A 72089-nucleotide genomic window follows, 5' to 3' on the forward strand; every position below is an offset into this window, starting at 1 on the left:
TAACAGCACACTGGGTAAATGCAGTGATGGCTGGGCCTGAGGCGGATAGCAGTTTGGCGCATGTCCTTTCACCACCAAGGATTGCAGGGCGCTTCAGTTTGCCTCCTGTTGCTTCCTCCGCCTACTCTGCTTCCTAATACTCTACCAGCTTCTCATCCGGTCAACACCTTCACCACCAACTTCAGCACAGCCAGGGGTAAACGACAGCAGGCAGTTTTAAAACTTATCTTTTTGGGGGACAAACCCCACACCGCGTAGGAGCTGTGGACGGGCCTTGAACAACAGACCGATGAGTGGTTTGTGCCAGTCAGCCTCAAGCCCCGCCTGGTGGTGTGTGATAATGGGCTAAATTTCGTAGCAGCTCTGGGACTAGTCGGTTTGACGCACATCCCTTGCCTGGCACATGTGCTGAATTTTTGTGGTGCAGAGATTCCTTAAAAATTACCCCGATATGTCAGAGCTGCTGCATAAAGTGTGGGCTGTCTGTGTGCGCTTTCGGCTTTCTCACCCTGCTGCTGCTCGCCTGTCAGCGCTGCAGCGTAACTTCGGCCTTCCCGCTCACCGCCTCATATGCGACGTGCCCACAAGGTGGAACTTCACCTTGCACATGCTGGCCAGACTGGCGTTTCAGCTGCAGCACGCATGGGTGAGTCGCTCTGCGGAACAGCACCACTTCACCACCAATGACTGGGCCTCCATGCAAGACCTGTGTTCCTTGTTGCGCTGTTTCGAGTACTCCACCAACATGGCCAGTGCCGATAACGCCATTCTCAGCGTAACTATCCCCCTTCTATGTCTCTTTGAAAAAACACTGCTAGTGATGATGGAAGAGGATGTGCCACAGGAGGAGGAGGAAGAGGGATCATTTTGTAGGGTTTACGGCCAGTCATTCACAAGTGGCTCCGAGGGTGGGTTCCTGCACCCACAAACGCCAGGTACACAATTGTCCAGCCAGGGCACAGTTCTGGAGGATAATGAGTTGGAGGATGAGGAGATGGAGGAGGAGGAACCATGTTCACAGCAGGTGCGTGGCTGGGGTGATACAGAGGACACAGACAATACACCTCCCACAGAGGACAGCTTTTCATTGCCTCTGTGCAGCCTGGCACAAATGAGTGATTACATGCTGCAGTGTCTCCGCAATGACCGCCGAGTTGCCCACATTCTAACTTGTGCTGATTACTGGGTGGCTACGCTGCTGGATCCCCGTTACAAGGACAACGTACCGTCCTTAATTCCGTCAATGGAACGTGATCGTAAGATGCGCAAGTACAAGCGCGCGCTGGTAGATGCGCTGCTAGTGGCATTCCCACCTGACAGCGGGGGCACAGTGAAAGCACAAGGCGAAGGCCGAGGAAGAGAAAGAGATCGCCAACACAGCTGGGACACTGCCAGCACCTCAGAAGGCAGTGTTAGCATGGCCGAAATGTGGAAAAGCTTTGTCAGCACGCCACAACAACCAGCACCACCAGCTGATATGGAACGTCTTAGCAGGAGGCAGCATTTCACCAACATGGTGGAGCAGTATGTGTGCACACGCCTACACGTACTGAATGACGGGTCTGCCTCCTTCAACTTCTGGGTCTCTAAATTGGGCACATGGCCTGAGCTTGCCCTTTACACCTTGGAGGTGCTGGCCTGCCCCGCAGCCAGTGTATTATCTGAACGTGTGTTTAGCACGGCAGGGGGCGTCATCACAGACAAGCACAGCCGCCTGTTCACAGCCAATGTGGACAAGCTCACGTTCATTAAAATGAACCAGCATGGATCCCACAGCACTTGTCCGTACCTTGTGCAGAATAGACATGTATACCTGCCTTAACCAGCCATTGTTATACTGCAGCGCAATTGCTTATTCTTGTATTTTGGATATTTCACACTCTTTTGGAGAGTACCCTAATTTTAAAAAATTAAATTAAAAGCAAAAAACCTGTGTTGGCTACCTCGTCCTCCTCCACCACTGCTTCCACCTACACCGCTACGTCAACCGCCTCCTCAAACTCCTACTCCATATGGAACTCCACCTCATAAATCCATTTTTTTTTTATTTGTACGTATTTTATTTTTTTTATGTCATTTCACTACTTTGTCAGTTACATTTTCGGGTGAAATTCAGCAATGTTTGGGTGTGATGTACCACTGCTATACCTATTAGACCGTTAAAAAAAAAAAATTGTCAGTTACATTTTCGGGTGAAATTCACAAATTTTTGGGTGTGATGTACCACTGCTATACCTAGTAGACTTGTAATAAAAAAAATTGTATTTGTCAGTTACATTTTCTGGTGAAATTCAGCAATTTTTGGGTGTGATGTACCACTGCTATACCTATTAGACCGTTAAAAAAAAAAAATTGTCAGTTACATTTTCAGGTGAAATTTACGAATTTTTGAGTGTGATGTACCACTGCTATACCTAGTAGACTGGTAATAAAAAAATTGTATTTGTCAGTTACATTTTCAGATGAAATTCACCAATTTTTGGGTGTGATGTACCACTGCTATACCTAGTAGACCGGAAAAAAATATATTAATTTGTTAGTTACATTTTCGGGTGCAATTCACCAATTTTTGGGTGTGATGTACCACTGCTATACCTATTAGATTGGTAAAAAAATAAATAAAAGAATGTGTCAGTTACATTTTCTGGTGAAATTCACCAGATTGAGATTTGAAGATTGAGCCATATAGTGTCATCTTCAAACGGATCCGTCCCCATTGACTTACATTGTAAGTCTGGACGGATCCGCTTGCCTCCGCACGGCCAGGCGGACACCCGAACGCTGCAAGCAGCGCTCAGGTGTCCGCCTGCTGAGCGGAGCGGAGGCTGAACGCCGCCAGACTGATGCATTCTGAGCGGATCCGCGTCCACTCAGAATGCATTAGGGCTGGACGGATGCGTTCGGGGCCGCTTGTGAGCCCCTTCATACGGAGCTCACAAGCGGAGCCCCGAACGCTAGTGTGAAAGTAGCCTTACTCATTTGGCCAACATTTGCGCTTCAATACTTTGTCCCACATTTCCGCTTTACTCTTTTGGCCAACATTTGCGCTTCAAAACTTTGTCCCACAATTTCGCTTTACTCCTTTGGCCAACATTCGCGCTTCAATACTTTGTCCCACATTTCCACTTTACTCTTTTGGCCCACATTTGGGCTTCTGCAATTTGTCCCACATTTGCGCCTCAATAACTTTTCCCATATTTCCGCTTTACTCTTTTGGCCTACATTTGGGCTTCTGTAATTTGTCTAACATTTGCGCTTCAAAAACTTTTCCCATATTTCCGCTCGATCCCAATTTTTTAAAATAAATTTATCTCCCTTAAATTTGGTCTCTTTTTCTCACGCTCCCTCTCCGGCGTGGAACCCTGATTCACCGATAACCGTGATCAACATGGTAGGCTCAGAAAAGAACATCGAAAGTTGATAGAGAAGATATCCAAATGGATGGTTGATGTCACTGGGGCACCTCTACATAGGTGACAGGAACATAAATTTAAAAAAATCGTCAATTACATTGTCAGGTGAAATTTTTCAAATTTTGCCGGATAGAAACCCCTGCTCTGCATAGTTGACAGGGAATAAAATTTTATAAATTCTTTATTAATTAATGCACGCCACATCCTTTTATTTAATGCTTAACCCCTTAAGGACTTAGGACGTACCGGTACGCCATGTTTGCTGAGTCCTTAACCTCTTCAGGACACAGGGCGTACCAGTGTCCTGAAGAGTTTCTGTAAACTACAGAATCAGGGCCATAAATATTGAGTTTGGTTTGGCTGTTAACCGGCCGGCGGTGATCGGAACCCGGTGCCTGCTCAAATCGATGAGCAGGCACCTTGGCTAAATGCAAGGGGGTCCCGTGACCCCCTGTGTCAGCGATCGCCGCAAAACACAGGTCAATTCAGACCTGCGGTTTGTGGCTTTACCTGCGGTTTGCGGCGGCGATCGGCGGTGCCATCAGGTTCCCATGCGGCTGTAGGGGGGACCCGATGGCATGGAAGGCAGCGCGATGCTTAAGGAAGGAATCACGCTGCCTTCCGGTGAAGAGCCTGTGAGATCCAGCCCCCTGGATCTCACAGGCCGGAAGCTGTATGAGTAATACACACAGTATGACTCATACAGCCAATGCATTCCAATACAGAAGTATTGGAATGCATTGTAAAAGATTTGACCCCCAAAAGTTCAAGTCCCATAGTGGGACAAAAAATACATTGAAAAAAAAAGTTGAAAAAGAAAGTTTTTTCCCCCAAAAATTAAAAGTTTATAGTAAAAATAAACAAAAACGTCATTATCCCCAAATAAAGTTAAAAAAAAATTGGTAAAAAATAGAGGGGAAAAATAAGTATACATATTAGGTAACGCCGTGTCTGTATCGACCGGCTCTATAAACATATCACATAACCTAACCCCTCAGATGAACACCGTAAAAAAAAAAAAAAACTGTGCTAAATAAACCATTTTTTGTCACCTTACATCACAAAAAGTGTAATAGCAAGCGATCAAAAAGTCATATGCACCCCAAAATAGTGCCAATCAAACCGTCATCTCATCCAGCAAAAAATGAGACCCTACCTAAGATAATCGCCTAAAAACTGAAAAACTATGGCTCTCAGAATATGGAGACACTAAAACATGATTTTTATTTTTTTTCAAAAATTGACATTATTGTGTAAAACTTACATAAATAAACAAAAGTATACATATTAAGTATCGCCGCGTCCGTATCGCCCATCTCTATAATATATCACATGACCTAACCCCTTAGATGAACACCGTAAAAAAAATCAAATAAAAACTGTGCTAAATAAACAATTTTTTGTCACCTTACATCACAAAAAGTGTACTAGCAAGCGATCAAAAAGTCACACGCCCCCAAAAATATTGCCAATAAAACCGTCATCTCATCCCGCAAAAATCATACCCTACCAAAGGTAATTGCCCAAAAACTGAAAAAATTATGGCTCTCAGACTATGGAAACACTAAAACATGATTTTTTTTGCTTCAAAAATGAAATCATTGTGCAAAACTTACATAAATAGAAAAAAAGTATACATATTAGGTATCGCCGCATCCGTGAAAACCTGGTCTATAAAAATATCACATGATCTAACCTGTCAGATGAATTTTGTAAATAACAAAAAATAAAAACGGTGGCAAAACAGCTATTTCTTGTTACCTTGCCTCACAAAAAGTGTAATATAGAGCAACCAAAAAATCATATGTACCCTAAACTAGTACCAACAAAACTGCCACCCTATCCTGTAGTTTCTAAAATGGGGTCACTTTTTTGGAGTTTGTACTCTAGGGGTGCATCAGGGGGGCTTCAAATGGGACATGGTGTAAAAAAAAACAGTCCAGCAAAATCTGCCTTCCAAAAACCGTATGGCATTCCTTTCTTTCTGCCCGTACAGCAGTTTACGACCACATATGGGGTGTTTCTGTAAACTACAGAATCAGGGCCATAAATATTGAGTTTTGTTTGGCTGTTAACCCTTGCTTTGTTACTGGAAAAAATGCATTATAATGGAAAATTTGCCAAAAAATTGAAATTCTGAAATTTCATCTCCATTTGCCAATAACTCTTGTGGAACACCTAAAGGGTTAACGATGTTTGTAAAATCTGTTTTGAATACCTTGAGGGGTGTAGTTTCTTAGATGGGGTCACTTTTATGGAGTTTCTACTCTAGGGGTGCATCAGGGGGGCTTCAAATGGGACATGGTGTAAAAAAAAAAACAGTCCAGCAAAACCTGCCTTCCAAAAACCGTATGGCATTCCTTTAATTCTGCGCCCTGCCGTGTGCCCGTACAGCGGTTTACGACCACATATGGGGTGTTTCTGTAAACGACAGAATCAGGGCCATAAATATTGAGTTTGGTTTGGCTGTTAACCCTTGCTTTGTAACTGGAAAAAAATTATTAAAATGGAAAATCTGCCAAAAAAGTGAAATTTTGAAATTGTATCTCTATTTTCCATTAATTCTTGTGGAACACCTAAAGGGTTAACAAAGTTTGTAAAATCAGTTTTGAATACCTTGAGGGGTGTAGTTTATAGAATGGGGTCATTTTTGGGTGGTTTCTATTATGTAAGCCTCGCAAAGTGACTTCAGACCTGAACTGGTCCCTAAAAATTGGGTTTTTTAAAATTTCTTTAAAAAATTTCAAGATTTGCTTCTAAACTTCTAAGCCTTGTAACACCCCAAAAAAATAAAATTTAATTCCCCAAATGATCCAAACATGAAGTAGACATATGGGGAATGTAAAGTAATAACTATTTTTGGAGGTATTACTATGTATTATAGAAGTAGATAAATTAAAACTTGGAAATTTGCAATAAAAAAAAAATAATTGTAAATTTGGTATTTTTTTTATAAATAATAATGAACTTTTTTTACTTCATTTTACCAGTGTCATGAAGTACAATATGTGACGAAAAAACAATCTCAGAATGGCCTGGATAAGTCAAAGTGTTTTAAAGTTATCAGCACTTAAAGTGACATTGGTCAGATTTGCAAAAAATGGCCAAGTCCTTAAGGTGAAATAGGGCTGAATCCTTAAGGAGTTAAACTTTAAAAAGTTGTCCCACATTTACGCTTTAATAATTTGTCCCATAATTCCGCTCTATAATTTTAAATTTGTAAAATGTATCCTTCCTTGGATGTGGTCTCTATTTCTCACGCTTCCTTTCCGGCGTGGAACCCTTATTCTCCGCCAACCGTGATCACCATGGTAGGCGCATAAAGTAACATCAAAGGTTGATAGAGCAGATATCAAATTGGATCGTGAACATCACGGGGATGTGCGACATGGTGGGGCATTAAGTGTGCACACGCCTACACAAATTGACTGACAGGGGTCAGCCCCTGCAACTTCTGGGTCTCCAAATTGTGCCGAGCTTGCCCTTTACGCCTTGGAGGTGCTGGCCTACCCTGCAGCCAGTGTATTGTCTGAACGTGTGTTTAGCACGACTGGAGGGGGTTATCACAGGTTATATTTCCCAATGTTTTGGGGTGTACCCTAATTTAAAACAATAAAAATACATTTAAAACCAAAAAGCAGTGTAGGCTACCTCCTCCTCCACCGCCGCTTCCACCTACACTGCTACATCTACCGCCTCCTCAACCTCCTACTCCATATGGACCTCGTCCTCCTAGATCAAGATTATATATTTTTTTTTTTTACGTATTTTATGTTATTTAAAGTAATTTCCCTATTCACATTTGTTTGCAGAGCACTTGCCATGCTCTTAACCACATTTTGATGTCATTTGCAGCCCTCTAGACCTTTCCATGACATTTTTACTGCCATTTTAGTGCATAAAAGTTTGGGTCCCCATTGACTTCAATGGAGTTTGGGTTCGGGGTCAAGTTCGGGTCAAGTTCGGGTCCCGAACTCGAACTTTTTCATGAAGTTCGGCCGAACCCGTCGAACCCGAACATCCAGGTGTCCGCTCAACTCTAGTTTCAAGTTAAAAACTTTCCTTTAATCAAGCCATTTACAATTTAAAAAACAAAACAAAAACATATTAGGTATCATCACATCCATATTGTCTGGCTCGATAAAAATATCCCATGCTCTGCCCCAATTAATGCTCTAAAGAAAAATAAAAAATACAAATGGATTCAACTGATCCGGAGCAGCCATTTTTGGTCACATCCCCTTACAAAAAGCATAATATCGAGCGATCAAAAGTCGAATTTACCCCAAAATGGTACCAATGAAAACATTGTCCTCATCCTGCAAAAACAAGCCCTCACATAAGACCATTGCCAGAAAAATTAAAAATAAAATATGTCTGTGGCGAAACCGACCTCGCCACTGGGTTTTGGAGAGGACTGGCTGCTGGCCTCTTGCCCCAGGATTATAGGCCATATACTAACTTTTAAACCCCTGAACCGATTCAAGTGAATTTTGGATAGGTTTGTCCCCAAGTTATACTGTTTAAATTAATGTAAGTTATGTGTATGGCCAATGTAAACTCACAAAGTTGTAACAATTTATAATAAGTGTAACTTGTCAGCTTGGGAGGAAAATGCTGGGTGTGTTTCTATTGTGCCATTGTCCCATTGTGTGTTTAAATGGTGATGTCTGTGCTATTGTCTGCACATGTGTATTTGTGACTTCTCTTTCTCTTGAGAGATAATTGGATTACGCCTCGGGTGTCTCGAGGGCAGAGAGGAGGAAACCATGATGCATTGTGGAGATGTGTTGTGTCTGTGTGTCCTAAGTGCTGTTTATCTGTCTTATGTCACAGTCTTCATTCTGGTCCCCTAGGGGCGTGTACACCAGATGGGCTGTACTTACATTGTATGTGTTGTAAATTACTGATTGGTTGTATTTCAAACCCCTGTGGGCAGTACTATGTTTGTAGTTTAAGAATAAAAGAGGCTGTACGTGAAGTACAGTCAGACCACTGTTTGACCCTCAACACGGAGCCTTGTCTCGTTATTGGGGGGATCCGCTGTATGCTGTTAGAAGACCGATTGCCAGGATTGTATGCTTTTCCTGTTCGTCTGCTAGCAGCTATTCGTGAGGTTCCAGTTTGGAGTGCTATTTTGTATCCAGTTCGGGAGGTTGGTGTCCTGCAGTAGCTGTGCCTGTCTCTCAGAAAGGGGCTTATCGCCTAAACAGATTTTAACCCCTTGTCTGCTGAAACGGTCCGTTACAATGTCTCTCACTAAAACATGACTTTTTTCTTTTCAAAAATATGTTTATTGTGTAAAATTGGGCTAAAATAAAAAAAAAGTTGACATACTGTAATTGGAATTGGTATAACTGCATTCAAAATGACCTGCTCTTTTTAAATACCACATGTTCTATCCCATCAGGTGAACGTTATAAAAAAAAAATATTATGTGTGAGCGATCATTTTTTGTCACCTCACCACCCAAAAATCATAACATCAAATGATCAAAAAGATATTTGTAACCCAAAATGGTACCAATAAAAATGTCACCTCATCCCTCAAGTCAAGCCCTTACACAATCTGCAAAAGAAAAAAAGAAAAATATGGCTTTCAGGAAATGGAAATACAAAAACATGACTATATTTTTCAAAAATGCTTTGTGTCAAAGTTGTAATATGTAAATAAAAAAAATATATAAATTGGTTTCTCTGTAATTATGCACGCCACAATAACAAAACCGAAAAAGCAAAATAAAAAGTCACCCAAAATAGAACTAATAGCAATGGAAACTCATCCTGCAAAAAATAAGCCCTCACACATCTTCATTGGGAGAAAAATAATAGAGAAAGTATAGTTCTCAGAAAATGGTTGTATTAGTAGCTCTTCAAAAGCATCATGATGCCCCTAAACCAATACATCAGAATCTGTGCTGGAGATGCCAAAAGGTGGTCTTTCTCTTCTGAACCCTGCAGTAAGTCCCCATTTATGGCATTTCAGTACCCACAGAATCCACCTAACAATTTCAAGGGTGTGGTTTGTCTTAGATGGCACAAGCTGGGCACAACATATTGAGCAGTGAAATGCCATATCTGTGGAACGTGCAATTTTCATTTTGGCCAGTCTCCTGCTCATTATTTTCTGTAAAACACCTATGGTGTCAAAATGTTTACCCCTTGATAAATAACTTGAGGAGTAAAATTTCTGATATAGGGTCACTTAAAGGGGGATTCCAGTTTATGGGTACCTTAAGGTGAGCATTGCATGTTCTCTGCAAATATGATACAGGGTCTGGAAGCCATTGCAGCAAAATCCATGCTTCATAAGCCAAATAACGCTCCTTCACTTCTGAGCTCTACCATGTGCCAATATAGCAGCCTACATCCACAATTATAGCATTTATATACCCAGTAAAACCCACCTATCAATTCATGTAGTGTAGTGTGAGTCTCAGAATTTACTAGCTGGACACAACATATTGGGCACTGAAATGCCATATCTGTGGAAAACTTGCCATTTTCACTTCACGGTCTGCTGCGCATTAATTTCAGTAAAATATCAGTGGTGTAAAAATGCTCACTCCACCTGTTAATAAATACTTTGCGTGTAGATTATGAAATGAGATAGCTTTTTGTGGATTTCCACTGTAGGGGTACCTCAGGGTCTCTTCAAATGTGTAGTCCTTTTCTCTAGTTACCTCTTGTACTTTTCACAGCCAAGTGTTTCTAAATTCTCTGAAATGCCTGTGGGGTCAAAGGATATATATTGCTATCTGGTTTTAACTGGCAGATAAAAATGTTGGTGACACATTCCCATTAACTTCTTCTGCTCCCAGCATGAAGACACGTCATTTTTTTTGCAGGCACCATTAGGTGGAGCAAGTGCAAAGAGATCTTTACAACTTCTATTGCAGTCATTGTTAATTGTATAAATTTCTATGCACTAAGCTCCCCCTAGTGATGGCTTCAGGCAGACAATTTTATAATACACTATATGAAGGATACAGCAGACACAGAGCTATATAGGGAGAATTATCAATGTATTTATGCCAATTGTGTGGTGAGAAATATATTGTGTTCAAAATGATATGGTAACTATATTTATTAAGCACCTGTTACATGTTTTTCTGAAATAGAAGTTGGATAAAGTGGGTGAGGCAGAGAGCAATTTTTTTTTATTACTATTTTTTTATGCCATTTTTTTCCAGTTATTAATTGATCAGAAACTGGTGAGTCACACTTGATTGTTTAATGCTGGGAAATTTTGTGGGGCTGGGAGCTGCCCATACTAGGTTTTCCTATGGAGTCCTATTAGATCTGTGTAGAGAAATGTAATGACCTGTAGATAACTGTGTATCACAAAGAGACAGTTGCCGTGACCTGCCAAACAGAGTGTGCCCATTATGCCACAAGGATATTTGACATAGCTTTTCAAACAGCAAAATGTATTTATTCAAGAACTCCCGCAAAATTTTTTATCCTCTGACCTTCTAGAAAGGTACATGATGTAATCTGTAGTGAATGTAATCTTCTTACCAGTGTATTTGTGAGTTATCCCCTCCCTTCTGCTTCTCAGCTCTGTCATGTGATAGCAATCAGACTTTCCAAATAACACAGCATCTTATGTGTGGACAGGAAGTCAGATTCTCTATTCCTATGGGAGCCTTAATGCCAGTCTCTTAGGAATGAATAGAGAAGTAGCTGACTTCATATACTGTGTCGGTTGGAGAGCAGAGATTTGCTCACATGACACAGCTAAAAATTAGAAGGGAGAGGAGATAATTGACAAATACAGTCACTAATGAGAAGATTACATTAACTATAGATTTTATCATGTACCTTTCTAACAGATCAGCAAATACAATTTTTGCAGGAGTTCTGAAGTAAAATGATCTGTATACACCAAGAAGTGGCACAAATTATTAGACATAGTGGCCAGTGCAAAAACTGCAGGATTTTTTGTTTTAGTTTAAATCTAAAAAGTGACATGGAAAATTAAAAAGAACATCATCAAAAATGATGTAAAAATATGCTAAACATAAAAAACAGAATTTAACCCCTTCCCGACTGCAATCCGTTTATATACGTGATATTTGCACATTAGCTATCACGTGTATAAACGTCAAGCCAGTTCTTTAATCCAAGCGCTGGATTAAAGCTTCTGCCCCTGCCCTGCTGCTGTCACGGACAGCATACAGTGCAGTAATGCCGGCAAGGGACAAATCAGAGTGGCCCCTTGCCGGCAATCGATCCGATTGGTTAGTCTATGCAGACTAACCAATCGGATTGCGGCAGTGAAAAAATGCCGGTTTCAGGCTCTGATCTGCGCTCTGCAGATCAGAGCCTGAAATCAGGTAGTGTTCCTCGTGCCCCCCGATCTGTGCCCCCCGATTTGTGCCCCTCCAAGCCCCCCCTTGTGTCCGCCTTCCCCTGAAGCTCATCTCCATATTCAATTCATGCAGCGCCTGCCCTGATGCAGCGCCTGCCCCCTCCTCGCCCCATACATTCCTCCTGCCCCCAATTGTGCTGCCTCAGCCTCCCTCAATGTTGGCCGTACCCCCCCCTTTCCAGCACTGCCCCCTGCCCCCGATCGGTCCCCCTGCTGTGTGTGATGGTGGCGGTTCCATTCCTGAGCCGCCGCCATCAGCAGAGAGTATTAGGTCTATGCTGACACTCTGCTGTATCCCCATAGATGCCGCGGCTGCGGCATCCATGGGGTTAATAGAGGGAGGGGGCTGCCTCCACCATCGGGGCTGCCGCGTTGCGCTGGCAGCGCCCGATGGTTGCCATGGCAACCGGACGCTCTGCAAAAGCGTCCAGTGTTGCCACCTACAGGGCATCTGATAGTATTATACTTTGCAATGCAAGAGCATTGCAAAGTATAGTACAGCCATCAGCCCCACTGGATCTGCCTTTTCCTATAAAAAATGAAAAAAAATAAAAAAATACACATATTAGGTATCACCGCGTCCGTAACGACCATCTCTATAAATATATCACATGATCGACCCCGTCCGATAAACACAATAAAAAAATATAAAAAACTGTGCCAAAAAAGCGATTTTTGTCACCTTACATCACAAAAAGTGCAACAGCAAGCGATCAAAAAGGCTTATGACCCCCAAAATAGTACCAATCAAACCGTCGCCTGATCCCACAAAAAATGATACCCTATTTAAGACAATCGCCCAAAAAATAAAAAAGCTATGGCTCTCAGACTATGGAGACACTAAAACATTCTTTTTTTGGTTTCAGAAATGCTATTATTGTGTAAAACTTAAATAAATAAGAAAAAGTATACATATTAGGTATTGCCACGTCCGTAACGATCTGCTCTATAAAACTGTCACATGACCTAACCCCTCAGATAAACGCTGTAAAAATAAATAAATAAAAACTGTTCCAAAACAGCCAATTTTTTGGTCACCTTGCACCATAAAGTGTAATAATGAGTGATAAAAAAATCCTATGTACCCAAAAATTGGACCAATAAAAACCTCAACTCTTTCTGCAAAAAACAAGCCCCTGCACAAGACGATCGGCAGAAAAATAAAAAAACATATGGCGTTCAGAAAATGGAAACACAAAAACATAATTTCTTTTTCAAAAATGCTTTATTATGTAAAACTGAAACAAACAAACAAAGAAAGTAGACATATTTGATGTCATTGCATCCATAACAACTTGCTCTATAAAAATAGCACATGATCTACTCTGTCAGATGAATCTTGTAAAAAAAAACGGTGCCAAAACAGCCATTTTTCAGTTACCTTGCCTCACAAAAAAGTAATATAGAGCAATTAAAAATCATATGTACCCCAAAATAGTACCAATACAACTGGCACCTTATCCCCTAGTTTCCAAAATAGGGTAACTTTTTGGGAGTTTCTACTGTATGGGTGCATCAGGGGGGCTTTAAATGAGACATAGCATCTAAAACCAGTCCATCAAAATCTGCCTTCCAAAAACCATGCAGCGTTCTTTTCCTTCTGTGCCCTGCCGTGCGCCCTTACATCAGTTTCGGACCACATGTGGGGTGTTTCTGTAAACCGCAGAATCAGGGTAATAAATATTGAGTTTTGTTTGGCTGTTAACCCTCAATGTGTTAAAGAAAAAAAATGTAATAAAATGGAAAATCTGCCAAAAAAGTGAAATTTAGAAATTTAATCTCCATTTTCCTTTAATTCTTGTGGAACACCTAAAGGGTTAACAAAGTTTGTAAAATCAGTTTTGAGTAACTTGAGGGGTTTAGTTTCTACAATGGGGTCATTTATGGGGTGTTTCCACTTTGTAAGCCCCACAAAGTGACTTTAGACCTGAACTGGTCCTTAAAAAGTGGGTTTTGGAAATTTTCTTAAAAATTTTAAGAATTGCTTCTAAACTTCTAAGCCTTCTAACGTCCTAAAAAAATAAAATGACATTTCCAAAATGATGCCAACATAAAGTACATATGGGAAATGTTAAGTAAAAAATATTTTAATAGGTATGACTTTCTGTTTTAGAAGCAGAGAAATTGAAATTTTGAAAATTGTGGTAAATTTGGGATTTTTCATAAATAAAGGTGAAATATATTGACTCAAATTTATGACTATCATGAAGTACAATATGTCACGAGAAAACAATCTCAGAATGGCTTGGATAAATGGCTTGGATAAATAAAAGTGTTCCAAAGCAATTACAACATAAAGTGACGCATGTCAGATTTGTAAATTTTGACCTGGACACTGGGGCATCAATGACCCTTGGTCATGAAAGGGTTAAACAGCAGATAATTTTCTGATGACACGTTCCCTTTAAGCTAGAGTGTAATCATCCAGGGGAGTTGGATACATTGCATTCTGAGTAAATAAGTCTGCTGTCACTGATAGAGACTGTGGCCATGATTTATCAAACTGGTTTTGCAGTACCACAGATCTGGAGATATCTGCAAATTGCTTGTTATATTTTGCATTCATGTCATATTATGCTTTATGTATCTGCCCTTTGCTTCAACAATGATAAGATATGGTTGGCATTAGGAAACTTACAATTCCATTCCTCCCCTCTTGGTGGAAGTGGGCTGGTCCTACCTCCTGCCAGGGAGAGTTCTAGAGAATTCTAGGGAGAGTTAGCTTGGCAATCCTTGAGCGAAGGAGCACTTACATCTGCTCCCACTCCTTTAGGACTAAAGATATATCTTGTCTGTGAGGATCACTACTTCTGGAAGACTGCAGGGTCCCAGGTCACCAAAAGATTTGCAAACTACAACGTACAAAGTCAACAGAATGATCAGCAGTACAGCTATTAGACTCCTCTGCAAGGTGAGGGGATGCAAGTGAACAAAGATAAGGGAAGGTTATAAAGCTCACCACTAAACCATCTGCAAGGCCCCAATCCAGGGAAAATGGAATAGTGCATGGAGAAACCGCTCTGGAAACGGTCTAATATTGATAAGAAAAATCCAGCACTGCGTCTCAATAAAATGATTCTTTATTGGTCACTTCTTAAAAAAGATTCATAAAGTGCAAATTCATATACTATGCGTTTCAAATGAATGCATGTCGTTCTTCAAGTGACCAATAAAGAATCGTTTTATTGAGACGCAGTACTGGATTTTTCTTATTAACATGCAAAACCCTATAACAAAACAATAACGAACACAGGTGCACTCTGCAGTAATACTAAATCCTCAAACTGATTTTAAAATTGAGAGATTAGTCAACATGTCCCACGGTGTAGAACATGTCTTAAGCCCGGACACCGCGACAAGGTTTCTCAAGTAGCCCGGGACCCTACACTCTCCAACCTGAGCCATATGGGCAATACCAGGAGCCAGTGGGCAAATTACAGGAGCATTGGGCCGACTCACAAACAACTCACCAGTTACCTCCAGCATGTGGCCATGCCTGCAATGGGAGGAGGGAGGAGTCTGTGAGTCCCACTCAAGACTTGCTGATATGTCCCAGGCCTCACAGGTGCACCTTAATGTGACCTGTAGATGGAAAACAGGCACATTTAAATAGGAGTTTATACACCTCCAGAAATCTATATATACAAACTAAGAAGACAGGTTGGCATTAGCAGGAGGTGCTTCAAACCCACATGCAGTTGTGCATATATATAGGGGAGCAGATCCTGCATTTGTGGCCCGTTGCTAATGGCAATCCCCAGCAAAATGCATACAATGGAGGATGCCCGCAGCGAACCACAAGTACCACAATAGACATCCTACACAAGGTAACAAGTGCGGATGTAATAATTAATATAACAATATAACAAAACAATAACGAACACAGGTGCACTCTGCAGTAATACTAAATCCTCAAACTGATTTTAAAATTGAGAGATTAGTCAACATGTCCCACGGTGTAGAACATGTCTTAAGCCCGGACACCGCGACAAGGTTTCTCAAGTAGCCCGGGACCCTACACTCTCCAACCTGAGCCATATGGGCAATACCAGGAGCCAGTGGGCAAATTACAGGAGCATTGGGCCGACTCACAAACAACTCACCAGTTACCTCCAGCATGTGGCCATGCCTGCAATGGGAGGAGGGAGGAGTCTGTGAGTCCCACTCAAGACTTGCTGATATGTCCCAGGCCTCACAGGTGCACCTTAATGTGACCTGTAGATGGAAAACAGGCACATTTAAATAGGAGTTTATACACCTCCAGAAATCTATATATACAAACTAAGAAGACAGGTTGGCATTAGCAGGAGGTGCTTCAAACCCACATGCAGTTGTGCATATATATAGGGGAGCAGATCCTGCATTTGTGGCCCGTTGCTAATGGCAATCCCCAGCAAAATGCATACAATGGAGGATGCCCGCAGCGAACCACAAGTACCACAATAGACATCCTACACAAGGTAACAAGTGCGGATGTAATAATTAATATAACAATATAACAAAACAATAACGAACACAGGTGCACTCTGCAGTAATACTAAATCCTCAAACTGATTTTAAAATTGAGAGATTAGTCAACATGTCCCACGGTGTAGAACATGTCTTAAGCCCGGACACCGCGACAAGGTTTCTCAAGTAGCCCGGGACCCCCGGGCTACTTGAGAAACCTTGTCGCGGTGTCCGGGCTTAAGACATGTTCTACACCGTGGGACATGTTGACTAATCTCTCAATTTTAAAATCAGTTTGAGGATTTAGTATTACTGCAGAGTGCACCTGTGTTCGTTATTGTTTTGTTATATTGTTATATTAATTATTACATCCGCACTTGTTACCTTGTGTAGGATGTCTATTGTGGTACTTGTGGTTCGCTGCGGGCATCCTCCATTGTATGCATTTTGCTGGGGATTGCCATTAGCAACGGGCCACAAATGCAGGATCTGCTCCCCTATATATATGCACAACTGCATGTGGGTTTGAAGCACCTCCTGCTAATGCCAACCTGTCTTCTTAGTTTGTATATATAGATTTCTGGAGGTGTATAAACTCCTATTTAAATGTGCCTGTTTTCCATCTACAGGTCACATTAAGGTGCACCTGTGAGACCTGGGACATATCAGCAAGTCTTGAGTGGGACTCACAGACTCCTCCCTCCTCCCATTGCAGGCATGGCCACATGCTGGAGGTAACTGGTGAGTTGTTTGTGAGTCGGCCCAATGCTCCTGTAATTTGCCCACTGGCTCCTGGTATTGCCCATATGGCTCAGGTTGGAGAGTGTAGGGTCCCGGGCTACTTGAGAAACCTTGTTGCGGTGTCCGGGCTTAAGACATGTTCTACACCGTGGGACATGTTGACTAATCTCTCAATTTTAAAATCAGTTTGAGGATTTAGTATTACTGCAGAGTGCACCTGTGTTCGTTATTGTTTTGTTATATTGTTATATTAATTATTACATCCGCACTTGTTACCTTGTGTAGGATGTCTATTGTGGTACTTGTGGTTCGCTGCGGGCATCCTCCATTGTATGCATTTTGCTGGGGATTGCCATTAGCAACGGGCCACAAATGCAGGATCTGCTCCCCTATATATATGCACAACTGCATGTGGGTTTGAAGCACCTCCTGCTAATGCCAACCTGTCTTCTTAACATGCAAAACCCTGCATATCGCAAGTGGACACCTATAGCCACAGGTACCAGCTTATTGCTGTTAATAACGGTAAATCAAGAGAAAGAGAGAATGACTACTCTGCAGTGCGATTGTCTGCCATCTTGCCTGCAACCATACCTCATCATCTGGGGATAGAAACATTGCACTTTATACAGACAACAGCTAAATGTACTGTCATTTATCTTCAGTAAAGAAAAATGCTTGTTATTCTTGTGTGTCTGCCTGATCACACCACCTTTCCAATGCACTTAGCCCCAGAGAGTGATGGCTTGAGGGAGTACACCGTGACACAACATCTCATCAGGTCCACTACCAGTCCCATCCTCTGCACTGGCTACTCAGAGGCTCGGTGCGCTTTTGTCTTTATTTTGGGGGAAAAATTGAACTTTTCTGTCATTTTACTTTTGAGACAAATTTTTTGGTTCTGCTAAGTCAACGTCGGAAATCTAGCTATTGGTGAGTATTCCTATGGAGAATGTTGGTTTGGGATCTTATTTATCATAAGGAATGTGTCAAAAAATTGTCTCAACTGCACTCCACTTCTGATTTGCCTTAACTGTGGCAGATGAAAATAAGTCACAAGAATGTAATAGTTTGCATGTGCTAAATTCAAGAAGTGCTGTGTGACACTTTTATAAATTTGACATATAGACCGTTACCTTTACGCAAAGACAAACTTCAAATTGTCCCCTGTTGATAAATCAGGGCCTGTATGTTTGTCCACCCTGTTGCCACTAATCTGTGCCCTCACTAAGAGATATTTGTAACCATATGTGAGATTGTAACTGAAAGGCTAGTTTTCTTTAATTGAGTATATGTAATAATCAGTGGGTGTGGAACCACTGTGTAAACTAACTAGTTTGCTTTTGGACTAAACCTAAGGGTATTATCGTGGCAGCTCCCTCGTATTCACCATTTAACCTGTATTCAGGGATCTGGACTTCACTGCAGGAGAGCCACCAGCCTATCTCTAGGAGTAGTCCTGATGTGGCTGATGGCTGACCACAAGTATCAGAGCCACCAGTGTGGGACATGGAGTGATCAGGAAACACTCATAGTCAGTAATAGTCTGGGTCAGGGCAGGCAAAGTTCATGCAAATCTATGAAGAAAGTCTTAGGTCAGTGCAGGCAGTGAAGAGTCAATCAGGCACAGGTATGTTAATTAAACACAGGTCAGGTCAGGCAGCAAAGGGTCAGAGTCAGGAATGAGACAGAGGTCGGTACACAGACAGACAAACTGAATAGAACACCTTTGCAGGGACTAGCATGCTGGGACACCAATCACTCAGAAAACCTAACCTAGCTGAAGGTGCCTTAAGTACAGCAGGATTGCGTGCATCCTAAGAGCAGACATAAGAGGCCTAGCAAACAAGTGCAGGGCATGACCCACAGTGGAAGGTAAGGCAAGGGATTTTGGTCCATTGCTGCTGGGAAGAGGATTGTAGTAGGTCCAGGCTGCTGTCTCCCCAACTACAGTGGCCAGGTGAGTAATGGTGGAGGATACAGAACAGTATACAATAACCATCTAGCAACTTTGGAGTGCTTTTACTTATCCAAGCGATTCTAAAGAATGTTTTTTCGTGACACATCATACTTCATTACAAGAACTTCTTGTAATATTTGTCTGAGAGTGGCGCCTCTTTTAGACTGAGCACACTCCCATCTGCCTGGGGCTTCTGAGCAAAGTACAAATGTAGCTGGTTCCTTCACTGCCCTGATAATGTGGACTTGGATAAGTCCAAGAGGGGCGGTATATTAGTGATAGGGACCCATCCACGGAAGCCACCTTGACGCCTGGTGGATGGGCCCGACACAAGTTTGATCAAAATGTGCGCTAAGAGCTTGCATTGATCCAAATAGTAGGTATAGTACCACTTGAATTTGGAATGATCCCCATTTCTCAGCTTTACTGCTTATATGTGTGCGCAGCCATTATTTTTTTATACATCATACTTCATGTTAGTGGTATGTTTTTACCTTTATTTATAAAAAAAAAGAAAGAAAATTTACTGAAAATTTTAAAAAATTCCCTATACCCTTTGTGGGGTTCCGTTCTTGTAGATAGGCTAAGCGGACAGAGGCAAAAGACAAGTTCTTAATGAAAAACTTCAGTGTTTTATTCACACTTGAGGTAAATGCACTAAACAATGCGTTACTTTGCAGTCTTGGTGTTTACTTCACACACAATGGAAAGTACATCTTGGTGTTATTTCACACAAATTGGAAAGTTCATATAAGACAAGTCACCTTGATGTCAGTTCTGCCTCCAGCAGTCCACGGCAGGCTTTAGGGGGCCTGTTTCCTCGGCCCATGGGTCTCAGCCCTCCAACCTGGCACCAAGCCTCAGATCCCAACACAGAGATCCTGCTGTTGAGGCCAGCTGCCTATTTAAGGACAGCCAGGTGCTGCCAAAAACCCAGACCGGGAATTAAAATCCAGTCCGGTATTTGACCCCACCTGGCTGCAAATCAGCCCAGCAGCACACGCTGGGAGGAAAATAACTGTTTTCCAAAACCATTCCCCTCACTGTGTCACATACCCCCCCTTTGTTCAACCCTGAGGGGGTGAATACTCGCCAGACAATGTACTAGGAACAGGGCATCCGTGTTTCCCTGCCCTGTGTTCCACTGTAAATTTAAAGTTCTGTAGGGACAGGAACCATCTGGTGACCTGGGCATTTTTGTATTTGGCCTGGCTCATCCACTTGAGAGGGAGTGGTCAAGTACCAGGCATAATTTTCTCCCAAAAAATAATAACAGAGAGACTCGAGTGCCCACTTGATAGCCAAGCACTCTCTATCCACTATACTGTACCTGGTCTCGGCAGGGGTGAGCTTAAGGCTGAGGAAGACAACGGGATGCTCCTCCCCGTTAATTTCCTGAGACAATACAGCACCGAGGCCTACTTTGGAGGCATCGGTTTGTACTATAAATTCCTTTTGAAGTCGGGCGTTACCAAAACCGGGGACACGCACAGGGCCGACTTCAAGGCGGAGAGAGTCCCTTCCGCATGATCATCCCAGCGAACCATCACCGACCTGCGTCCCTTCAAGAGCCCTGTCAATGGCGCGGCCACCGTAGCAAAGTGGGGGACAACCCTCATGTAATAGCCCACCATTCCCAAAAGCGACTTTGTAGAGAGACATGGAGCTAAAAACAACAATAAATTACTAATAGGAGTTTACTATAAACCACCTAATATAACAGAGTCCACATAAAATCTACTACTAAACAAGATAGACCAGGCGGCAAATCATAATGAGGTGGTTATTATGGGGGACTTCAACTACCCAGATATAGACTGGGCAACTGAAACTTGTATATCTCATAAGGGAAACAGGTTCTTGGCAATAACCAAAGACAATTACCTCTCCCAACTGGTTCAGGACCCGACTAGAGGGACGGCCATACTGGACTTAGTATTTACCAATAGACCTGACAGAACAACAGACGTGCAGGTTGGTGGACACCTGGGAAATAGTGACCATGAAGTAATAACCTTCCAATTATCATTCAAAAGAGCGTTTCTACAGGGAGGAACAAAAATACCAAACTTCAAAAAAGCTAAATTAGCCAACTAAGAGAGGCCATAGGCCTAACTAACTGGGACAAAGTCCTCTAAAATAAAAATACAGCCACAAAATGGGATATCTTTAAAAACATCTTAAAATCTCATTGTGAGAGGTACATACCGGTTGGGAATAAAAGGTTAAGGAACAAAAAGAAACCAATGTGGATAAATAGAACTGTAAAGAAAGCAATAAATGACAAAAAGAAAGCATATAAATCACTAAAACAGGAGGGTGCACAGAAGCATTGAAAAACTATAAGGAAAAAAATAGAACATGTAAAAAACAAATAAAAGCGGCCAAACTAGAGACCGAGAGATTAATTGCCAAAGAGAGTAAAACTAACCCTAAAATGTTCTTCAATTATATAAATGTTAAAAAGTATAAATCTGAAGGTGTCGGCCCTTTAAAGAGTAATGAGGGGGGAGTCGCAGAGAGCGACAAGGAGAAAGCAAAGCTGTTAAATATTTTTTTCTCCAATGTATTTACTGAGGAAAATAAACTGTCAGATGAAATGCAGAATGTAAAAATAAATTCCCCATTAAAAGTGTCCTGTCTGACCCAGGAAGAAGTACATCAGCGACTTAAAAAGATTAAAATAGACAAATCGCCAGGACCGGATGGCATACACCCCCGTATCCTAAGGGAATTAAGTAATGTCATAGCCAGACCCTTATTTCTGATATTTGCGGACTCTATACTGACAGGGAATGTCCCACAGCATTGTCGCATGGCAAATGTGGTGCCAATATTCAAAAAGGGTCCAAAAACAGAGCCTGGAAACTACAGACCGGTAAGTTTAACATCTGTTGTGGGTAAACTGTTTGAAGGTTTTCTGAGAGATGCTATCTTAGAGCATCTCAACGGAAATAAGCAAATAACACCATATCAGCATGGCTTCGTGTCATGCCAAACTAATTGAATCAGTTTCTATGAGGAGGTAAGTTCTAGACTTGACAGCGGCGAATCAATGGATGTCGTATATCTGGACTTCTCCAAAGCATTTGACACTGTACCACATAAAAGGTTAGTATATAAAATGAGAATGCTCGGACTGGGAGAAAACGTCTGTATGTGGGTCAGTAACTGGCTCAATGATAGAAAACAGAGGGTGGTTATTAACGGCACACACTCAGATTGGGTCACTGTCACTAGTGGGGTACCTCAGGGGTCAGTATTGGGCCCTATTCTCTTCAATATATTTATTAATGATCTTGTAGAAGGCTTGCATAGTAAAGTATCAATTTTCGCAGATGACACTAACCTGTGTAAAGTAATTTACACTGAAGAGGACAGTATACTACTACAGAGGGATCTCGATAGATTGGAGGCTTGGGCAGATAAGTGCCAGATGAGGTTTAACACTGACAAATGTAAAGTTATGCACATGGGAAGGAATAATCCAAGTCACCCGTACATACTACATGATAAAACACTCGGTAACACTGACATGGAAAAGGATCTAGGAATTTTAATAAACAGCAAACTAGGCTGCAAAAACCAGTGTCAGGCAGCTGCAGCCAAGGCCAATAAGATAATGGGTTGCATCAGAAGGGGCATAGATGCCCGTGATAAGAACATAGTCCTACCACTTTACAAATCGCTAGTCAGACCACACATGGAGTACTGTGTACAGTTCTGGGCTCCTGTAAACAAGGCAGACATAGCAGAGCTGGAAAAGGTCCAGAGGAGGGCAACTAAAGTAATAACTGGAATGGGGCAACTACAGTACCCTGAAAGATTATCAAAATTAGGGTTATTCACTTTAGAAAAAAGACGACTGAGGGGAGATCTAATTAATATGTATAAATATATCAGGGGTCAGTACAGAGATCTATCCCATCATCTATTTATCCCCAGGACTGTGACTGTGACGAGGGGACATCCTCTGCGTCTGGAGGAAATAAGGTTTGTACACAAACATAGAAAAGGATTCTTTACGGTAAGAGCAGTGAGACTATGGAACTCTCTGCCTGAGGAGGTGGTGATGGTGAGTACAATAAAGGAATTCAAGAGGGGCCTGGATGTATTTCTGGAGCGTAATAATATTACAGGCTATAAATTGTTGAAAAGTGGCAGGGGCGCCATGCAGACCAAAGGGTAACACCTTATATTGGTTCAGCCCCCCTGGTGTGAAAAAGGCAGTTTTCTCTTTGGCAGCCTCCGTCAAGGGTACCTGCTAGTACCCTTTGGTGAGGTCCAAAACAGAAAAATACCAGGCTTGTCCTAATTAGGGTTGAGCGAACCTGAACGGTAAAGTTCAGGTTTGTACCGAACTTTAGGATTTTTGGACCACGGACCCGAACCAGAACATTTCAGTAAAAGTTCGGGTTCAGGTTCGGTGTTCGGCGATTTATTAGCGCTTTCTGAAAGGCTACAGAGCAGCCAATCAACAAGCGTTTAACTGTGTGACCTTAGAAGCCATTACAGCCATGCCTTCTAATGGCATGGCTGTGATTGGCCAGTGCAGCATGTGACCCAGCCTCTATATAAGCTGAAGTCATGTAGCGCTGCACGTCACTCTGCTGTGCTAAGTGTAGGGAGAGGATGATGCTGCTGCTGAGAGGGAGAGAATAGGCCAGAATCTGTTATCAGAACTCCAATTGAACTCAGCGATCTAAATAGATTTAGTTGTGTGGGTGCAGGGCACAATCTTTTTATCCTGCCCTGAGCCCAGTGACTTAGAAAAATTACTTTTATCAGTCTGTTAGTTAGGTGGGTGGAGGCGGACATTTTATGCAAGTTCAGTGCGCCAGCACTGCATATGTGCTTTTGTGACATTCAAATCCAAGCTTGAAATACTGCAATAATAATCTTTTTGGCAATATCCAACATCTGTTGCCTTTGCAGGATTAGTCAGTGTGCAATTTAAGCTAGAAATACAGTTATAATTTTCTGGGTTTTTAAAAACACCCTTTTTGGGCAAAATGCACAATTTTTATGGCCTTGCAGCATCAAGACGTTTGAAATTCCAGGGTTATATACTGCTGTCATATTCAGTTATTAATCAAATACCCATTTTTGTCACAAATCTTTAAATGCAGCCTAGTGTGGGTCAGGCCGTGTGAGATACACCCTTTATATACTGGGGTTATACTATTATACTATTGTACTATTGTACTATTTTACAGCCCTTGCTGCATGTGTACGTGTGAAATTCAAGGGTTATATACAGCTTTCATATTCTGTTAGTAAAAAAACACTCTTTTTTTGCAAAATACTTAATATTGCAGCCCTTGCTGCATCTGTAAATGATAAAAGCAAGTTTTAAAAACTTCAATAATTTTCTGGCTTTGAAAAAACACAAATTTTTAGCAATATCCAACATCTGGTGCCTTTGCAGGATTAGTCACTGTGCAATTTAAGCCAGAAATACAGCTATAATTTTCTGGGTTTTTAAAAACACCCTTTTTGGGCAAAATACACTATTTTACAGCCCTTGCTGCATCTGCACATGTGAAATTCAAGCATCATATACAGCTTTCATATTCTGTTAGTAAAAAAACACCCTTTTTTTGCAAAATACTTAATATTGCAGCCCTTGCTGCATATGTGATTGTTAAAAACTAGTTTTAAAAACTTCTAGAGTTGAACGGACACCTGGATGTTCGGGTTCGGCAGGTTTGGCCGAACTTGAAAAAAAAATTCGGGTTCGGGACCCGAACTTGACCCCAAACCCGAACCCCATTGAAGTCAATGGGGACCCGAACTTTTGAGCACTAAAATGGCTGTAAAAATGTCATGGAAAGAGCTAGAGGGCTGCAAAAGGCAGCAAAATGTGCTTAAGAGCATGGCAAATGCTCTGCAAACAAATGTGGATAGGGAAATGAATTTAAAAAACTTAAAAGACCTTAAAAAAATAAAAATTAGGAATGATGTAGGAGGACGAGGTTGAGGCGGTGAATGGGTGGATGTGCCGTGTAGGCTCACGTGGCAGTCTAGGTGGAAGCGGCGGCGAAGGAGGAATAGGTAGCCAACACAGATGTGTGTTATTTAGCATTTTTACATAGGGGTATCCCCCAAAATATTGGGACATATAAAAAAATAAAAAAAAGGAATAAGTGCACTTGAGTACAAGGATGGATGGTTGAGGCTGTTAGAACTGTCTATTCTGCACAAGGTACAGACAAGTCTTGAGGGATCCAGGCCTGGTTCATAGAAGTGGTATTGTAACGCTGATAACGGCGTCATCGCCACTAGCCATGTTGGTGGAGTTCTCGAAACAGCGCAACAAAAAAACACAGGTCTCGCATGGAGGCCCAGTCATTGGTGGTGAAGTGGTGCTGTTCCGCAGTGCGAATTACCCGTGCGTGCTGCAGCTGAAACTCCACTATGGCCTGCTGCTGCTCGCACAGTCTCTCCAGCATGTGCAAGGTGGAGTTCCACCTGGTGGGCACTTCGCATATGAGTCGGTGAGCGGGAAGGCCGAAGTTACGCTGTAGAGCGGACAGCCGAGCGGCGGCAGGATGAGAACGCCAGAAGCTCGCACAGACGGCCCGCACTTTATGCAGCAGCTCTGACATGTCGGGGTAGTTGTGAATGAATTTCTGCACCACCAAATTCAGCACATGCGCCAGGCAAGGGATGTGCGTCAAACCGGCTAGTCCCAGAGCTTTTTCCCATTATCGCACACCACCAGGCCGAGCTTGAGGCTCACTGGCAGCAACCACTCGTCGGTCTGTTGTTCTATAACCCGCCACAACTCCTGCGCAGTGTGGGGCCTGACCCCCAAACACATCAGTTTTAGAACGGCCTGCTGACGTTTACCCCTGGCTGTGCTGAAGTTGGTGGTGAAGGTCTGTCGCTGACCAGATGAGGAGGTGGTAGAAGAGGAGGAGGAAGCCGCGTAGGAAGAAGAGGCAACAGGAGGCAAAGAATGATGCCCGGCGATTCTTGGCGACGGAGGGATGTGCGCCAAAAGCTCTCTGCCTGCGGCCCAGCCGCCACTACATTTACCCAGTGTGCAGTTAGGGAGAAATAGCATCCCTGGCCGTGCTTACTGGTCCACGTATCTGTGGTTAGGTGGACCTTGCCACAGAAGGCGTTGCGCAGTGCACACTTGATTTTATCCGATACTTGGTTGTGCATGGAGGTCAGGGCTCTCCTGGAGAAGTAGTGGCGGCTGGGAATGACGTACTGTGGGACAGCAAGCGACATGAGCTATTTAAAGCTGTCCGTCTCCACCAGCCTGAATGACAGCATTTAAAAGGCCCGTAGTTTAGAAATGCTGCCATTCAGGGCCAGGGATCGAGGGTGGCTAGGTGGGAATTTACACTTTCTATCAAAGGTTTGTGAGATGAAGAGCTGAACGCTTCCGTGTCACATGGTGGAGATGCTTGGTGACGGAGGTGGTGGCACATCCTCTGTTTGCTGGGCGGCAGGTGTCAACGTTCCTCCAGAGGTGGAGGAAGAGGCCGAGGCAGCAGCAGAAGAGGGAGCAGGAGGGGCCTGAGCCCTTTCTTGGTTTTGAAGGTGCTTACTCCACTGCAGCCCGTGTCTCGCATGTAGATGCCTGGTCATGCAGGTTGTGCTAAGGTTCAGAACGTTAATGCCTCGCTTCAGGCTCTGATGGCACAGCGTGCAAACCACTCGGGTCTTGTTGTCAGCACATTGTGTGAAGAAGTGCCATGCCAGGGAACTCCTTGAAGCTGGCTTTGGTGTGCTCGGTCCCTGGTGATGGTGACCAGTAGCAGGCGAACTGTTTTGGCTATGGCTGCTCTGCTTTTGCACCCTGCTCCCGCTTTTGCTACGCTGTTGGCTCGGTCTCACCACTGCCTTTTCCTCCGAACTCTGAAAGTCAGTGGCACGACCTTCATTCCATGTGGGGTCTAGGACCTCATCGTCCCCTGCATCGTCTTCACACCCAGTCTTCCTCCCTGACCTCCTTTTCAGTCTGCACACTGCAGAAAGACGCAGCAGTTGGCACCTGTGTTTCGTCATCATCAGAGACGTGCTGAGGTGGTATTCCCATGTCCTCATCAGGAAACATAAGTGGTTGTGCGTCAGTGCATTCTATGTCTTCCACCCCTGGGGAAGGGCTAGGTGGATGCCCTTGGGAAACCCTGCCAGCAGAGTCTTCAAACAGCACAAGAGACTGTTGCATGACTTGAGGCTCAGACAGGTTCCTCGATATGCACGGGGGTGATGTGACAGACTGATTGGCATGGGTTTCAGGCGCCACCAGTGCATCTTCAGGCGCCATCTGTGCTCTTTCTGCAGAAGACTGGGTGGAAGATAATGTGAACGTGTTGGATCCACTGTCGGCCACCCAATTGACTAGCGCCTGTACTTGCTCAGGCCTTACCATCCTTAGAACGGCATTAGGACCGACAAAATATCGCAATAGATTCTGGCGGCTACTGGGACCTGAGGTAGTAGGTTCAGTAGGACGTGTAGCTGTGGCAGAACGGCCACGTCCTCTCCCAGCACCAGAGGCTCCACTGACACCACCACCACGACCAGGACCGCGTCCCTTATTAGATGTTTGCCTCATAGTTAGCGTTCACAAAGCAAAGTAAAAAGTGGTTAAGTCTATTAAAAATAATCAACCGCCAATAAAAACCCTGATGTAGGGTATTGCACTCAATTATTATTTTTTTAACTCTATATGACAGCGGTATTTGTGGCCAAAATTTCACAGTAACTTATGCACATCTAATCCCAGATGTGCATTATATCAGAGGGCTTTTTCACCCCAGTAAGCACAAAGCCGTGTTTCTGGCCAAAATGTGACACTCACTTATGCACGTCTAATCCGAGATGTGCAGTATATTAGAGGGTTTTTTAACCCCAGTAAGAACAAAGCCGTATTTCTGGCCTAAATGTGACACTCACTTATGCACGTCTAATCCGAGATGTGCAGTATATTAGAGGGTTTTTAAACCCCAGTAAGCACAAAGCCGTATTTCTGGCCTAAATGTGCCACTCACTTATGCACGTCTAGTCCTAGATGTACAGTATATCAGAGGGTTTTTTCACCCCAGTAAGCAAAAAGCCATATTTGTGGCCTAAATTTCACAGTCACTTATACACGTCTAATCCCAGATGTGCAGTATATCAGTTTTTTTTTTCACCCCAGTAAACACAAAGCTGTATTTTTGGCCTAAATGTGACACTCACTTATGCATGTCTAATCCCAGATGTGCAGTATATCAGAGGGTTTTTTCACCCCAGTAAGCAAAAAGCTGTATTTCTGGCCTAAATGTGACACTCACTTATGCACGTCTAATCCCAGATGTGCAGTATATCAGAGGGTTTTTTCAACCCAGTAAGCAAAAAGCCGTATTTGTGGCCTAAATTTCACAGTCACTTATGCACGTCTAATCCCAGATGTGCAGTATATCAGAGGGTTTTTTCACCCCAGTAAGCACAAACCCGTATTTCTGGCTTAAATGTGACACTCACTTATGCACGTCTAATCCCAGATGTGCAGTATATCAGAGGGTTTTTTCACCCCAGTAAGCACAAAGCCGTATTTCTGGCCTAAATGTGACACTCACTTATGCACGTCTAATCCCAGATGTGCACTATATGAAACAGATGGTTTTTTTTTCCACCCCAGTAAGCACAAAGCCGTATTTCTGGCCTAAATGTGACACTCACTTATGCACGTCTAATCTCAGATGTGCACTATATGAAACAGATGGGTTTTTTTTCACCCCAGTAAGCACAAAGCCGTATTTCTGGCCTAAATGTGATACTCACTTATGCACGTCTAATCCCAGATGTGCAGTATATCAGAGGGTTTTTTCACCCCAGTAAGCAAAAAGCCGTATTTGTGGCCTAAATTTCACAGTCACTTATGCACATCTAATCCCAGATGTACAGTATATCAGAGGGTTTTTTCACCCCAGTAAGCACAAACACGTATTTCTGGCTTAAATGTGACACTCACTTATGCACGTCTAATCCCAGATGTGCAGTATATCAGAGGGTTTTTTCACCCCAGTAAGCACAAAGCCGTATTTCTGGCCTAAATGTGACACTCACTTATGCACGTCTAATCCCAGATGTGCACTATATGAAACAGATGGTTTTTTTTCACCCCAGTAAGCACAAACCCGTATTTCTGGCCTAAATGTGACACTCACTTATGCACGTCTAATCCCAGATGTGCAGTATATCAAAGGGTTTTTTCACCCCAGTAAGCAAAAAGCTGTATTTCTGGCCTAAATGTGACACTCACTTATGAATGTCTAATCCTAGATGTGCACTATAAAAGTTTTTTTTTTAACCCCAGTAAGCAAAAAGCTGTATTTCTGGACTTGCAGACATGCAGATATCCTGTGCTGGTGCACTATTGTTGCATAAAATGGCTGTCGATTATGTATTGATATTGACAAACTGAAGTAAAAAAAGTTCATTTTCAGCAGTAGTTGGCTCATGGCAGGCTTAAAAAAATTGTGCACTGCACCCACAAAACACATTTGCTGTAGATCGCTGAGTAAAATAGCAGTTCTTCATAAGATTTCTCCCTGATCTCTCCCTCACAGCAGCTGCAGCCTCTCTCTATACTAATCCAAACAGAGTGACGGGCGGCGCTACATGACTCCAGCTTAAATAGAGGCTGGGTCACATGCTGCAGTTGGCCAATCACAGCCATGCCAATAGTAGGCATTGCTGTGATGGCCTTTTGGGGCAAGTAGTATGACGCTTGTTGATTGGCTGCTGTGCAGCCTTTCAAAAAGCGCCAAGAAAGCGCCGAACACCGAACCTCAACCCAAACTTTTACGTAAATGTTCGGGTTCGGGTCCGGGTGCCGAAAAACTTAAAGTTCGGTACGAACCCGAACTTTACAGTTCGGGTTCGCTCAACCCTAAAAACTTCAATAATTTTCTGGCTTTGAAAAAACACCAGTTTTTGGCAATATCCAACATCTGGTGCCTTTTCAGGATTAGTCAGTGTGCAATTTAAGCTAGAAATACAGCTATAATTTTCTGGGTTTTTAATAACACCCTTTTTGGGCAAAATACACTATTTTACAGTCCTTGCTGCATCTGCTTGTGTGAAATTCAAGCGTCATATACAGCTTTTATATTTTGTTAGTAAAAAAACTACTTGCAAAATACTTAATATTTTAGCCCTTGCTGCATCTGTGATTGTTAAAAACTAATTTTAAAAACTTCAATAATCTTCTGGCTTTGAAAAAACATCCATTTTTGGTAATACCCAACATCTGGTGCCTTTGCAGGATTAGTCAGTGTGCACGTGTCAAATTCAAGTGTTATATACTCCTGTCATATTCTGTTATAAAAAAAACACCCATTTTGGACAAAAAACTTAATTTTGCAGACTTTGCTGCATATGTCATTGTGAGATACACTCTTTAGATACTGTGGTTCTATTCTGCTATTAATAAAACACCCATTTTGGCAAAAAAATAATAATTGCGGCCTAGTCTGGATCTGTATGTGTGAGATACACCCTTTACATATTGTGGTTCTATTCTGCTATTAATAAAACACCCATTTTGTGCAAAAATCTTTAATTGCGGCCTAGTCTGGATCTGTATGTGTGAGATACACCCTTTACATATTGTGGTTCTATTCTGCTATTAATAAAACACCCATTTTGGGCAAAAATCTTTAATTGCGGCCTAGTCTGGATCTGTACGTGTGAGATACACCCTTTACATACTGTGGTTCTATTCTGCTATTAATAAAACACCCATTTTGGGCAAAAAACTTAAATTGCAGCCTAGTCTGCATATGTACGTGTGAGATACAACCTTTACATACAGTCGTTCTATTCTGCTATTAATTAAACACCCATTTTTGGGCAAGATCCTAAATTTGAGAAATATGAGAAGAGCGTCAAATAAGGGACATGGCCCAGGTCTAGAGATGTCCCGAATAGTTCACCGGCGAACATAGCTTGTTCACGTTCGCCGCGGCGGGCGAACATATGCAATGTTCGGTCCGCCCCCTATTCGTCATCATTGAGTAAACTTTGACCCTGTACCTCATAGTCAGCAGACACATTCCAGCCAATCAGCAGCAGACCCTCCCTCCCAGACCCTCTCACCTCCTGTAGAAAAGAAGATGGCTTCGGCAGCATTCCGCAATATCAAAAATACTTTAATCGTACCTCCAGACACAGATGGCAACGAACGTTTCGACTGTGTAACAGTCTTTGTCAAGCCTAATGACACAAAATCTGATAGGCATATATATACCCCCCTCATATAAAATACACACCCCGTTACATCATTAGTGCAGATCACTACACAATAGGATACACATGTTCATACTTTAACTCACAGCTAACGACATGTCCAACGAACTCGTGTAGTTCTCCTCGGCGTTCCCTTATCTGTAATGCGCAGTCGCGTCTCAACCCATCTAAAACCCGGAAGTATCATACGTCGCCATGGCGCCCGGAGGCGCACGTGTCTCTAGCCAATGAGCTGCCAGAGGGCCTCACTGACGTCACAGACTGCGCGTCAACCTCGTAACACTCACCCAAGAGCGCACATCCGTGCGTCGATGGCGTGGGTCACATGAGGTACGCAGCCAGTAACAACATCGCGCAGGTACCGGCGCCATGACAACGAAGACGCCACGATCCACGCTGCTTACTGTGGAGTAAATATGTGCTATCCGTATCCAAAATGAACTGGTTTGTGCAACATATAGACAACACAGATAATAGCCCGATTACAGAGGGACATCAAGCCGGACTGTACATATTCATGATCATAACAGGTATAGGGCAAAAACATATCATAGCAAGTACAGATAGCAATACAAACAGTGTATCCCATGTATACTTCACATATAGATCATCATCATAGCACTTTGACATATAAATTTGGGGACCAATCCCCCGGTGGATGCGCTACATATAGGTTAAAATCATAATGTCCCTATACTAAGAGGACAAAACAATGACACACATCAATCGATGGATGAGACATTGAACTCTAGATTCAAACCAAAGGGTTGAAGGGACCTAAGGGTATGGATCCATTTAAGTTCCTTTTTCCTCAGGATTCCCTTCCTGTCCCCACCCCTTCTCAAATATCCCACGCTATCAATAGCCCGAAATCTCAATTGATTGATAGAATGTTTGCAATCAATGAAGTGTTTGGCAACTGGTTTGTCGAGTGCACCTGTTCTTATTGTACTTTTATGTTTATTAATTCTTTCCCTCAATTCCATCGTAGTCTCCCCCACATAGATCAAGCTACATGGGCACTGTATCATGTAAACCACATCTGTGGACTTACATGTATAGTGACCCTTGATTTTGAACCGTTTACCACTATAGGGATGTGTAAAACCGTCGCCTTTCATGATGCCACCACAGTTGCAACAGGAAAGGCAAGGGAAATTACCATTCCTCATTGGTGCTAGTCTTTTCTGTCTTTCGATGTCCTTACCCCCTATATCCGCTTTCACCAATCTATCCCGTAGGTTGGGGCTCCGTTTGTATGCCATCATTGGGGGAACTGAAAATTCAGTGACTGTAGGCAATCCTTTCTGCAGGATCTGCCATTCCTGACGTAGGATGGTGGCTATATTGCCGCTATCACTCCCAAAGATGGATACAAATGGAATTCGGGGGGTCTCATGTTTCTGTGGTTTCTTTACCAAAGTGGAACAACGTTCCATAGATGTAATCCTATGCTTGGTACGGTTAATCAATTTGGTGGGATAACCTCTCTTACTAAACTTATCGCACATCTCATCAACTCTGAATTCAAAGAGGGTGTCATCTGATACGATGCGACGTACTCTAAGTAATTGACTCCACGGAAGGGAGCTTACCATATTCTGAGGGTGACTACTGTCATACATTAACAAGGTGTTCTTGTCTGTAGGTTTTTGGAAGAGATCAGTACAGATCCTTCCATTGAGCACCTGAACTCGGACGTCAAGGAACTGCAGCTCACGGGCAGAATGCATCACGGTGAACTGCAGGTCCCGGACCCCAGAGTTCAGGTGCGCATGGAACTCATCCAACTCAGGCACAGTCCCCGTCCAAATCAAGAAAATGTCGTCGATGTAGCGCCACCAGCACAGGACTCTCTCAAAAAATGTGGAGTGATACACCAGCCGATCCTCCACCTCCGCCATGAAGATGTTTGCGTAGGTGGGGGCCACATTGGACCCCATCGCCACACCCCGCTTTTGCTGGTAGAAGGTGTCCCCGAAGAGAAAATAATTCCTCCTCAGGACCACCTCCAGGAGGGCGAGGATCAGCCGGCGCGCCCCAGGAGAGAGCCAATGATGGCATACAAACCCCCAATGATGGCATACAAACGGAGCCCCAACCTACGGGATAGATTGGTGAAAGCGGATATAGGGGGTAAGGACATCGAAAGACAGAAAAGACTAGCACCAATGAGGAATGGTAATTTCCCTTGCCTTTCCTGTTGCAACTGTGGTGGCATCATGAAAGGCGACGGTTTTACACATCCCTATAGTGGTAAACGGTTCAAAATCAAGGGTCACTATACATGTAAGTCCACAGATGTGGTTTACATGATACAGTGCCCATGTAGCTTGATCTATGTGGGGGAGACTACGATGGAATTGAGGGAAAGAATTAATAAACATAAAAGTACAATAAGAACAGGTGCACTCGACAAACCAGTTGCCAAACACTTCATTGATTGCAAACATTCTATCAATCAATTGAGATTTCGGGCTATTGATAGCGTGGGATATTTGAGAAGGGGTGGGGACAGGAAGGGAATCCTGAGGAAAAAGGAACTTAAATGGATCCATACCCTTAGGTCCCTTCAACCCTTTGGTTTGAATCTAGAGTTCAATGTCTCATCCATCGATTGATGTGTGTCATTGTTTTGTCCTCTTAGTATAGGGACATTATGATTTTAACCTATATGTAGCGCATCCACCGGGGGATTGGTCCCCAAATTTATATGTCAAAGTGCTATGATGATGATCTATATGTGAAGTATACATGGGATACACTGTTTGTATTGCTATCTGTACTTGCTATGATATGTTTTTGCCCTATACCTGTTATGATCATGAATATGTACAGTCCGGCTTGATGTCCCTCTGTAATCGGGCTATTATCTGTGTTGTCTATATGTTGCACAAACCAGTTCATTTTGGATACGGATAGCACATATTTACTCCACAGTAAGCAGCGTGGATCGTGGCGTCTTCGTTGTCATGGCGCCGGTACCTGCGCGATGTTGTTACTGGCTGCGTACCTCATGTGACCCACGCCATCGACGCACGGATGTGCGCTCTTGGGTGAGTGTTACGAGGTTGACGCGCAGTCTGTGACGTCAGTGAGGCCCTCTGGCAGCTCATTGGCTAGAGACACGTGCGCCTCCGGGCGCCATGGCGACGTATGATACTTCCGGGTTTTAGATGGGTTGAGACGCGACTGCGCATTACAGATAAGGGAACGCCGAGGAGAACTACACGAGTTCGTTGGACATGTCGTTAGCTGTGAGTTAAAGTATGAACATGTGTATCCTATTGTGTAGTGATCTGCACTAATGATGTAACGGGGTGTGTATTTTATATGAGGGGGGTATATATATGCCTATCAGATTTTGTGTCATTAGGCTTGACAAAGACTGTTACACAGTCGAAACGTTCGTTGCCATCTGTGTCTGGAGGTACGATTAAAGTATTTTTGATATTGCGGAATGCTGCCGAAGCCATCTTCTTTTCTACACGTATACGATTTGGCCTGATGGATCAAGGGCCTACGGTCAGGCTGCTGCATTGACATAGACGCATTATCCTGAGACCGCACAGTGCTGCTTCTACACTACTATTTGTCTCTACATTTGATCCGAGAGGCGTGCACTGGGGAGTTGGACGCAGTGGTGATACACATCATGGAGGGTCCCCCAGGTCCAAGTAAGAATATGGATACCTCGCCAAGACACATGTATGTATATACTGATGAGGACATACAGCGACTTATCAATGTAGATGGATGTGATGTGACATTTTTAAGCTCCCCCTCTGTTGATATCCTGAAACGTAAAGTAGAGCAGGACCTCAAGAGATTGAATACTATGGAATTACATTTGATTACCTTAAGGGAATATTACAAGCAACAGAGGATACCTAGGGGACTTAGATCTAATCTTCGCCCCAATTTATTCCCGACGAATGGTGATTTTTGTAAAGCCTTTGAAGCTATCAACAATCAATATTCTTTTGAATTAATGTTATTAAACATAGACTTTTTGCAGAAAGAGGTTGACAACCTGAGGAAAACCACAGCCGAGTTGGAAGTCCAGATCCAGGACCTCATGAGTGCTGAGGATTTTACAGTATACAAAGACAAGACCACACAACATATTGCACGACATAAGTTGGAAGTGGAACACGTCAAGAGAGATAAGTGGCATAGAGACTTAGATGATTACCAGTCTGGCAAAATATACAACTGGCAGTCATCTCAGCCACAAAGGTTTAATAGGCGTAGACGGGGTAAACGCTTTGATCAAGGCAGATTTGGCTTCAGCACTGGGGAATCTGATTCCGCTGACGAATCAGGTGCGTCTAATTTTTTAGGCCCAAGCAGAAAAAGAGGGGAGGGCGATATAGAAGGGGTGGTAGGAAACACCACCGATCCAACAAGAACCCTTCCCCCAATATCGATAGAGGCCCCCACCCATTTCCAGGGGAGAGTAACGAGACGCGGACAGCGGAAATGATGAACCTGGTCGTGAACATCTCTTCCTTCCAGCTTGACAAAGCACAAATTAGTGTGCTAAGCCGTGGCCTAACATTCTGCCCTACAACATCAAGGGACTGGTTCGAGTTTGAGCTCGACTTACAAAAGTTCTTTAGACGCTTGAGACTGAAGGCTTTTTTTTCAGTTAGAAATATTGATGTACCTATTAGTCAACTTGATGTTTCCACTGATACCTTAATGTGCAAAAACTTCGATTTACGCAATAAAAGTCACTTTACTCCACCGCAAAACAACCATGTGATTGAAACCTACATCAGCTTTGTCAGGAAACGGATCGAGCAATTGAGGGTGGAGGGAACCCACCAGTTCAAACACAACCTATCTCAAGATGAGAGGCGGGCTGTTCTTGAACTGGAACACAACAAGCAATTGACGATCAAGCCAGCTGACAAGGGGGGCGCCGTGGTCGTGATGGACACCTGTAAATATATTGATGAGATCAAAAGACAGGTAGGAGATATTAATGTCTATGAGATGTTGGGCAAGGATCCGAGGTGGGACATAGCAGATATCATAGGGGTGTTATTGGATGAGGCTCTTAGTCAAGGAGTCATTGACGATGAACTAAACAGCTTTCTGCGGGTGAGCCATCCGATCACCCCTGTGATATATGTATTACCAAAGATCCACAAGAGTCTTGTGGATCCCCCTGGCCGACCTATAGTGTCGGGCAGGGGTTCCATCTTTAATCCTGTATCCATCTTTTTGGACAAAGTGTTGCGGATCCACGCGACCACGGCTCCCTCCTATATCAGTGATACTGGCCATTTCTTGACAAAGCTGAATTCACTTGATTTGCCGGCGGAGTTTTTGCTTGTGAGTTTTGATGTTGTATCCCTGTATACATCCATTGATCACTCTTATGGTCTAAATGTCGTCGATGTGGCCCTGGCCGGCACAGGGCTCTCTCCTGGGGCGCGCCGGCTGATCCTCGCCCTCCTGGAGGTGGTCCTGAGGAGGAATTATTTTCTCTTCGGGGACACCTTCTACCAGCAAAAGCGGGGTGTGGCGATGGGGTCCAATGTGGCCCCCACCTACGCAAACATCTTCATGGCGGAGGTGGAGGATCGGCTGGTGTATCACTCCACATTTTTTGAGAGAGTCCTGTGCTGGTGGCGCTACATCGACGACATTTTCTTGATTTGGACGGGGACTGTGCCTGAGTTGGATGAGTTCCATGCGCACCTGAACTCTGGGGTCCGGGACCTGCAGTTCACCGTGATGCATTCTGCCCGTGAGCTGCAGTTCCTTGACGTCCGAGTTCAGGTGCTCAATGGAAGGATCTGTACTGATCTCTTCCAAAAACCTACAGACAAGAACACCTTGTTAATGTATGACAGTAGTCACCCTCAGAATATGGTAAGCTCCCTTCCGTGGAGTCAATTACTTAGAGTACGTCGCATCGTATCAGATGACACCCTCTTTGAATTCAGAGTTGATGAGATGTGCGATAAGTTTAGTAAGAGAGGTTATCCCACCAAATTGATTAACCGTACCAAGCATAGGATTACATCTATGGAACGTTGTTCCACTTTGGTAAAGAAACCACAGAAACATGAGACCCCCCGAATTCCATTTGTATCCATCTTTGGGAGTGATAGCGGCAATATAGCCACCATCCTACGTCAGGAATGGCAGATCCTGCAGAAAGGATTGCCTACAGTCACTGAATTTTCAGTTCCCCCAATGATGGCATACAAACGGAGCCCCAACCTACGGGATAGATTGGTGAAAGCGGATATAGGGGGTAAGGACATCGAAAGACAGAAAAGACTAGCACCAATGAGGAATGGTAATTTCCCTTGCCTTTCCTGTTGCAACTGTGGTGGCATCATGAAAGGCGACGGTTTTACACATCCCTATAGTGGTAAACGGTTCAAAATCAAGGGTCACTATACATGTAAGTCCACAGATGTGGTTTACATGATACAGTGCCCATGTAGCTTGATCTATGTGGGGGAGACTACGATGGAATTGAGGGAAAGAATTAATAAACATAAAAGTACAATAAGAACAGGTGCACTCGACAAACCAGTTGCCAAACACTTCATTGATTGCAAACATTCTATCAATCAATTGAGATTTCGGGCTATTGATAGCGTGGGATATTTGAGAAGGGGTGGGGACAGGAAGGGAATCCTGAGGAAAAAGGAACTTAAATGGATCCATACCCTTAGGTCCCTTCAACCCTTTGGTTTGAATCTAGAGTTCAATGTCTCATCCATCGATTGATGTGTGTCATTGTTTTGTCCTCTTAGTATAGGGACATTATGATTTTAACCTATATGTAGCGCATCCACCGGGGGATTGGTCCCCAAATTTATATGTCAAAGTGCTATGATGATGATCTATATGTGAAGTATACATGGGATACACTGTTTGTATTGCTATCTGTACTTGCTATGATATGTTTTTGCCCTATACCTGTTATGATCATGAATATGTACAGTCCGGCTTGATGTCCCTCTGTAATCGGGCTATTATCTGTGTTGTCTATATGTTGCACAAACCAGTTCATTTTGGATACGGATAGCACATATTTACTCCACAGTAAGCAGCGTGGATCGTGGCGTCTTCGTTGTCATGGCGCCGGTACCTGCGCGATGTTGTTACTGGCTGCGTACCTCATGTGACCCACGCCATCGACGCACGGATGTGCGCTCTTGGGTGAGTGTTACGAGGTTGACGCGCAGTCTGTGACGTCAGTGAGGCCCTCTGGCAGCTCATTGGCTAGAGACACGTGCGCCTCCGGGCGCCATGGCGACGTATGATACTTCCGGGTTTTAGATGGGTTGAGACGCGACTGCGCATTACAGATAAGGGAACGCCGAGGAGAACTACACGAGTTCGTTGGACATGTCGTTAGCTGTGAGTTAAAGTATGAACATGTGTATCCTATTGTGTAGTGATCTGCACTAATGATGTAACGGGGTGTGTATTTTATATGAGGGGGGTATATATATGCCTATCAGATTTTGTGTCATTAGGCTTGACAAAGACTGTTACACAGTCGAAACGTTCGTTGCCATCTGTGTCTGGAGGTACGATTAAAGTATTTTTGATATTGCGGAATGCTGCCGAAGCCATCTTCTTTTCTACACGTATACGATTTGGCCTGATGGATCAAGGGCCTACGGTTAGGCTGCTGCATTGACATAGACGCATTATCCTGAGACCGCACAGTGCTGCTTCTACACTACTATTTGCCTCCCACCTCCTGGACAGCATCCATTTTAGATTCATTCGGAAGCTGCATTCTTGCTGATTTAATAGGGAAATCGATAGCTAGGCCAGTGTATTCAGTGTCCACTACAGTCCTGAAGGACTCATCTGATCTCTGCTGTAAGGACAGCACCCCAAAAAGCCCTTTTTAGGGCTAGAACATCAGTCTGCTTTTTTTTTTACTCCTGTGTAATCTAATTGCAGTTGCCTGCCAGCGTGTGTGTCAGGCTCACAGCGTATACTGTGCCCACTTGCCCAGTGCCACCACTCATATCTGGTGTCACAATAGCTTGCATTTAAAAAACAACAACACTTTTTGGACTGTGAAATAATAGCAGTCATTTTCCTTCACACGTGTGCGTTTCAGGGCCTGCCAGGGCACAGTGTCACACCAGTGCAACTTATATCTAGTCTAACAGTGCTGCACATTAAAAAAACAAAACACTTTTTGGACTGTGAAATAATTGCAGTCATTTTCCTTCACACGTGTGCGTTTCAGGGCCTGCCAGGGCACAGTGTCACACCAGTGCAACTCATATCTGGTGTAACAGTGGTGCACATTTAAAAAAACAAACACTTTTTGGACTGTTAGGGGACATAACAGGGATTAAACTGATAAGAATAGAACAACATAACACACCACAACTATCTGGTGGCACATTAGATTGCACGCACAGTGCCCCAAATTTGAAGTAGGAGGACCGACCAAGCATCTTTTTCCATCTTCCCGTTCCTAAAATCGATGCCATATACACGTCCCCTGATAGGGGACATAACAGGGATTAAACTGATAAGAATAGAACAACATAACACACCACAACTATCTGGTGGCACATTAGATTGCACGCGCAGTGCCCCAAATTTGAAGTAGGAGGACCGACCAAGCATCTTTTTCCATCTCCCGGTTCCTATTAGTACTACTTAACACACCTTATAATAGCCTTGAACAACAGACCGATGAGTGGTTGGTGCTAGTGAGCCTCAAGCCCGGCCTGTTAGTGTGCGATAATGGGCGAAATCTCATAGCAGCTCTGGGACTAGCCGGTTTGACGCACATCCCTTTCCTGACGCATGTGCTGAATTTGGTGGTGCAGAGATTCGTTAAAAATTACCCTGATATGTCAGAGCTGCTGCATAAAGTGCGGGCCGTCTGTGCGCGCTTTTGGAGTTCTCACCCTGCTGCTGCTAGCCTGTCAGCGCTGCAGCGTAACTTTGGCCTTCCTGCTCACCGCCTCATATGCAACGTGCCCACAAAGTGGAACTCCACCTTGCACATGCTGGTCAGACTGTGCGAGCAGCATCAGGCGATAGTGGAATTTCAGCTGCAGCACGCACGGGTGAGTCGCTCTGCGGAACAGCACCACTTCTCCACCAATGACTGGGCCTCCATGCGAGACCTGTGTTTTTTTGTTGCGCTGTTTGGAGTACTCCACCAACATGGCCAGTGCCGATAACGCCTTTCTCAGCTTTACTATCCGACTTTTATGCCTCCTTGAAAAAACGCTGTTGGCGATGATGGAAGAGGATGTGGCACAGGAGGAGGAGGAGGAGGAAGAGGGATCATTTTGTAGGGTTTCCGGCCAGTCATTCACAAGTGGCTCCGAGGGTGGGTTCCTGCACCCACAGACACCAGGTACACAATTTTCCAGCCAGGGCACAGTTCTGGAGGATGAGGAGGTGGAGGATTAGGAGGAGGAGATGGAGGAGGAGGAACCTTGTTCACAGCAGGGTGGCACCCAGACCAGCTCATGGCCATCACGGGTGCGTGGCTGGGGGGATACAGAGTACACAAACGATACACCTCTCACAGAGGACAGCTATTCGTTGCCTCTGGGCAGCCTGGCACACATGAGCGATTACATGCTGCAGTGTCTCCGCAACGACCGCCAAGTTGCCCACATTCTATCTTGCGCTGATTACTGGGTGGACACGCTGCTGGATCCCCGTTACAAGAACAACGTACCATCCTTAATTCCGTCACTGGAGCATGATCGTAAGATGCGCGAGTACAAGCGCACACTGGTAGACACGCTGCTGGTGGCATTCCCACCTGACAGCGGGGGCACAGTGGAAGCACAATGCGAAGGCAGAGGAGGAGGAAAAGGTCGCCAATGCAGCTGGGGCACCGCCAGCACCTCAGAAGGGAGGGATAGCATGGCCGAAATGTGGAAAAGCTTTGTCAGCATGCCACAACAGTCAGCACCACCAGCTGATATGGAACGTCTTAGCAGGAGGCAGCATTTCACCAACATGGTGGAGCACTATGTGTGCACATGCCTACATGTACAGAATGACGGGTCTGACCCCTTCAACTTCTGGGCCTCCAAATTGGGCACATGGCATGAGCTTGCCCTTTACGCCTTGGAGGGGCTGGCCTGCCCTGCAGCCAATGTATTATCTGAACGTGTGTTTAGCATGGCAGGTGGCGTTATCACAGACAAGCGCAGCCTCCTGTCCACAGCCAATGTGGAAAAGTTCACATTCATTAAAATGAACCAGGCATGGATCCCACAGGACTTGTCCATACCTTGTGCAGAATAGACATGTAAACCGGCCTTAATCAGCCTTTGTTATACTACAGCGCAATTGCTCATTCTTGTATTTTGGATATTTCACACTCTTTTGGAGTGCACCCTTATTAAAAAAAAAATATATTAAAAGCAAAAACCTGTGTTGGCTACCTCGTACTCCTCCACCGCTGCTTCCACCTACACAGCTACGTCCACCGCCTCCTCAAACTCCTACTCAATATGGACCTCCACCTCATAAATCAAGTATTTTTTTTTTTTATTTGTACATATTTTATTTTATGTCATTTCACTACTTTGTCTGTTACATTTTCGGGTGAGATTCACCAGTTTTTGGGTGTGATATACCACTGCTATACCTGGTAGACAGGTAAAAAAAAATAATAATTATCTGTTAAATTTTAGGGTGAAATTCACCAAATTTTGGGTGTGATATACCACTTCTATACCTAGTAGACAGGTTAAAAAAATCCACTAATTTGTCTGTTACATTTTCGGGTGAAATTCACCAATTTTTCGGATTGAGATACCACTGCTATACATAGTAGACAGGTATAAAATATTCACTAATTTATCTGTTAAATTTTAGCGTGAAATTCACAAATTTTTGGGTGTAATATATACCACTGCTATACCTAGTAGACAGGTTAAAAAAATTAACAAATTTGTCTGTTACATTTTCGGGTGAAATTCACCAATTTTTGGGTGTGATGTACCACTGCTATACCTAGTAGATAGATAAAAACATTCACTAATTGGTCAGCTACATTTTCTGGTGAAATTCATAAATTATTGGGTGTATAGTACCACTGCTATACCTAGTAGACAGGTTAAAAAAAAATCACAAGTTTGTCTGTTAGATTTTCGGGTGAAATTCACAAATTTTTTGGTGTGATGTACCACTACTATACCTAGTAGACAGGTAAAAAAAAAACACTAATTTGTGTGTTACATTTTCGGGTGAAATTCACCAATTTTTGGCTGTTATATACCACTGCTATACCTAGTAGACAGGTAAAAGAAATTAACTAATTTGTCTGTTACATTTTCGGGTTTTAATTCACCAATTTTTGGATGTGATATACCACTGCTATACCTAGTAGACAGGTAAAAAAAAATCTCTAATTTGTCTGTTACATTTTCGGGTGAAATTCACCAAATTTTTGGGTGTGATATACCACTGCTATACCTAGTAGATAGGTAAAAAAAACAAAAAAACACTAATTTGTCTGTTACATTTTCGGGTGAAATTAACCAATTTTTGGCTGTGAATAAACCCCTGCTCTGCATAGGTGACAGGGACAGAAATTTAAAAAATTCCTCTTTAATTGGCCCTTTCATTCGATCCTTCTGCTTTAGTAATTTGTCCCACATTTCTTCTTCATCCCATTGCAGCCATTGACCTCCCTTGGATGAGGTCTCCCTTTCTCATGCTCCCTCTCCGGCGTGGAACCCTGATTCGCTGATAACCGTGATCAACATGGTAGGCTCATGAAAAGAACATTGAAAGTTGATAGAGAAGATATCCAAATGGATGGTGGACATCACGGTGGCACCTCTGCATAGATGACAGGAACATAAATTTCAAAAAATTGTCTGTTATATTGCCAGGTGACATTTTAAAAATTTTGCCGGATAGAAACCCCTGCTTTGCATAGGTGACAGGGAATAAAATTTCATAAATTCTGCTTTAATTGATGCGCGCCACCTCCTTTCATTCAATGCTTAAACTTTAACAAGTTGTTCCACATTTGCGCTTCAATAATTTGTCCCACATTTGCACTTCAATAATTTTTCCCACATTTCCACTCTATCATATTTAATTTGAAACAAATAAACCTCCCTTGGATGTGGTCTCTCTTTCTCACGCTCCCTCTCCAGCCGATAACCGTGATCAACATGATAGGCTCAGAAAAAAACATTGAAAGTTGATAGAGAAGATATCCAAATGGATGGTGGACGTCACGGGGGCACCTCTGCATAGGTGACAGGAAGATAAATTTCAAAAAATCGTCTGTTACATTGTCAGGTGACATTTTAAAAATTTTGCCGGATAGAAACCCCTGCTTTGCATAGGTGACAGGGAATAAAATTTAATAAATTCTGCTTTAATTGATGCGCGCCACCTCCTTTCATTCAATGCTTAAACTTTAACAAGTTGTTCCACATTTGCGCTTCAATAATTTGTCCCACATTTGCACTTCAATAATTTTTCCCACATTTCCACTCTATCATATTTAATTTGAAACAATTAACCTCCCTTGGATGTGGTCTCTCTTTCTTACGCTCCCTCTCCAGCGTGTAACCCTGATTCACCGATAACCGTGATCAACAAGGTAGGCTCAGAAAAGAACATCGAAAGTTGATAGAGAAGATATCCAAATGGATGGTGGACGTTACACAGAGATGTGTGATCAGGCAGAAGTTATCTAGAGTCAACAAAGCGGTAGCAGGGCCTCTCCTGGCTAACGTTTCTAAATCAAAAATACCCCAGTGACATTCCCTATAATTTTTTATTAATCATTCCAATAACAGGGCATCTTAAGAGTCCTGCATTGTTATTTATCGTCACTACCTCCCCGAGTCGGGAGTGGGTAATTGCCGCGCGCCCCCTCCTTTCCTTCAATTCTTCAGTTTTAATAGCTTCTCCCACATTTCCACTCGATCACAATTAAATTTCATGCATCGATCTCCCTTGGATGTGGTCTCTCTTTCTCACGCTCCCTCTCCAGGTGGAACCCTGATTCGCTGCTAACCGTGATCAACATGGTAGGCGCAGAAAAGAACATTGAAAGTTGATAGAGCAGATATCCAATTGGATCGTGAACATCACGGGGACGTGTGACATGGTAGGGCAGTATGTTTGCACACGAACTGACTGATGGTTCTGCCCCCTGCAACTTCTGGGTCTCCAAATTGGTCACATGGCCTGAGCTTGCCCTTTACTCCTTGGAGGTGCTGGCCTGCCCTGCATCCAGTGTATTGTCTGAACGTGTGTTTAGCATGACTGGAGGGGGTTATCATAGGTTATATTTCCCAATGTTTTGGGGTGTACCCTAATTTAAAAAAATAAAAATAAATTTAAAACCAAAAAGCAGTGTAGGCTACCTCCTCCTACTCCACCGCCGCTTCCACCTACACCGCCACATCCACCGCCTCCTCAACCTCCTACTCCATATGGACCTCATCCTCCTAGATTAAGATTATTATTTTTACGTATTTTATGTTATTTAAAGTCATCTCCCTATCCACTTTTGTTTGCAGAGCACTTGCCATGCTCTTAACCACATTTTGATGCCATTTGCAGCCCTCTAGCCCTTTAAATGACATTTTTACAGCCATTTTAGTGCTCAAAAGTTCGGTTCTCCATTGACTTCAATGGGGTTTGGGTTCGGGGTCAAGTTTGGGTCAAGTTTGAGTCCCGAACTCAAACTTTTTTGTGAAGTTCGGCCGAACCCCTCGAACCCGAACATCCAGGTGTCCGCTCAACTCTATTCCTAACCTCTCAATAAGCTCATCCACCCAGGGCTTGAGATACGCATCAAATTTGGAAATCTCGTTTAGTTTCCGAAAATCGTTACAGAACCGTAAAGTCACGTCCGGTTTGGGTATTAAAACCATAGTACTGGCCCACTCACTTTTAGACTTCTCAATAACGTCTAGCTGCAGCATTAGCTGCACTTCCTCCGAGATGGCTTTTCGCCGAGCCTCTGGGACCCGGTATGGTTTTAATCTGACTTTGCCTGAGGCTCAGTGACAATGTCATGCTGGATTATGGAAGTGCGTCCAGGGAGGTCCAAGAACACATCCGTGTTCCAACGAACGAACTCACTGGCCTCCTCAGTCTGTTTAGAGAAGAGGCTATCAGCAATTTTTACTGTGGCAGCCGCCTCTCTTGCATCAGACAGAGGGGCCGGTACCTACTCTCCTAGAAAACCCAGCCGCGGGCTGTCTTCTGTACAGGTTTCCCTATCTTTCCACGGTTTGAGTAAATTCACATGGCAAACCTGCTACAGCTTTTGACGCCCTGGCTGGTGTATCTCCAATTTTCTCGAGTACCTCGTAGGGCCCCTGCCACCTAGCCAGGAAATTACTGCCCACGGTCAGCACCAGAACCAACACCTGATCACCCGGGTAAAAGATCCGGACTCGAGCCTGACGATTATAAACTCGACTCTGCGCTCGCTGAGCTGCCTCCATATGCTCCCTAACAAGAGGCAACACTGTCTCTATCCGATCTTGCAATGACACTTTTATATGGGGTGGGTTGTTGCTCCCACATCTCTTTTGCTATGTCCAACAGACCACGAGGATGTATGCCATATAGCAGTTTGAAGGGCAAGAACCCAGTAGAGGCCAGGGGCACCTCTCGCACTGTGAACATAAGATAGGGCAGAAGAAGGTCCCAGTACTTCCCATCTTTAGACACCACTCTTTTTAACATGTTTTTTAATGTTTGGTTAAACCTTTCTACCATGCCATCAGTTTGTGGATGATAAACGGACATCCGTAGCTGTTTGATATGCAGCAACTTACAGAGTTCCCTCATGACCTTGAACATAAACGGGGTCCCCTGGTCAGTCAGAACCTCTTTAGGTAGCCCCACTCGGGAAAACATCTCCATTAACTCTTTAGCTATAAGTTTGGCCGATGTATGTCGCAGTGGCACCACCTCCGGATACCGAGTGGCGTAATCTAGGACGACCAAGATGTGATGGTGTCCTCTAGAAAACTTTGGTACTGGACCTATGAGGTCCATAGCGATTTACTAAAACGGTACCTCTATGACCGGGAGAGGTACTAAGGGACTTCAGAAAAGGTGCTGGGGGCTAGTTGTTTGGCAGGTCGGGCAAGACTTTCAAAACTCATCCACCTCTCTAAACACACTGGGCCAGTAAAACCGTTGTAATATCCGGTCCTGTGTTTTCTGCATTCCCATATGACCCCCGAGAACATGTTAGTGGGCTAACTCTAACATGAGTTTGCGATAAGCCTGGGGCACCACCAACTGTTCAATATGTTCACCCCGCAGCTGGTTTTCATGATACAGCATATTCTGATGAACCACAAAACGGGGAAACATCGACTCGGCCCCAGGTTGTTGTGGTTCACCATCAATTACATTACATTCTCCCAGGCTCGGGATAGGGTTGGGTCCTGGTGTTGTGCGTACTGAAATTTTCCCCGGAGACGTTGAGGTCTGCCAACTCAGGACCCAGTGGCAAGTCCTCCACGTCTCCTACCATTGCACTCAGTGGGGTTGTCTCCCCCTATTCCACCGAAGTGGCGGTCACCCCTACTGCTGGCACTTCGGCCTTAGGTTCCCAGGATTCTGGCCTACCTCCTGAACAAGGCCAATCTCCTGGGTTTACCCCTGACTCACGGGTATCAGTAACTCTCACAACCAGCCATAGGGCCAGGAAGCCCGGAAAGTCTCTCCCTATTATGAGTTTGTAGTGTACTGTAGATAGCTGGCGACTGCCACCTCGTGGGTCCATCTGCCTGCTACCGTTGTTAAAGACACCATGCAGTGGGGTAGTCTTTTAAGTCTCCATGGATGCACATCACCCCAACTTTCAAACCAGTATACTCAGTGGACCGCACAAGGGTAGCCCTTACTAGGGTCACTAGGCTCTGTGAGTCCAGCAGCGCCTCCGCTTGAGTGTCTCCCACTTCCACCTGGCACAAGTGGTCTAGAGATTCCGGGGTAGCTGTTGCAAACAGTTTCCTGGTATTATATCGACAACCTACATGGTTGTGTCTGATAATGGCCTAACTTGGTGGCGGCTTTGGAGCTCGGCAAGCTCACACACATACCATGCCTAGCACACGTGTTCAACCTAGTGGCTCAGGGGTTTCTCAAAACCTACCCCAATTTGCCTTCAAATTAAATGTTGCATAAGCCCCACATTTTTTATTTTTACAAGGGGTAACAGGAGAAAAAGGACCCCAAATTGTGTTAAGCATTTTCTCCTGAACACTGCAACATCCGATATGTAGTTGTAAATTGCTCTTTGGGCATATGGCAAGGATCAGAAGGGAAGGAGCACCATATGGTTTTTGGAAGGAAGATTTTACTTGAATGGTTTTCGGGTGCCATGCAACATTTGAAATAAACCCTAAGGTACCACTACAGTAGAGACCACTCATAAGTGGCCCCATTTTGAAACTACACCCCGCAGTCTAGTTATTTATATGAACACAGGATTGTTGAGATGCTGTGTGCTGTCTAGCTATATGGACCATGTGTCACCTGTGCAGGAAGTAGGGGACTAGGGACCCACCCAGCGGATTCAGCTTTTCACCTGTGGGGAAGTCCAGGCCTGCCCATGTGAGACCAATAAAACTGTAGTTTTGCATTCTGCCTGTATCTGCCTGTTTCCTCCTGTTAACCTTGAGTGGGGAGCCATAGTCCAAAATGATGCTGGGAAATCTCTGACCCCTTACATGTCTAGCAGCCATATTTCTAGCTTTCTGGTTGGTAAGTGTGTGAGTGCGGAAGTAGGCATTTAGCTGACTTTTTGGAGTTACATATACACATAAAACATAGATTAACTTGACACTTAACAATTTGAATACACTGTGGTATCAGACTTTGACTAGATGCTTTTAATGGCTTTTTGGTGTTAGGTGTAAATTTAAAGTTTGCTGCATGTTTGGTTGATCATCTGTTGAATGCATCTTCTAGAGCATCCAAGAAGTTGCTGTTATTTTCATGTCTCAAAAGAAAATACAAATGGGAAAGTGCTGAGTTTGCTATGTGGCATACCTCTGTGATTTCACAATATATAAGGGGTTTTCCATGAGAATGCAGGTAAACACACAGGAGAAGATTTATTAAAACTGGTGTAAAGGAAAACAGGCTTAGTTGCCCAGAGAAACCAATCAGCTCCCATCTTTTTTTTTCCAAAGGAGCTCTGAAATATGAAAGGTGGAATCTACAACTAAACAACTAAGCCAGTTTTCCTTTAAACCAGTTTTAAAAAATACCCCCCCCCTTTACAATGCATTATGTTAAAGGGAACCTGTCACCTGCAAAACGCATATTAAACCGACCACAGTACCTTACAGTATCCCCCAGTGTGTTACTAATCATATTTTTCTTTGCTCTTTGCGTTTCTTCATACTTGTTAAAAACGCTGTTTTAATGTCGGTTGACGCTGTCTCCGAGTCAGGCTTGAAGTCCAAGGGGCAGCGGCCTCCTTGCTTCAAGTAAAGCTAAGCCCGCCCCTTACCCCTCCTCTACAATTAGATGGACATGCTGCCGGGATCGCGCTCTTCTAGCGCATGCGCGGTACGCTGCCTGTTACAGCGTGACGGCAGGGCGTGCGTGCAATCAAACTGTTCGGAGCATCCGCAGTCAGCAAAATGTAGGCGGGTGAGTGAGGATCGCGCTGTAACAGGCAGCATACCGCGCATGCGCTAGAAGAGCGCGATCCCGGCAGCATGTCCATCTAATTGTAGAGGAGGGGTAAAGAGCGGGCTTAGCTTTACTTGAAGCAAGGAGGCCGCTGCCCCCTTGACTTCAAGCCTGACTCGGAGACAGCGCCAACCGACATTAAAACAATGTTTTTAACAAGTATGAAGAAACGCAAAGAGCAAAGAAAAATATGATTAGCAACACACTGGGGGATACTGTAAGGTACTGTGGTCGGTTTAATATGCGTTTTGCAGGTGACAGGTTCCCTTTAATACAGTGTTATAAGGGGCAAACAATGAAATATTTCCACAAGTTAACATCTGCAGCTACAAAAGTATTATCAGTTTTAGTACTGGGCTAAATATATAGGGGGTCATTTATTAACACATATACATCACTTTTTGGTGTATTAAAGTCGCAGATTTTGTCACACAATGTTTTTGGGGCAAAATCTGCAACTTTTTCCCACTCACGCCACTTTTCCAGAGTGGCGTGAGTGGGAAAGCGGGTCGGATGGCAGACCCGGCTCATTTGTCATTTTCCACTCCAGTTTTTAGCATAGAAAATGTCTTAAATCTATGCCAGCAAGGCAGATGGTGTTTGAAGAACTAAACATATATAGAGGCCACCGCCTAATGTTATTTTTTAATTTTTCCTTCCCTGCCTTCCAAGAGGTATAATTATTTTTATTTCTATTTACTTTACCATAGCTTGTATTGGACAGTGGGAGAGAAACTGTAGGGTGAAATTGAAAAAAAAAGGTAATAGCCAAGCTTTTTGGGGGGATTTTGTTTTGTTTTCACACTGTTCTGCAGGTTCGTGCAATTACAGAGAAATACAATTGTATTTAGTTTAGGTTTTATATGTCAAAACTTTGCTTCATAACTTTTTTATATTTCTGTCTACAGAGCTGTGTAAGGGCTTTTTTTTGCAGTGTGAACTGTAGTTTTTAATGGTACCATTTTGGGGTACATATGACTTTTTGATCACTTTTTTAATCTTGTTTTCCATTATGGTATACCCTGGAGACCACAAAAATGCAGATAAACTGTTCTGAGTTCAAGAAGGGGTCTGATGTCCCCCACCCAGCTCCCCCACAGAATCATAGTAGGGCTTAATATGACAAATTGTACATGGTTCAATTTGGTGGGATTTGGGAGTTGTCGGCAATCAAATTTGACAAAAACATATGCTACACTACAAGCCTCATTTTAACCCTATAAGCATATGAATATAAGCATTTTTTTACAACCTCTGAGTTCAACAATTATTTTCATCCTTAGTTTATTACTTTTGAGAGAGCAATGCTATTATCAACACTTTTTCATATTACGTCAATATAGCATTAGCAAATATTAGAATATTTAACGCTGGGCAAAATATTAACAGTGAACACAAGTAGAAGAAAATAAAAAAACATTGTGTACCCAAAAATATAAATAATAATAATCTAGAAGTCAATCTACCTATTTCTGAAAACCAATAGTTACTTCAGCAAACATTTATTATGTAGAAAAAGTTAATACAAGTGCTTGAACACTATAGGAAAAAGTGCTGGCCTATGTGCACTCCAGCCACCAGAGAGATTGGTGCATTTTCTTATAGTGTGCAAGCTCGACCACTGCTGGATTTCAGGGTTGTCGTAACCATAGATATAAGCAGTGTATAATGTGATGGAAAAATGAATCAAGCCAGCAAAGCAGGCAATATGGACAATTACAGTACATTAGTAAGTACCTTGTATTAACTTTCTCTAGATGATAAATGCAATTTGCTAAAGTGAGTCAATCCCTTTAAGGGGTATATCCATCTTCAAATGTTATGATACATCACCATTATGAATTGTGGGGGTCCAACTTCCCAGCACTGTGGCTTCTTCATTCTAGGAATTAGTGAAAACCTTAGCAGATCTCTGTTGACCTCATTAAGACAAATCATTTAGCATAGAATTTAACAGTATGTCATGAACCAGCGGATGTGAACCCAATGTGCCACGTATCCTACCTCCTCTAAGGGTGTTGTCTAAGAGAACCCCTCGATTCTTTACAGTACCCCCTGATGGGGGGATAGACTTTCCCAAGGGGAACACCAGGTCGCTACCTCTTGAGGAGGATAGGCACACGAGATTGCTGGTCCAGGCGGACCAGGAGATACCTGAGAAAGGTACCAGAAGTACAAACGATGACAGCAGGCGGCGTCGTTACCAGGAGCAACAGTGCAGGACTAAAGGATGAGGCAGAGGCATAGTCAGACAGGCAAAAGATCAGGGCAGGCGGCACAGGTACAGGTTAGGCAATCCGGATCGGCAACAGGAGAGTCAAAGCAAGCAGTCAAGGATTAGACGGGTAGCAGAATCCAGGAACACAATACGAGTCAGGAACACAAGTGTTTATCAGGAACTTAACAGGACACAAGGACCTTGACACTGATGCATCTGGGAAGGGGGCTGAGCCACTTATATATGTGCAGGAGGGATAGGATTAGTTAGTGAGGTCACATGATCTAACCCATAAATCCCAGGAAGTGACACACGCTGGCCCTTAGGGAAGTGCTGCAAGAAACAAACAGCAAGCATGCTGTGGCCAGGGCTGAGAGGAAGCTGTGGAGCATATCCCCGAACAATAGTAGCTACACAGACAGAACCCAGGACTGCAGCGGTGAATGGGAAGCACCGGCCACAGATCATCGCTGAACACGGCACCTGGGACCGCGAAGGTAAGCAGGGGAACAGCGGTGCATACAGTTTAATCATTTCAGTATAGAAGATGAACTCCAAGCACAGTTCCATAAAATATTCCTGTGCAACATGTTTATGGCGAAGTGAAATATGGCTTTCTACACACCAAATAATTAACGTCTCAAATGTACATTGTACCTGTACCATTGTCCCACAGCTACAGTAACTGCCTAATTTAACTGTTTTATAATGTTGTGTTCTACTTGTGTGTCCCACAAAGTTAAAAAAAAAAATTGATCCTTAGCTACTTATAAAAAATATGGTTTGTGCATTGACTTTTCCTAGCACCAGCTCCCAGTAGCTCTGCCTATAAAAATCTGAAAACAGATTCTGAATTTGCAATGAACTGGAAGCTTGCCGGATGAACAGGCCTTTCTGTTTTGTTACAGTTACCGAACTGCATCAAATAAAGAGAATTTATCAAAATGCAACCTTTGAGCTTAATCGAGTGCAGGAGCTGTAGGATTCATGTGCAATCTGTTTCATTAACTGGTGGAGCTAATTGAATACTTACAGTAACTGCTGGACTATATGAGACTTCAGATAAAACTATGAATGGGAAGAAAAAGTGAAGGAATTGTTATTTCAAAATAAAACTTCTACTTAATAGGTATATTTTTTACATGGAATTTTTACTCTTTCACATTTTATATTTTGGTTAATTGGCATATTTCCAGGGTATAGTACTGTATAGTCTCTTTTTTCTGTCAAACATACTGTAGTTTCAATTTGTGTTTAGTTTCAATTTAGATCAGTTTTTCTCAACACTAGTCCTCAGGGCCGACCTGCCAGTCATGATTAGTGTTGAGCACGAATATTCACATTGCGAATTTTAATCGCGAATATCGGCACTTTTAGAATTTGTGAATATTTAGAATATAGCGCTACATATTCATAAATTCGAATATTCGTTTTTTTTTCCACAGTACACATGATCACTCCCTGCTTCTAGCTTGTGGGCCAATGAGAAGGCTGCAATAGCTTAGCAACTTCCCTAACAACCAATAGGAAAGTTGCCAACCCGATACTATATAAGAGAACCTCCCCACAGCCATTTTGTGCTGTTTCATGCAGTTGTGAGACAGAGAGGAATGGGATCTTTGTGCTGTGCTGAATTCCTGTGATATCTGATACCTCATATATATAATCCAGATAGTGTTAGATAGTGTAGGTTAGTGAGTAAATAGTGTAGCTGATAGGGTCCAGTGTAGGGTGTTAGGTATATTAGTTAGGTAGCTCATATATATAATCCAGATAGTTAGTGTTAGATAGTCAGTGTAGGTTAGTATGTGAATAGTGTAGCTGATAGGGTCCAGTGCAGGGTGTAGTGTAGGTTAGATAGAGATATACAGTTGCAAGAAAAAGTATGTGAACCCTTTGGAATGATATGGATTTCTGCACAAATTGGTCATAAAATGTGATCTGATCTTCATCTAAGTCACAACAATAGACAATCACAGTCTGCTTAAAATAATAACACACAAAGAATTAAATGTTACCATGTTTTTATTGAACACACAATGTATACATTCACAGTGCAGGTGGAAAAAGTATGTGAACCCTTGGATTTAATAACTGGTTGAACCTCCTTTTGCAGCAATAACTTCAACCAAACGTTTCCTGTAGTTGCAGATCAGACGTGCACAACGGTCAGGAGTAATTCTTGACCGTTCCTCTTTACAGAACTGTTTCAGTTCAGCAATATTCTTGGGATGTATGGTGTGAATCGCTTTCTTGAGGCCATGCCACAGCATCTCAATCGGGTTGAGGTCAGGACTCTGACTGGGCCACTCCAGAAGGGGTATTTTCTTCTGTTTAAGCCATTTTGTTGTTGATTTACTTCTATGCTTTGGGTCGTTGTCCTGTTGCAGCACCCATCTTCTGTTGAGCTTCAGCTGGTGGACAGATGGCCTTAAGTTTTCCTGCAAAATGTCTTGATAAACTTGGGAATTAATTTTTCCTTCGATGAGAGCAATCCGTCCAAGCCCTGACGCAGCAAAGCAACCCCAAACCATGATGCCCCCACAACCATACTTCACAGTTGGGATGAGGTTTTGATGTTGGTGTGCTGTGCCTCTTTTTCTCCACACATAGTGTTCTGTGTTTCTTCCAAACAACTCAACTTTGGTTTCATCTGTCCACAGAATATTTGACCAGTACTGCTGTGGAACATCCAGGTGCACATGTGCAAACTGTAAACGTGCAACAATGTTTTTTTTGGACTTCAGTGGCTTCCTCTGTGGTATCCTCCCATGAAATCCATTCTTGTTTAGTGTTTTACGTATCGTAGATTCGCTAACAGGGATGTTAGCATATGCCAGAGACTTTTGTAAGTCTTTAGCTAACACTCTAGGATTCTTCTTCACCTCATTGAGCAGTCTGCGCTGTGCTCTTGCAGTCATCTTTACAGGACGGCCACTCCTAGGGAGAGTAGCAGCAGTGCTGAACTTTCTCCATTTATAGACAGTTTGTCTTACCGTGGACTGATGAACAGCAAGGCTTTTGGAGATACTTTTATAACCCTTTCCAGCTTTATGCAAGTCAACAATTCTTAATCATTGGTCTTCTGAGAGCTCTTTTGTGCGAGGCAACATTCACATCAGGCAATGCTTCTTGTGAAAAGCAAACCCAGAACTTGTGTGTGTTTTTTATAGGGCAGGGCAGCTGTAACCAACACCTCCAATCTCCTCTCATTGATTGAACTCCAGTTGGATGACACCTCACTCCAATTAGCTCTTGGAGATGTCATTAGTCTAGGGGTTCACATACTTTTTCCACCTGCATTGTGAATGTTTACATGGTGTGTTCAATAAAAACATGGTAACATTTAATTATTTGTGTGTTATCAGTTTAAACAGACTGTGATTTTCTATTGTTGTGACTTAGATGAAGATCAGATCACATTTTATGACCAATTTGTGCAGAAATCCATATCATTCCAAAGGGTTCACATACTTTTTCTTGCAACTGTATATCTCTATCTAACCTACACTATATATAGTATAGTGTAGGCTTTTGCTGTCTGTTTTGTCTGTGAATAAAACAACAAAGTTTGTTTCTGTGTTTTAATGTTTTAGTGTTTCTTCTGGGTAGTGATTAGTGTCAGCATCTTTTGTCTGTAAAAAATAAATAAAAAAATTCCCCAAAAAGTCTTTCTGTGTTTTAGGGTTTTGTCTGTGAAAAAAAAAAAAAAAAAGAAAGTATTTTTCTGTGTTTTAGGGTTAGTGTTTTAGGGTTTAGTGAGGGCAATGATTAGTGTCATCGTCTTTTGTCTGTAAAAAAAAATAAAGTATTGTATGGCACATGGGGGCTAGGAATGGCACATGGGGCTAGGAATGGCAAATAGAATATGCAAATTAACCAGAGATGAGTCCTGTATGTGAGATGAGTCAGGGACAGGACTCATCTCAGGTTAATTTGCATATGTATCAAATATTTTTTTTTGACACAATAAAAGCACACAGAGCTATGGGGACTGGGTATTGCGGATGTGCTAGCGGCCATTTAGCTACCCATGTCCTCAGCTCTATGCACAAAATCCCGGTGACAGGTTCCCTTTAAGGTTACTTTCTTTCTGTGTTGACGAATACTTTGTTAAAAAAGTAAGGACTCTTTATTTTTTCATATTAAAAGAATATTGAGCTTGGATCAGTTTGTTTCTTACACCGTTCACACAATTCTTATGTACAGGATTCGTAGGATTCGAGATTCGAAAGATTCAAAAGATTTGAGAACCTTTTCGGATTCGGATTTGAAAAAAATTGGATTCGCCCCACCTCTACTTATCAGTTTAATCCCTGTTACGTCCCCTATCAGGGGACGTGTATATGGAATCGATTTTAGGAACTGGGAGATAGAAAAAGATGCTTGGTCGGTCCTCCTACTTCCAATTTGGGGCACTGCGCGTGCAATCTACTGTGCCACCAGATAGGAGCGGTGTGTTAAGTAGTACTATTCTTATCAGTTTAACCCCTTAAGGACGTAGGTCGTACCGGTACGCCCTATTTCCCGAGTCCTTACTTTAAATATATATTCCGGCGCCGCGTGGTTTAATCGCAACGGGATGCCGGCTGAAATCATTCAGCCGGCATCCTGTCACAACGCCAGGGGGGTCATGTAACCCCCCCGTATCTGCGATCGCCGCAAACCGCAGGTCAATTCAGACCTGCGGTTTGCTGCAATTTCTGCAGTTTCTGATCAGAAACTTTAAAATGCCCAAAATAACGATTTGCACCCCCCCGCATGATTTATGTGGGTGGGAGGTGCAGGGGGGGGTCGCAGGCAGTGCGGGCGTTGCGGGAGGCGGGAGGTGCGGCAGGCGGGATCACGATCCACCGCCCACCTCCCCTTGAAAATTCGTTGGCGTCTAGTGGTTATACCAGGGTGTCAGCACATTGCTGACACCCTGGTATAAACCGCTGACATCTGTGCAGATGTCAGCCGTTTAACCCTTTCCATACTGCGGTCCGTACAGACCGCTGTATGGAAAAGGTTAACTGTCATCGGTCAGGGAGCTCCCTCCCTCTCCCATCGGGGGGCTGCTGTGCCTTTGCAGCCCCCCGATGGAAAGAGAGAGAGCCCCCGACAGCCCCCTGCCAGCCCCATGCTCACCCTTCCCCGTCTGCGAAGTTGTGGCAGACGGGGAAGGTTCCCATGGCAACAGGACGCCTTCTGTCCATGGTGCTGAACAGATCTATGCTAAAAGCATAGATCTGTTCAGTGTAAGTAAAATACAGTACAGAACCCTATATGGTGTACTGTACTGTATTATACAGACATCAGACCCATTGGATCTTCAAGAACCAAGTGGGTCTGGGTCAAAAAAATGCAAAAAAAGTGAAAAAAGTAAAGGAAAAAAAAACACATTTGTCACTGAATAAAAAATAAATAAATAAAATACACTACACATATTAGATATTGCCGCGTCCGTAACGACCTTATCTATAAAACGGTTATGTTACTTTCCCCGCACGGTGAACGCCATAAAAAAATAAATAAATAAATATGAGAAAATTTAAATTTTTCCCACCTTACTTCCCAAAAAAGGTAATAAAAGTGATAAAAAAAGTCGCATGTACGCCAAAATAGTACCAATCAAACCATCATCTCATCCCGCAAAAATCATACCCTACCCAAGATAATCGCCGAAAAACTGGAAAAACTATGGCTCTTAGACTATGGAAACACTAAAACATGATTTTTTTTTGTTTCAAAAATTAAATCATTGTGTAAAACTTACATAAATAAAAATAAAGTATGCATATTAGGTATTTCCGCGTCCGTATCGACCGGCTCTATAAAAATATCACATGACCGTACCCCTCAGGTGACCACCGTAAAATTTTTTTAAAAAAAACGGTGTAAAAAAAGCCATTTTTTGTCATCTTACATCACAAAAAGTGTAATAGCAAGCGATCAAAAAGTCATATGCACCCCAAAATAGTGCTAATAAAACCGTCATCTCATCCCGCAAAAAATGAGACCCTACTTAAGATAATCGCCCAAAAACTGAAAAAACTCCACTTTGGAGACACTAAAACATTTTTTTGGGTTTTAAAAATGAAGTCATTGTATAAAACTTACATAAATAAAAAAAATTGTATAGATATTAGGTATCACCGCGTCCGTGACAACCTGCTCTATAAAAATACCACATGATCTAACCTGTCAGATGAATGTTGTAAATAACAAAAAAAAAAGTGCCAAAAAAGCTATTTCTTGTTACCTTGCCGCACTAAAAGTGTAATATAGAGCAACCGAAAATCATATGTACCCTAAACTAGTACAAACAAAACTGCCACCCTATCCCGTAGTTTCTAAAATGGGGTCACTTTTTTGGAGTTTATACTCTAGGGGTGCATCAGGGGGGCTTCAATGGGACATGGTGTCAAAAAAAAAAGTCCAGCAAAATCTGCCTTCCAAAAACCGTATGGCATTCCTTTCCTTCTGCGCCCTGCCGTGTGCCCGTACAGCAGTTTACGACCACATATGGGGTGTTTCTGTAAACTACAGAATTAGGGCCATAAATAATGAGTTTTGTTTGGCTGTTAACCCTTGCTTTGTAACTGAAAAAAAATATTAAAATGGAAAATCTGCCAAAAAAGTGAAATTTTGAAATTGTATCTCTATTTTCCATTAAATCTTGTGCAACACCTAAAGGGTTAACAAAGTTTGTAAAATCAGTTTTGAATACCTTGAGGGGTGTAGTTTCTTAGATGGGGTCACTTTTATGGAGTTTCTACTCTAGGCGTGCATCAGGGGGGCTTCAAATGGGACATGGTGTCAAAAAACCAGTCCAGCAAAATCTGTCTTCCAAAAACCATACGGCGCACCTTTCACTCTACACCCCGCTGTGTGGCCGTACAGTAGTTTACGGCCACATATGGGGTGTTTCTGTAAACGGAAGAGTCAGGGCAATAAAGATACAGTCTTGTTTGGCTGTTAACCCTTGCTTTGTTAGTGGGGTTAAAATGGAAAATTAGGCAAAAAAATGAAATTCTCAAATTTCATCCCCATTTGCCAATAACTCTTGTGCAACACCTAAAGGGTTCACAAAGTTTGTAAAATCAGTTTTGAATACCTTGAGGGGTGTAGTTTATAGAATGGGGTCATTTTTAGGCGGTTTCTATTATGTAAGCCTCGCAAAGTGACTTCAGACCTGTAGTGGTCCCTAAAAATTGGGTTTTTGTAAATTTCTGAAAAATTTCAAGATTTGCTTCTAAACTTCTAAGCCTTGTAACATCCCCAAAAAATAAAATATAATTTCCAAAATAATTCAAACATGAAGTAGACATATGAGGAATGTAAAGTCATCACAATTTTTGGGGGTATTACTATGTATTACAGAAGTAGAGAAACTGAAACTTTGAAATTTGCAAATTTTTCCACATTTTTTGTAAATTTGGTATTTTTTTATGCAAAAAAAATAATTTTTTTGACTTCTTTTTACCAGTGTCATGAAGTACAATATGTGACGAAAAAACAATCTCAGAATGGCCTGGATAAGTCAAAGTGTTTTAACCACCTCCCGACCGCCTAACGCACGGATGCATCCGGAAGGTGGTTGATTCATTCCTCCTGGACGCATCCGTGCGTCATCTCGCGAGACGCGAGATTTCCTGTGAACGCGCGCACACAGGCGCGCGCGCTCACAGGAACGGAAGGTAAGAGAGTTGATCTCCAGCCTGCCAGCGGCGATCGTTTCCTGGCAGGCTGGAGATGTGTTTTTTTTAACCCCTAACAGGTATATTAGACGCTGTTATGATAACAGCGTCTAATATACCTGCAACCTGGTCCTCTGGTGGTCCCCTTTGTTTGGATCGACCACCAGAGGACACAGGTAGCTCAGTAAAGTAGCACCAACCACCACTACACTACACCCCCCCGTCACTTATAACCCCTTATTCACCCCAGATCACCCCATATAGACTCCCTGATCACCCCCCTGTCATTGATCACCCCCCTGTCATTGATAACCCCCTGTAAGGCTCCATTCAGAGGTCCGTATGAATTTTACGGATCCACTGATAGATGGATCGGATCCGCAAAACACATACGGACATCTGAATGGAGCCTTACAGGGGAGTGATCAATGACGGTGGTGATCACCCCATATAGACTCCCTGATCACCCCCCTGTCATTGATAACCCCCTGTAAGGCTCCATTCAGAGGTCCGTATGAATTTTACGGATCCACTGATAGATGGATCGGATCCGCAAAACACATACGGACATCTGAATGGAGCCTTACAGGGGAGTGATCAATGACTGTGGTGATCACCCCATATAGACTCCCTGATCACCCCCCTGTCATTGATCACCCCCCTGTCATTGATCACCCCCCTGTAAGGCTGCATTCAGACGTCCGTATGAATTTCACGGATCCACTGATAGATGGATCGGATCCGCAAAACACATACGGATGTCTGAATGGAGCCTTACAGTGGAGTGATCAATGACAGGGGGGTGATCAATGACAGGGGGGTGATCACCCCATATAGACTCCCTAATCATCCCCCTGTCATTGATCACCCCCCTGTAAGGCTGCATTCAGATGTCCGTATGATTTTTACGGATCCACTGATACATGGATCGGATCTGCAAAACACATACGGACATCTGAATGGAGCCTTATAGGGGGGTGATCAATGACAGGGGGGTGATCAATGACAGGGGGGTGATCACCCCATATAGACTCCCTGATTACCCCCCCAGTCATTGATCACCCCCCCTGTCATTGATCACCCCCCCTGTCATTGATCACCCCCCTGTCATTGATCACCCCCCTGTCATTGATCACCCCTCTGTAAGGCTCCATTCAGACATTTTTTTGGCCCAAGTTAGCGGAAATTATTATTTTTTTTCTTACAAAGTCTCATATTCCACTAACTTGTGTCAAAAAATAAAATCTCACATGAACTCACCATACCCCTCACGGAATCCAAATGCGTAAATTTTTTTAGATATTTATATTCCAGACTTCTTCTCACGCTTTAGGGCCCCTAGAATGCCAGGGCAGTATAAATACCCCACATGTGACCCCATTTCGGAAAGAAGACACCCCAAGGTATTCCGTGAGGGGCATATTGAGTCCATGAAAGATTGAAATTTTTGTCCCAAGTTAGCGGAAAGGGAGACTTTGTGAGAAAAAAATAAAAAAATATCAATTTCCGCTAACTTGGGCCAAAAAAAAAAAAATTCTATGAACTCGCCATGCCCCTCATTGAATATCTTGGGGTGTCTTCTTTCCAAAATGGGGTCACATGTGGGGTATTTATACTGCCCTGGCATTCTAGGGGCCCCAAAGCGTGAGAAGAAGTCTGGTATCCAAATGTCTAAAAATGCCCTCCTAAAAGGAATTTGGGCACCTTTGCGCATCTAGGCTGAAAAAAAGTGTCACACATCTGGTATCGCCGTACTCAGGAGAAGTTGGGGAATGTGTTTTGGGGTGTCATTTTACATATACCCATGCTGGGTGAGAGAAATATCTTGGTCAAATGCCAACTTTGTATAAAAAAATGGGAAAAGTTGTCTTTTGCCAAGATATTTCTCTCACCCAGCATGGGTATATGTAAAATGACACCCCAAAACACATTGCCCAACTTCTCCTGAATACGGAGATACCACATGTGTGACACTTTTTTGCAGCCTAGGTGGGCAAAGGGGCCCACATTCCAAAGAGCACCTTTCGGATTTCACCAGCCATTTTCTACAGAATTTGATTTCAAACTCCTTACCACACATTTGGGCCCCTAGAATGCCAGGGCAGTATAACTACCCCACAAGTGACCCCATTTTGGAAAGAAGACATCCCAAGGTATTCGCTGATGGGCATAGTGAGTTCATGGAAGTTTTTATTTTTTGTCACAAGTTAGTGGAATATGAGACTTTGTAAGAAAAAAAAAAAATCATCATTTTCCACTAACTTGTGACAAAAAATAAAAAATTCTAGGAACTCACTATGCCCATCAGCGAATACCTTAGGGTGTCTACTTTCCGAAATGGGGTCATTTGTGGGGTGTTTGTACTGTCTGGGCATTGTAAAACCTCAGGAAACATGACAGGTGCTCAGAAAGTCAGAGCTGCTTCAAAAAGCGGAAATTCACATTTTTGTACCATAGTTTGTAAACGCTATAACTTTTACCCAAACCATTTTTTTTTTACCTAAACATTTTTTTTTTATCAAAGACATGTAGAACAATAAATTTTGAGCAAAATTTATATATGGATCTCGTTTTTTTGCAAAATTTTACAACTGAAAGTGAAAAATGTAATTTTTTTGAAAAAAAATCGTTAAATTTCGATTAATAACAAAAAAAGTAAAAATGTCAGCAGCAATAAAATACCACCAAATGAAAGCTCTATTAGTGAGAAGAAAAGGAGGTAAAATTCATTTGGGTGGTAAGTTGCATGACCGAGCAATAAACGGTGAAAGTAGTGTAGGTCAGAAGTGTAAAAAGTGGCCTGGTCTTTCAGGGTGTTTAAGCCATGGGGGCTGAGGTGGTTAAAGTTATAAGCACTTAAAGTGACACTGGTCAGATTTGCAAAAAATGGCCAAGTCCTTAAGGTGAAATAGGGCTGAGTCCTTAAGGGGTTAATCCCTGTTACGTCCCCTATCAGGGGACGTGTATATGGAATCGATTTTAGGAACCGGGAGATGTAAAAAGATGCTTGGTCGGTCCTCCTACGTCCAATTTGGGGCACTGCGCGTGCAATCTACTGTGCCACCATATAGGAGCGGTGTGTTAAGTAGTACTATTCTTATCAGTTTAATCCCTGTTACGTCCACTATTATTATTATTATTATTATTATAAGGTGTGTTAAGTAGTACTATTCCTATCAGTTTAATCCCTGTTACGTCCCTTATCAGGGGACGTGTATGGAATAGATTTTAGACAACCACAAAGAGTTGTCAATATAGTTGACACACTCATGACATAAATTTTATGCCTCTATGCGTCAATCTTGGTGTAGTGATGACTGTGCTCGTGTGCACGTTTGGGAGATTGCAGGCGATGGGGGTTTTTCAAAGCCTATGGACGTGCTGAGGTAGTTCAGTGACAGTTAAGTGACCCAGAAAACAATGATTCTGCATTGTGGGCCCATTGTTGGCCTAGTAGGCTTTAATGATCACCTTAGATGATCACAAAGAAAATTAATGTTTTTTCTATGCAAAATTATCCAGCCGATCGCTTTTGGTCTGTTCACAATGAAACAACGACCTTATCATCTGGGGTGTGCCAACATTGCCATTGCCAACACACTCATAGAGGTAGTCACTTCATTGTGATACGCAAGCCCCTTCACCACAACAAGGTAACGATCACGAAGGGGAATTGACACATGTATGTGCCTTTTTTTTTTGCTTGCTTTTTAAAGCCACAGTGCAACACCAGAGGCCAGAAAAAATAGGCATGTACAAATGCCTGAAAAATTTGGTATTGTTGCAGCCGCTGCTGTACCAGCGACCAGAAAAATTATTGTTTCCCAGGCAGAAAGTGCCCTAAAACATTGCGGCTTGAACTCTAGTTGGTGGTGGATAAGTCACGCAAGTCATCCGGCATTCAGAGATAAAATACAGCAGCGTGTGGACCATTTTTGCCCAAGGCAGCTCATCTCATCAGGCCTTTTTTAGTCAAATGTATTGCCCACTGTCAGTCCCTTCGGGATTCATCCCTCATTCATCTTAATAAAGGTGAGGTAATCTAGACTTTTTTGACCTAGGCGACTTCTCTTCTCAGTGACAATACCTCCTGCTGCACTGAAGGTCCTTTCTGACAGGACACTTGAAGCGGGGCAGGCCAGAAGTTCTATCGCAAATTGGGATAGCTCAGGCCACAGGTCAAGCCTGCACACCCAGTAGTCAAGGGGTTCATCGCTCTTCAGAGTGTCGATATCTGCAGTTAAGGCGAGGTAGTCTGCTACCTGTCGGTCGAGTCGTTCTCTGAGGGTGGACCCCGAAGGGCTGTGGCGATGCGTAGGACTTAAAAAGCTCCGCATGTCCTCCATCAACAACACGTCTGTAAAGCGTCCTGTCCTTGTCTGGCATGGTCGTGGGAGGAGGAGGATTACTTTCACCTCTTCCCCTGTTAGATTCCCGTTGTGCTGTGACATCACCCTTATACGCTGTGTAAAGCATACTTTTTAATTTATTTTGGAACTGCTGCATCCTTTGCGACTTGCGGTAATTCGGTAACATTTCAGGCACTTTCTGCTTATACCGGGGGTCTAGTAGCGTGGTCACCCAGTACAGGTCGTTCCCCTTCAGCCTTTTTATACGAGCGTCCCTCAACAGGCACGACAGCATGAAAGACCCCATTTGCACAAGGTTGGATGCCGAGCTACTCATGTCCTGTTCCTCGTCCTCAGTGATCTCACTGAAGGAAGGTTCTTCCCCCCAGCCATGTACAACACCACGGGTACCAGATAGGTGACAACGAGCACCCTGGGATGCCTGCTGTGGTTGGTCTTCCTCCTCCTCCTCAAAGCCACATTCCTCCTCTGACTCCTCTTCTTCACACTCCTCTTCCAGCGTTGCCGCAGGTCCAGCAAGCTATGCTGATAAGGCTGTTTCTGGTGGTGATGGTGACCACAACTCTTCCTCTTCCTCTTCACGCTCATCTACGGCCTGATCCAGCACTCTTCACAGGGCACTCTCCAGGAAGAAAACAAATAAGATGATGTGGCTGATGGTGACTTTGGTGCGACTGACTAGGTTTGCCACCTCCTCAAAAGGACGCATGAGCCTACAGGCATTGCGCATGAGCATCCAGTAACGTGGCAAAAAAATTCCCAGCTCCGCAGAGGCTGTCCTAGCACCCCGGTCATACAAATACTCGTTGATGGCTTTTTCTTGTTGGAGCAGGCGGTCGAACATTAGGAGTGTTGAATTCCAACGTGTCGGGCTGTCGCAAATCAAGCGCCTCACTGGCATGTTGTTTCGCCGCTGGATATCTGAAAAGTGCGCCATGGCCATGTAGGAACGCCTGAAAAGGCCACACACCTTCCTGGCCTGCTTGTGTCACGGATGGTGTACAGGAAACAAGACAATAATATAAACAATGACTCACTGGATCCACAACTAAGGAACAAAAAGGGAGACCCCTGCAAGAGACCTGCCGCTCTCCCTTATTGCTCAGCCTATGCGACCACCCCAAAGGTGGATGGGTGCATATCCACGTACCTCGACTATCTTACACCTGAAGACCCTACAATAGTGAGGGGACACGACCACCGGCTCCCTACACAGACACGGAGGGAGTCAGGGTCACCTGGATCCAGAAAACAGAAAATCATAAATACATAAACAGAACTTATCTTGCAGACGACTGGGGACTGTGGACTGGGAACAAGGAACAGCATGCACACACACTCCAGGAAGTTGTATAAGCCGCACACTACTGCATTCTGGGGAGGAACTTAAAGGGCAGCAATCAGTCCAACAGCATGACAGCTGAGATAGACTAACGAGATGAGAAACTAAACCAAAACTAAGAAATTCAAGGAGGAGGATCTGAAAGGCTCCTGTCAGAGCTTCTCAACTGTCTGGCTGTGACAGCTTGAGGACGTCCTGTAAGCCTGGGTACTTATGCACAAAGCGTTGTACGATCAGATTAAACACATGTGCCATGCACGGCACATGTGTCAACTTGCCCAAATTCAATGCCGCCAACAAATTGCTTCCGTTGTCACACACCACTTTGCCGTTCTCCAGTTGGTGCGGAGTCAGCCACTGATCAGCCTGTGCGTTCAGAGCGGACAGGAGTGCTAGTCCGGTGTGACTCTCTGCTTTCAGGCAAGTCAACTCCAAGACTGCGTGACACTGTCGTATCCGGGAAGTGGAATAGCCTCTGGGGAGCTGGGGGGGTGCCGTTGATGTGGAACAAGACGCAGCAGCAGAAGAGGACTCAGTTTCATTTTTTACAATAATCATTGGATAACCTTTTTAAATACTATTCATTTACCGCATATCACAGGAAAGGTTCTATCCTTGTCCATAAAACAGATAAGAATAGGACATGTTCTATTTTTTTGCTGGGTCACGGAAATGGACTTACGAATGCGGACAGCACATGAGTGTGCGGTTCTCATCTTTTGCAGACCCATTGAGATGAATGTGACCAAAACTAAGTCAGTGTACATGAGCCCTTAGGCTGTTTCCTTTAAAATAGTTATGCATTTCCTTAACCCTTTCAAGACCATGTTCCTTTTTTTTGTGTTTTTATTTTTTACTCCCTGCCTTCCCAGAGCAATAGATTGTCATTTTATGGACATATTAAGTCCCCCATAATGTTTATATTTTTTATTGTGTACAGAGCTGTGTGAGGGCTCATTATTTGCAGGGCGATTTTGGAGTGTGTATGACTTTTTATTACATTTTTGTGGGAAGATAAAGTGACATAAATGGCAAATCGGTGATTTAGATTTTTTTTCTTCATCTTTTTATATTTTAATAGTAGGGCGTTTTTGCTTTTGGCAATGCTTATGATGTTTATTGTTTTATTAATTTGTATTTTAATTTGGGGAAAGGGGTGATTTGAATTTTTATCATTTTTAAATATTTGTAACTTTTTTCTTTTTTTAAACATTTTAATAGTTCCTTGAACTATTAAGCCTCATTCACACAGTCAGTGTTTGATCAGTGATTTCCATCAGTGACTGTGAGCCAAAAAGAGGATTGGAGCCTCCACAGACATACGGTATAAGGGAAAGATCTGCTCCTGTTCTGTGTTTAGAGCCGCACCTGGTTTTGGCTCAAAATCACTGATGGAAATCACTGAACAAACACCGATGTGTGAATGAGGCATTAGGGAACTTGAACAGGCAATTATTTATTTGCTTCTCACATAGATTCCAATCTTGGAGAGATATGAATGTCAGCATCGACCCATGAAGACCCTGATGTGGCTGGAAGATGTACTGTACATTGTGCTTCAACACTGTTAGGAGGAAAAGTTAGGAGCTGATAAAAAGGTAGAGGGTTGCTGCCAATACGGAAAGTGTGGATGGTCTTTTGACAACCTACTGACCTGTCTTGTGATCTAGTTTGATTTAATTATTATTGTAATCTTACTGTTTGGTAACCATGGAAAACCTTCTGAATAGTAAAATATTGACAGGAGGTCTCCACTGGTAGATGTGAAAAGTAACAAATCATAAGATTAGAAAAATAAATAAAACCAGGTATCAAAATCCATCAGTAGGTTCTTGGTAACTTACATTAAGGAGCATAACTACCACCATAACTACCACCTACATTGTGTCTGTATTGTTCAGTGATATGGGTTGGGGAATTTTTTAAAGGTGAATATTTCACCCATACACATACGGATGAAAAATTCCCCATATGTGGCTTTTATACATGTGATAGTAATTTTTTTGATCTGCAGTACATCTTTAAATGCCCCTGTGGGTTACTATACAGGGGAGAGACTTCTACAAATATGAAAGACAGATTTTGTAAACACAAATCCACAATACGTAATAAGAATTTTTTGCTCCCCATCCCATGTCACTTTGACTAATGCAGACACAAAGTATCGCAAATGAGCTTCCAGATAATTGGACAGGTCTAGCTTCCAAGAAGGGGATAGTATCAAATTACTGACTAAGAGAGAAGCCTATGGGATAATTAGGCTCCAAACCCTCAAACCCAAAGGGGTAAATCGTGATTATGAACTTAGTAGATTTTAATGAGCTGAATTCTATTATTACTAGTGTTGATCGAGCACCAAAGCTTTCGGGTGCTTGGGTCGAACACTTCGGGAGCCTCGGGTGCTCTACCGAGCACCCAAGCACAATGAAAGTCAATGGGAGAACCAAGCATAAACCAGGCACCCCCTGCTCTGAAGAGGGGAGGGTGTCTGGTTAATAGGAAAAGGTCAGAAATTGATAGAAACACCACCGAAATGGTTTGGGAACAGCATGGGGAGGATGTCTGGATGCATCTTGGACTACCAGGTCGCTGCTGGGAACATTGTTGTCCAAGTAGTACTCCAGTTTTATAGACTGACAATAATACACACCAAACCGAATATAAAATAGATTTTAGACAGAGAAAAAATTGTTAGGAAACATTCTTTCCTGTATACTGTATTTACTTGTATATAAAGTGCAAGTGCTGCAAAAAAATCCTAAGGAAGAGGCACTCCGATATAACCTATATATCACATAATGGAGGGCCTCATTCACATTGTGGTACAATTGTTCAGGTAGTGGGACTCCTACACTCATAAAGCCTATGTACTAAATGAAAGGGCTTCCAAAAATTACAAGAAACCGGTACTCCAACACACCCTTTATTACACATAAAGGAGGGCATCATACACCCTTGAAAAATTATGATTGATGGCCTGCTGGTGACCCTCAAAAACATTAGGAGCAAGGGCTTGCTGGTGACCCTCTAAAACATTACGGGTGATGGCATGCTGCTGATCTGACCATCTAAAACATTAGGAGTGAGGGTCTTCTGCAGAGCTGACTCTCTAAAACATTAGTGGCGAGTGCCTGCTGCTGATCTGAGAATTGAAGAAATTATGGGCGAGTGCCTGCTGCTGAGCTGACCATTGAAAAAATTTTGGGCGAGGGCCTGCTGACGCTGTAAAACATTATGGTTGAGGGCCTGCTGGTGAGCTGACCGTCAAAAACATTATATACGAGGGCCTGCAGGTGAGCTGATCCTCTGAAAGATTGTAGGTGAGGGCCTCTTGGTGAGCTGAGCCTCTAAAACATTATATGCGAGGGCCTGCAGGTGAGCTAACCCTCTAAAATATTACATACGAGGGCCTGCAGGTGAGCTGACCCTCTAAAAGATTGTAGGCGAGGGCCTGCTGGTGAGCTGACCCTCTAAAACATTATATGCGAGGGCCTGCAGGTGAGCTGACCCTCTAAAACATTGTAGGTGAGGGCCTGCTGGTGAACTGACCCTCTAAAACATTACATGTGAGGGCCTGCAGGTGAGCTGGCCCTCTAAAAGATTGTAGGTGAGGGCCTGCTGGTGAGCTGACCCTCAAAAACATTATATGCGAGGGCCTGCTGGTAAGCTGACCCTCCCCAAAATTAGGAATGAGGGCAGACTAATGAGCATGTTGATATGGAAGAGGATGAGAAGGAGGACGAGAAAAGGAAGATTGAACCATATACCCTTTTTTGTAGTGAAAGGGGTGCATGTGAATACAGTGTATTTAGTAAATTATAAAAAACACATTTGAAGTGCCTTTATGTTCAGCCGCTTTCCTCTGGTAGCCTCTTGGTGAGCAATCCAGGCCTTGTTCATTTTTATAAGAGTCAACCTGTCAGCATTTTCAGTTGACAGGCAGATGCGCTTATCGGTTATTATGCCCCAAGCAGCACTAATTACCCGCTCTTACAAAACGCTGGCGGCAGGGTAGGCTAGCACCTCCAAGGTATAGAACGCCACTTTGTGCCACATGTCCAGCTTTGACACCCAGTAGTTGTAAGGAACAGAGGGATCATTGAGGATGCTGACATGGTCTGCTACGTACTCCTTCACCACCTTCCAAATTTTTTCCCTCCTTGTGACACTAGGCCGCACATCAGGGTGAGGGTGCTGGCGGGGTGTCATGAAACTGTCCCAGGCTTTGGAGAGTGTTGCCCTGCCTCTGTTGGAACTACTGTGTGTTACCCTCGTCTCCCCTCCCCCTTCGCCCAAGGAACTATGTACTCTGCCACCAACGTTATAAGCTGGAAATTTTTGGAGCAATTTTTCCACAAGGACCTTCTGGACCTTCTGGAATTGCACCATTTTCTCATCCTCTCTACCACAGGAATGAGAGATAAGAAGTTCTCTTTGTAGCGGGGGTCGAGAAGGGTGAACAACCAGTAATCGGTGTTGTCCAAAATGCGTAAAACGTGTGGGTAACGGGAAAGGCAGCCTAACATAAAGTCAGCCATGTGTGCCAGAGTCCCAACAGGCAAGACTTCACTGTCATCATAAGGATCACTCTCCATCTCCTCATCCTCTTCCTCCTCTTCTGCCCATCCACGCTGAACAGATGGAATTAAACTTCCATGGGTACTACCCTCTGTAGCAGAGGCAACCGTCTCCTGCTCCTCCTCCATAGGAGAAACACCCCAGATAATGTCGCTGATGTCACCAGTGGCTAATAAAAAATTACAGGGAATGTCACAGGTATTTGGGATGTGGAAACATTACACAGGAGAAATACCACAGATAATGCCGCTGATATCAGCAGCGGCTAATATAAAATTACAGGGAATGTCACAGGTATTTGGGATGTGAAAACGCTACACAGAAGAATTACCAAAGATAATGTCGCTAATGTCATCAGCGGCTAATAAAAAATTACAGGGAATGTCACAGGTATTTGGGACGTGGAAACGTTACACAGGAGATGTTCCTCAGGTAATGTCACTGTCCGCAGCGGACACCGTCTATGGAAAAAGTACACTGGACGTCACAGATATTTTTGGGATGCGCACACGTTACACAGGAAATGTAGCGCAGATAATGTCGCTGTCTGCAACGGCCTAACTATTGCACGCTATTTAGCGCAGCACGCGCTAAAAATAGATATTGCTGCCACACACAATAGTCCTTAAAAGGACTTTTGGGTCTGTAAAGGTTAGCAATTTAGTGCAGGTTGTGCTAAAAATATATATTGCTGCTGCCACACACAATAATAGTTCTTAAAAGGACTTTTGGGTCTCTGACAAGTTTTTCAATTAAAAAAGAAAAATATTTCACTCCCTACACTATCTTTCCCTTCTTCAGCACAGCTCTCCCTGACTAACACTGAGCCGAACACGTGTCATCGAGTGCTATGTAGCACCCGATGGCGCCATCCGGCCAGCCAATCACTGTAATGCCAGTAACCAACATGACTACGGCATTACAGTGAGGGCAGTACTTACCTGTATGTTTATTGGCTATATAGCAGCCTTCAAACGTACGGGGAGGAGACTCGAGCATTGCGCTCGAGCACATGCGGTATTCGGCAGAATACCGCCATGTGCCGAGCTTCGAGATGCTCGAGCCGAACTGATGTTTGGCCGAGCATGCTTGATCAACATTTATTATTACAGGATTTTTTTCTTTCACATGAATGTTACATAGATGCCACACTATGGATACGATACGGAGGTCCGCTGGGACCTTTATATTCCTGGTATTGTCATCATATTCTAAACAATTGTAAACATTGCCTTGTTTATATTGTAACCATGACAAACTGACGTCATTATGATTAAAAGGCAGGGGTGGACTTGGAACTAAAAGTGGCCCTGGAAAAAATACTGAAAGTGGCCCCGTTTTGTAGTTGGGTCCAAACTGATGGAAGGCAAGGTCAGCAATACCATATTGTGGCACATTATAGCACCCTAACAGTGCCAAATACCACAGTTCAACACAAAATAATGCCCTACCAGTACAAAATACATGCCCAAAAACGTCCACTGGCCGGCTGTGAATAGGGCCCAGGCGGCCCCCTGGGCATTGGCCAATTGGGAAATTTCCCTGTAAGGTCTATGGCCAATCCGCCCCTGTGCAATGGGCGGGCTTTTTAAAAAATTCTGCACGTTATACATGTTTGACAAAGGCGTCAAGAGAGCCGAAACGTGTCACATGGAATCTTGAAATTGGACGATAAAGTAAACTACTATTTGAAAAGCGAAAGCAAGTGCAGGTCTTTCTATTACAAATTCCAGCTTTTCTTCCATAAAAGCTCTCACATTTGCAAATGTAGCAAAGCTAATTTATTTTATTTATCTATTTGGACTGTGATAATATTGTCCCATGGAAAAAGTATTGATAGTACATAACAAGCTCTGCTGCATCTCTAAGGATGGCTTAAGAGACTGTCATACCCGATGTATGCCTTTTCTTTTGAATAATATTCCTGAACTGAATTTGCAGAATGAGCTGATATCGAATGTTTGTTTAATGGCTTAGTTAAAAGAAAAGAGAGCCGCTTGGATCTGTACTATTTCACCATTGTGGTTTACAACAGCCTCAATGTCTGTGAGCAGATGTATTATGAATGTCGTTTTTGACTGTTTACAGTGATTTCATTGGGCATGACTATACATCTTTTCCATCAGCCTGAAAACTCATAAATAGTTTATTAATTTTTGCTAGGGATTTGTGTGTTTGATTTGGAGGGAAACTGCTTTGTAGCGGAAAAAAACACAGACATTATGCAAATTCGCCTAATTGTGAAAGCAAAGATGTCAACATCCCATAAACTAGAAAGAGAAGGAAGACAGCAGTGTGAGGTTTCCAGAGATCTTTTTGACACCAATTTCAGTGGATGTATTTGAGATGTTAAACAACACATGCATATAGTAAGGACTCTAGTCTAAACATGATAACGAGTTAGACCATAGTGTTATGTATAAAAGCTTGTTTGTAGCCACTGATATCATTAGATTAGGCTTCATTATACAAGAGGTTTATGTGTTTATTTCCCAAGCATGATGCCTCAACTGGTTTATATTTTTTTTTCCATTTCCAGAAATTGCATCTTATCTCCTTCAGTTCTTATTGGAAATGACACAAGAGAATGTCTCCCACTAACGAGTTTTCCTCAGTGAGTGTAGCCACGGGTGGAGGCGAGTAGGCAAATTGTTTGGTAGGAGCCCCCATGATTTACATTTTTAACACAAATGGGAAAATGAGGGTGTCCCTGAGCAGCTTGCCTGTCTCTTGTTGCCATACTCCTGTTATGTCCACCTGCCACAATTGCTCTTTGTCCAACTTGGTAGCCATAGTCTAGTGTAAATGCAGTAGTCTGTCAGTACATGGTCTAGTGTAAATGCTGTGGTCAGTCACTCCATAGTCTGTTGTAAATGCTGCCATAAGTCAGTCCATAGTCTAGCGTAAATGTTACCGTCAGTCATTCCATAGTCTAGAGTAACTGCTGTGGTCAGTCAGTCCATAGTCTAGTGTAAATGCTGCGGTCAGTCCATAGTCTAGAGTAATTG

The sequence above is a fragment of the Bufo bufo genome, chromosome 2 (genome assembly GCF_905171765.1).
Source record: "Bufo bufo chromosome 2, aBufBuf1.1, whole genome shotgun sequence".
NCBI classification, from domain to species: domain Eukaryota; kingdom Metazoa; phylum Chordata; class Amphibia; order Anura; family Bufonidae; genus Bufo; species Bufo bufo.